The sequence below is a fragment of the Dipteris shenzhenensis genome, chromosome 25 (genome assembly GCF_047967505.1).
Source record: "Dipteris shenzhenensis isolate YYH24624 ecotype China chromosome 25, Dip_SZ_1.0, whole genome shotgun sequence".
Classification (NCBI taxonomy): Eukaryota; Viridiplantae; Streptophyta; class Polypodiopsida; order Gleicheniales; family Dipteridaceae; genus Dipteris; species Dipteris shenzhenensis.
In genome coordinates, this window is record NC_141620.1 from 21,802,181 (window position 1) to 21,870,327 (window position 68,147).

The 68,147-nt window shown below is 40.0% G+C and overlaps 2 protein-coding genes across 4 annotated transcripts; one reads left to right on the forward strand and one right to left on the reverse strand.

Moving 5' to 3' along the window:
• The first annotated feature begins 26,536 nt into the window (after positions 1 to 26,536).
• LOC147885605 (uncharacterized) lies at positions 26,537 to 28,460 on the forward strand. Of its 3 annotated transcripts, none has more exons than XM_087397021.1 (6): positions 26,537 to 26,728; positions 26,842 to 26,976; positions 27,153 to 27,239; positions 27,582 to 27,710; positions 27,820 to 27,915; positions 28,049 to 28,460. In XM_087397021.1, exons 1-6 carry the CDS (start codon positions 26,572 to 26,574, stop codon positions 28,141 to 28,143), a joined length of 699 nt encoding a protein of 232 aa, XP_087253147.1. In that variant the 5' UTR covers positions 26,537 to 26,571; the 3' UTR covers positions 28,144 to 28,460. The 3 variants fall into 3 exon arrangements, with proteins under 3 accessions (XP_087253147.1, XP_087253148.1, XP_087253149.1); XM_087397022.1 differs by having other exon boundaries at positions 28,052 to 28,460; XM_087397023.1 differs by having other exon boundaries at positions 28,016 to 28,110.
• Positions 28,461 to 49,004: 20,544 nt separating this feature from the next.
• LOC147885606 (UDP-glycosyltransferase 85A3-like) lies at positions 49,005 to 50,704 on the reverse strand. The gene is made up of 2 exons (XM_087396686.1): positions 50,170 to 50,704; positions 49,005 to 50,078 (listed from the first exon to the last, which is right to left on the reverse strand). The coding sequence occupies exons 1-2, from the start codon at positions 50,693 to 50,695 to the stop codon at positions 49,108 to 49,110; spliced, it is 1,497 nt and encodes a 498-aa protein (XP_087252812.1). The 5' UTR covers positions 50,696 to 50,704; the 3' UTR covers positions 49,005 to 49,107.
• Between the last annotated feature and the right edge of the window lie 17,443 nt (positions 50,705 to 68,147).

Genomic DNA, 68,147 nt, shown 5'->3' on the forward strand with positions numbered 1-68,147 from the left:
TTTTACATGCTAGATACTATTGGCCGACCTTGTTCAAGGATGTCACTTTGTATTGCAAAACCTATGAACCATGCCAACTCTTTGGTAGGAAGGATTTGCATCCTAGGCAACATCACCCAGTGATGTCCATCCATCCGTTTCAGAAGTGGGGAATAGATTTTGTCGGGCCCTTGCCCATGACTGCCCACAAAAAGAAGTATCTTTTGGTAGCCACTCAATATGTCACTAAGTGGGCTGAAGCTATCGCCCTCCCCGTTGCAAATGGTAAGGCAATTTCAAATTTCATATTTGAACGTATCTGCACAAGGTTTGGGACACCCATGGAAATAGTCTTTGATCATGGGACTCCATTCTTAAATGAAGCAGTGGAGTTACTCATGGATCGCATGGGTATTGATCATCACACTTCTAGCATCTATTATCCAACATCTATGGGTCAAACGGAGCAGACCAATGGTCTCCTTTGTAAAACCATGGAAAAAATGGCCAGAGGGAATAGGAGCCAGTGGGATCAGAAGGTCACTGAAGTCGTGTGGGCTTACAACATCACTCATAAAACGTCTACAGGTCACACTCATTTTGAGTTGGTGTATGGTACTAAGGCAGTTTTACCACTAGAGATAGAGATTCTGGCCTTGAGATTGGCACAAGAACAGAGGATGACAGAAGATGAATATGTAGAGGCCAGATTGGTACAACTTGAGAAGTTAGGTGAAACTTCACGCCTTGCACTACACCAAACAGAGATCCAAAAGAATCGCCAAAAGGCTCGCTTGGATGCTAAGATTCGCAAGGGATGGGAAAGACACTTTGCTGAGGGGGATGTTGTGCTATGCTTTGATAACAGATTGGACCACCAAATGGATAAGAAGTTTATGCCACTGTGGACTGGTCCATACAAAGTCATCAATGAACATAGCAATGGGTCTGTACAAGTTCAAGAGTTGCATGAACCATATGGCAAAAAGGTGATCAACAAGCGTTATCTCAAGCCCTTCTTTGTGTGTGATGGTCCCAGGCATGGAAATGCTGTGCATTCCCTGCCTAGGGGGGGGAATTGTTATGGATAAATTTGACCAAAGTAAAAAGGCATAAATATAAGTGTGTGCTTGTATGTGTGGCAATAGTATAATAAAATATGGTGTGAATAGGGCGAAGGGTTGAGGTGATAGGGCATGACCATGTGCCACCCTTCCACGTAAGAGGACCCATAAGGTGTGATGTACATAATCCATGGTAGTAATATTATAAAATGTAAGGTGGCATGGCTCCTCCATGTGCCACCCTCCAACTAGGCTGCATTTAGTGAGATATGGCCCAAAGTCCATGGGAGAAGTAATATAAATAGGTGGAGATGGATATTATATTGGATTATTGCCTCCATGTAGGATAGGCCCATGTGGGGGAGGTATAGAAGGTCCAAGAATGCAAGTTAAATAATGGGGAAAGTAGGATGAGGCGGCAAGATTCCTTGTGCCAACCCTCCACTTGTCCTCCTAGAGGATTGAACGTATTATAAAATTGGGGAGAGACCAAGGGAGTATCATAGACTTGAGATATGGGGCTTGATTTATGTGGAAAAATGAGGCAAAGGGTTGTCGCACACAATTGAGAGTGCGTAACCGCCTAGCCCACATGGGAGACTTTTCCACACACACCATGCATGTGGGAGGATGCATTTATTGGGAGAGACCCCCTCTCTTGGCTATAAAAGGAGGGGGCTATTCCTTGATGAGACGCACTCATTCTTGTAAAGCCACCTAGCTAGTACTTTGATTTCCCCCTTCCCTTCCTTTCAAATAAAGCATGGTCCTCTTTCCTTGATGTCTCCATCTTTACATTCCTCCTCCCATCATGTATATGCTTCTCTTCCCCCTCTCCCTTTCCCCTTGTGCCATAGTCTCCCTCTTCATTCCCTCCCCTTCTAATCCCTTTTCCCCTCCCATGATAACGTTTCACCCTCACGTTCTCCTTTCCTCTATGGCCCTTGAGCGTTGCCATGATTAGTGTGTAGCCTCTTGTCCTGATTTCTTTTCCAGCTAACAGTGTGTGTGTGTATATGTGTGTGTGTGTGTGTAGAAGACATTACAACACCCCTTTCCATAGTGAAGAGAAGACAATTTAAAGTAGGAATGAGAAATGTTTAATGACAAACTTTAAAATAAATAGAAAATACACTATGAATTAAGTAGCATCACTAGAGGGTGAACATTTTTTTTATCAAAAAAGGAAATGTGAGAAGTGAAGCTTTGATAAGTCGTTGGCAGCGTCATTTTTATTGAAGAGGGAAATCTACCTACCTGCCACCATCCAACAAGCAAACATGATAAGAACTAGCTTAACTTTAGTTGGGAAGACAAGTGTCATAGACACCCCTCCCTTGTTATCGAGGTCAATATAAAATAGGGGCTTTGCTATACACTTAACTTGCTCAATCTAAAGATTGTAATGTGGAAAGATGGGCTAATTTTGGAGAGTGAACTAAAAATTTGAAAGTAAGAGATCTATGTAAGTAATAGATAAGTGGGAATTTGTAAAAAAAGGGAAAAGGAGGTGCAAGAAATAAGGAAAAAGGTAGGGAATAAGGAGAAAATTTTGGATGAAAATTTTGAATCAAATAATGTACTAACTAGACAAAGATGGATAAGGAATGCACACAAGAAAGGTTTGAAAATTAGAGGTAATAAAAAATTACAGAACCAAAGTGAGGAAGGGTAATTAATGTAAATAGAGGGAGGGGAGCAAAAAGAAAGGAAAAAGCAAAAAGCCAGGGGGGGTTGGGTTTATGGGGGTGAATGTAAAGAGGGAAAAATGAGAGGATGTGAGAAGAGGGAGAAATTTGGTTTTTATTAAAAAGGAGAAATCGAAGTTTTGACAAGGAGTATATATTAATAAAACAAAGGGAAAGTTTTAATAAAGCAAATTTGAGAGAACAATGAAATAATGATGGGGAGGAAGTAAAACTAACCTAAGTGGGAGTTTAGAAAAAGCTAGAGCAACAATAAATAGGTATATATACAAGGAAGAAATAAGTGCAAGTAAAAAAAGATATAAGTAGAATGGGGAGGAGGGTAATTAACTAAGGGGGGAAGTGATGTTAAAGAATTAATGGAAGGAAAAAAGGGGGGGGTTGGAATTTTATTTTGAAAAAGGAGGGGGGTGCAATAACAAGTGAAAAAGACTTATGAATCCATGTGGAGGGTGGAAGAGTGGACTGTTAATGTATGAGCCAGGACACAGTCTCTAGCTTGGATTTATTTGTTGAGAAGAGCAAGTTATAATCGAGTAAGCCACCAAAGATCACACGGGTGGGGATGGAATAAAGGAAGTATGGGGTGGATGGGGTGGGTGATGATAGCATAGGAGCAATAGCAAGTCATAATAGCCGGGTCAGTGGGTGTAATAGTGACTATGGAGTCCATGCAAATGGGAGGGATGCAATGAAGGTATGGGGAAGTAATGAAGGTGCAAGGGGAAAAATAATGCGACCGGGAAACAGGAGGCAGAGAAGTCAAAGATCTCACGGGTGGTGGAGGGAGATATAGAGAAAGTGAGGGAGTAGTAGAGAAGTTCGAGGGGCAAGACATTGAGAGAAGTAAATTAAAGAGGGGTGTAGACTCAAGAACCTAAGAGTCCATGTCGTGAGGTAGGCGGGTCGTGGATTGAAGTGAAGCGAAGTGCAATGGCGCACGGTGGACGAGATTGGATATGCAATGTGCCACAATCGAGGCATAGTGACCAGAGATGATCAACCAAGGTGTCACAGTCGAGGCGTAGTGAGGAGTGGATAGCCCTAGATGGTAGGGAGGTACTAATAGGCAATGTGCAGCTACTTGTGTAGCAAATGGCATGTAGGACAAGGCATCTAGAAGGAGTAATCGAGTATTGAGGAGATACCGCACGAGCATAGAGAGCAAGAGAGGGTCAGAGAAATTTGAAGGCGAGGGTGTTGGAATTGGGTAAGAGGGAGATGCAGAGCGGTTTAAGTAGAGATGGTGGGCAGTCGGGGAGTCGACTAGGTTAGAAATAGAGCAGTGGGGAGACTAAGGGGTGGGGAGGTATGTAGTGAGTCAAGGGTAGTGGAAGTAGACCAGCGGGGATAGTGGAAGTAGACCAGTAGGACAGCAAAGGTTTGTGTAGTAATTAGGTTAGGGGGCATGTAGGGTAATTGAGTTTTATTAAGGGTAAGGTAGGAAAAGTAATTTTTGAAAAAATAGACATTAAACTAGGATAAGTTTATGATTACAACTAAATTAGTGTAGACTTTAAGTTTAAAGAGATACAAGGAAAATACGAGGAAGAGCGAGGGAAATTTAATAAAGAATGTTTTAAACAAAAAGCAGAGAGGAAGGAAATTACGAACATTAGGAAAATTAAAGTGGGGGGGGGGGGGTAGAGGAGAAAATGTAAAAGGATAGATGTAGAGGGAAAAAAATTTTATGTAAAAGGATAGGAATGAAAATAGGAAAATACTTGAATTTAAGAGGGATTAATGAACAAAGGTCATAGGATTAGAAAAAGGAAAATTAGGGAAGAATTTGTTAATTTTATTTCATAGGGAGAAATTTTATTTAAAAAAAAGGAAGAATGCATAAGGAAAATTTGGGATAATCAAGGGAAGTAGGGGAGAATAGGGAGATTAGGGGGGGGAGGGTAAAGTGAATGTAAAGGGGGAAAGGAATAGGAAGTGTGTGTGTGTGTATGTATAAATTAAAAAAAAAAATATCTCTCTCTATATATATAATTTATTTATATTTATATCTATGTATGCATAATTTATTTATATTTATATCTATATATGTATATAAGATACTAAATATGAAATTAAAAAATACTAATACATATCTTATATGTTAATATATGAGATAAAATATAAAATCTCTCTCTCTCTCTCTCCACATAATAGTATGCCACCTGTCATGCTCGGCCACCACCTTCTCTACCACATCATGTGGTCTACTAGTCTACAGTCCGCCAATGCATGCCACATCAACTGGTCTATCTTGTCAAACTTTGCCACATCATCAGATTGCTCAAGTTCTTTGAGCTAGCAGGTTGCAACATCAGTTTGATGTGCCCTTTAGGTCGTCACCACATGGCGTAGAGAGTCGGGACCCAAAAAAGACAAACACTGCCATCACCACCTGTCGCTCTGTTACCATCTCGTAGACCACCCGTCATTGCCACATGTCCAAAACACTAGTACACACGCCTTTGCCGCACTATCGCGGTGTCTGTTTGTCTAACTAGCAGATTGTGTGCCACCTTTACCACGCTGTCACATTGTCATGGTGTCCCATGTTGGCAGTCAGTTTGTCAATTTAGCTATTAGTCTCTTCGTCGTCTGGCCGTTGTAGCCATGCCACGTGGTTGATGGATAATTTGGTGAAAATGCATTCCAAGGTTCCTTGCACTAACCATCTCTAGTCCTTTAATTTTCTAACACCTTCTTAAACCCCCATGTCACTCTTTTGTCCTACCCAAGCACTTACACCTACTTAAATGCCTTTGATTTTAGTGGGTGCCTTAAATGGGGTTAATTTTGGACTTAGGGTAGTTAATCTAAATCAATTGAGTTAATGTACTATTTATCAAGAGTACCAAAGTTTTCCCTAATAACCTCTTTCTCTCCCTAATCTATTTTCAAAAGGTGCTCTAATTAGCCTAGTATGCTAATGAAAATGCAAAAATGATGGTAAAGTTGCAATGCTTTCTGTACATTCCAATGCACCTATCAATTGCAAATAATTCTAGATCTAACTAGGGATTGAGGGGTTTTAGTGTTCATATGGTTTTTGGAATATGAAAGGCAATTAATGCAAAATCAAGCCTTTGGTGCACTTAATCAAACCTTCCTTTGCCTAATGCAATGCAGTGCATGTATACAAGCTATAAGCACTAATTATATAGTGCAATTATAAGAAATTTAATTGTTAGATGGAATCAAGAGGGATAGCAATGGATTAAGAAAGAATAGAAATTAAGAAGGCAAGAAAGAAGATAATGGAAAAAGAGCTAGAAATAGAGACGTCTTATCTCCACACTTACATTTCACCACATGCTTTGAAGAGCATCACTCTTACCTTCCTCTCTACTTGAAGCCACACACAATTAGCTCAACAATAAGCTTAGTAAGAATATTAACAAAGAGGAATTAAATTATCAAAAAATAAATATGTAATCTACTCTTCTTGTCCTCATAATCCTATCTCAACTCTTCTACATCTACCATGGGTTTTGCAACCTCATGAGAAAGCTCTGAGAAAGAAAAGGAGCTCTTAAGGGGAGTGAAGAAGTGATTGAGATCTCCAATTCCTTTTTGGAAAAAGTCCCAATGTATACCCCTTACGGAGACCTCCTTGTAGCCAATACTATTAAGAGTAAGGCCATGGAGGAAAGAAGAGGGATGCTAGTGTAGAAACCACCATGAGTGGAAAGTAGTAGGAGAGAGGGTTGTCAAGCCTCTCAACCTCCACTCAATTAAGAGGAATAATCCCTAATTAGCAAGGGATCAACGAGAATTTTAACCCGTATACTTAAGACTTTCTCTCACCATCACTCTCAATCAACCACTACTCTCAACAAGCATGCTTGTAATTAAGTATTAACTAATCACACACACAAACAAGATAAGAAACATGCATAATCTAGCAACAAGAAAGCGAGAGAGAGAGAGAGAGAGAGAGAGAGAGAGAGAGAGAGAGAGAGAGAGAGAGTGTGTGTGTGTGTGTGCGTGTGTGGGGTTATCCCATTTGTGGGATTATGAAAGTAACAAAATCATTAGGAGCAGAGATGTTGTATTCAATGAGACTGTTATGTTTAAAGATCACTTGTAAAAATAACCCGTATACTTAAGACTTTCTCTCACCATCACTCTCAATCAACCACTACTCTCAACAAGCATGCTTGTAATTAAGCATTCACTAATCACACACACAAACAAGATTAGCAACATGCATAATCTAGCACACAAGAAAGCAAGAGAGAGAGAGAGAGAGAGAGAGAGAGAGAGAGAGAGAGAGAGAGAGAGAGAGGGAGTGAGTGAGGGGTTATCCCATTTGTGGGATTATGAAAGTAACAAAATCATCAGGAGCAGAGATGTTGTATTCAATGAGATTGTTATGTTTAAAGGAGAAATCAAAGTTTTAACAAGGAGTATATATTAATAAAACAAAGGGAAAGTTTTAATAAAGCAAATTTGAGAGAACAATGAAATAATGATGGGGAGGAAGTAAAAATAACCTAAGTGGGAGTTTAGAAAAAGCTAGAGCAACAATAAATAGGTATATATACAAGGAAGAAATAAGAGCAAGTAAAAAAAAGATATAAGTAGAATGGGGAGGAGGGTAATTAACTAAGGGGGGAAGTGATGTTAAAGAATTAATGGAAGGAAAAAAGGGGGGGGGGTTGGAATTTTATTTTGAAAAAGGAGGGGGGTGCAATAACAAGTGAAAAAGACTTATGAATCCATGTGGAGGGTGGAAGAGTGGACTGTTGATGTATGAGTCAGGACACTAGATTTATTTGTTGAGAAGAGCAAGTTATAATCGAGTAAGCCACCAAAGATCACATGGGTGGAGTCCGTGCAAATGGGAGGGAGGCAATAAAGGTATGGGGAAGTAATGAAGGTGCAAGGGGAAAAATAATGCGACCGCCGGGAAACAGGAGGCAGAGAAGTCAAAGATCTCACGGGTGGTGTTATGGATAAATTTGTCAAGGAAAAAGGCATAAATATGAGTGTGTGTTTGTATGTTTGGCAATAGTATAATAAAATATGGTGTGCATAGGGCCCAGGGTTGAGGTGGCAGGGCATGACCATGTGCCACGCTTCCACGTAAGAGGGCCCATAAGATGTGATGTACATAATCCATGGTAGTAATATTATAAAATGTAAGATGGCGTGGCTCCTCCATGTGCCACCCCCGGGGGATTCACATGGGGGAACTTATGATATCACGTGAGTGTACAATAGGGGGGTTTTCTGAAATGAGGAATAAGCTTATACATTAGGGGTGGGGGCCCTTTTTATTTTTTCCCAATATTGAATTTAAGTGAGGGGGCCCATGCCATATTTAAGAGGGGGGGACATAGTATAGGCTACCTTCAGTAACTAGTCCGAATAAGTTTCGTTTTGTGTATGGTTTTAAATAGTGACAAGGAAAGTAGTCTAAAATTTCTTATTGTGTAATCTAAATTCTTGAGAAAGAACGTAGATTTAAGGAAAGGGGGGGGACATGATAGAATTTTGGTGGTATCTTATAAGCTTAAATAGGGGTGCTTTATCATCCTACATGGATCTTAAATAGGGGGTTTTCTTGAAGTTTATGCACGCAGGTGACGTCCCCCTTTAATGAAGAGTGAATCCCCCGGGGTGCCACCCCTCCACCTAGGCTACATTTAGTGAGATATGGCTCAAAGTCCATGGGAGAAGTAAAAATAGGTGGAGATTGATATTATATTGAGTTATTCCCTCCATATGGGATAGGCCCATGTGGGGGAGGTATAGAAGGTCCAAGAGAGCAAGTTAAATAATGGGGAAAGTAGGATGACATGGCAAGATTCCTTGTGCCAACCCTCCACTTGTCCTCTTAGAGGTTTGAACATATTATAAAATTGGGAAGAGACCAAGGGAGTATCATAGACTTGAGATATGGGGCTTGATTTATGTGGAAAATTGAGGCGAAGGGTTATCGCACACAATTGAGAGTGCGTAACCGCCTAGCCCACATGGGAGACTTTTCCACACACCATGCATGTGGGAGGATGCATTTATTGGGAGAGACCGCCTCTTTTGGCTATAAAAGGAGGGGGCTATTCCTTGATGAGACATGCTCATTCTTGTAAAGCCACCTAGCTAGTACTTTGATTTCTCCCTTCCCTTCCTTTCAAAATAAAGCATGGTCCTCTTCCCTTGATGTCTCCATCTTTACATTCCTCCTCCCATCATGTACATGCTTCTCTTCCCCCTCTCCCTTTCCCCTTGTGTCATAGTCTCCCTCTTCATTCCCTCCCCTTCTAATTCCTTCTCCCCTCCCATGATAACGTTTCGCCCTCATGTTCTCCTTTCCTCTATGGCCCTCAAGCATCGCCATGCTTAGCCTCTAGCATTTGGTCCTAATTTCTTTTCTGGCTAATAGAAATGGTGTGGCTGCTAGGATCGAAATCTCCACGACTAGTGGTATGAAATCTGTTACTCCTACGACTGGGTGCGGCACTGTGGCCTCTTCCGTGCACAGTTCTTCTCTTTTGCGACTCTAAAGTGTGTGCCTCCCTATCTTTACGACTGCAAAACCTCTCTGCTTTTGCACTTTCAGTTTGCCTACTTTTTGCTCACGTTTCCTATGTGTATTCTGGTCGGCGAATCTTCTGCTCGTATCGGTCGCATCTACAGAATTGTATCACCTGTGCTCCTTCAGAGTTCCTGCACACGCATTTGATTTGCGTGTCTACTGTGTTCACCCACGTGATAGTTTTCTGGGCTCCTGCGTCTTCTGGTCGTAGACAGTTTTCTTGCTTCGCGTGTCTACTGTGTTCACCCACGCGACAGTTTTCTGGGCTGCTACGTCTTCTGGTCGCGGACAGTTTTCTGAGTTTTTGCAAAACTGTAACAGCAGATCCCGTGCCCCCCTCTCTCTTCTTCTTCTTCTCTTTCTCTTCTCCTTCTCCTCTCCTCTCCTCTCTTTTTATTAAAGAGTAGGATTTGAACCCAAAACCTCCCCCTTCACAAAAGGGAGGCTTATCATTGGGCCAACAAGTTGGAAGTGATGAAAATGTAATGATTTTTGTTTATATATTGAAATCTTGGGAATTGTAACTCTCTAACCGTGGGGAGTTTACTCTTGCTGTAAAAAGCAAAAGTACTTCATTTGATGTGCTCTATTCACATCTCCTGCTAGATTTCCGATTCGGAACTTTTCCAAGTCCACTTCACGGACGCACGCCACATGAGCAGGGTGGATATTTATGTCACTTCTCGATGCGTTTAAGGATTTGGTGGCTGGTCCTCCATGCCTTATGGCTACCAATGCACAAGATCTCTTCCTTGATCTTCATGTCGACCTTCAACGGCTGATTGTCCAGTGCATTGTTCAAGGAGATGACGGGTGGGATGATACACCGTGGATGATTCATGGTGAAGAACTACTGATACGCTAGGAGAACTTTGATTTTAATTCTACTCATTGTGCAGTGATCGAACTACTTGTTGCTTCAGAGGTAATTAAAACGGTGTCCTTCATTGAAGGGTGGGATGCTCCCCAAGCTTGGGGGGAGATTTGCACATTTGCTTGTTAATTCCTGTGGATAAGCTCATCCTGAATGGTTTATTCTCAATCTCACTACAAAGGTTTCTAGGCCTCGGCTATGGTTGGTAATGTTTCAACCAAGGAATCCATTTGTACCTAATCAACCTTTTGTGTCTCATTTCAGGATTCAAGTTGTAATTCTTTTTGGTCTAAAGATAAACTATCAATAAAGGATTGCAAGTTTATTTGGTGCTGAACGTTTGGCTCAAGTGCTGAATTCTCCCCACCCTCTCCTTCTACCTATCCTGGACTACCGAGAAACTTGGTATGTCCAAATTTTAGTCTTGGTGTGATGACATCTTGGATACTTCAATTTGATGGAGCTTACAAACCTTCGACCAAGGCTGCTGGTGTGGGTGTGAAGCTCACTTTAGCAGATGGTGAGGAGTATTGTTACAGCAACTCTGCACCTACAAGTGCTTGCAATCAAGCTGAGTACTCGGTGCTCATTTTTGGGCTACAAAAGGCACAAGAACATCACGTCAAGCAACTTGAAGTGCAAGGAGATTCTCAACTAGTGTGTGAACAAGTTAGTGGAAGGTAAAAGGTGCAGAGCAAAGGCTTGGTTCCATGACATCAACAAGCATTGGAACTTTGCAACCAATTTGAAGAGGTAAAAATTCAGCATATCCCTCGAGCTCGAAATCTAGTTGCTGATTTCTTGGCACGTGAAGCTTGTACCTCAATCATGCATGACGCGAGTGGAAGCACCACCCCAACAAAGCTGCAACCCACGAAGGAGGGTGATCATTTGTAAGGAATGCAAAGGTTGTGATCATCATGAAACTAAGTGTTGGGCATACTTGATACGAGTTTACCAACTTCGGAAGATCATCAGAAAGGTCCTCAAGGACATTGCTCAAAAGAAGGATGCCAGACCGCACAACCCTTGAAGAAATAGCATGGCGACTACAAGAACTGGAAGAAGTTGAAGATGATGTGCAAGCTCTCCAACTGTTGACATTTGTCATGGCATTCTTGCTTGCCTTGATGAACAACCTCATGCAGTGCTGTGTCTCTAACCCTCGCTTGTAAAGATGGATGTGATATCATGAGGGTTGGTCCTTTTAAGATTGTCTATGTGCTATTCTATGCTGAAGATTCTTCACGTGTAGTTTTTCACAATACACCAGTCACACCCTACCCTGCCTATGTGTGCTTTGTGGATGTATCTTCACCCGATTTTCAGCTCAAGCTTCCTCTTTCTCTTGTTTGTCCATAGATAAGCCTCGTCTTGCCTCTCTCTTTTCCATCTTCCAAGCATGGCTGACATTCCTGTGCTTTATGGATAGGTGGAAGAAAATCCAAATGAGTATCTTGTGGCCTTCAAGCGCTGTTGTGTTTCTCTCAACTTTCTTACTGAAGATAGATGGCACTTGGTTCTTCCCACATTTTTAGAGGGTTTGGCTCAAGTGTGGTATGAGAAGCAAGCCAAAGACGTTTGCCAAAGCTAGCCAAGGTTGATAGCAGCGATGATTGAGTATTTTGACAAAGAAGAGAAGTCAGAGAATGTGTACCTGCAGGTGGCAAACTTGAAGCAGTCAGAAGGTGAGACGGCGTGGCGATATGTGGATTGAGCGGCCGTGCTCCTAGACCGTTTAATTGTCATGTAGGAGGACAATGCCGGATTTCGAGCGGGAATGACTCAGCATGTGTTGGGCTACCTTGTAGTAGGAGCAAGTGATGAATTCCGCCTCAAGCTTAAATGGGAGAATCTAGAAACTATGGTGCTAGCACATGAGGTTGCTCAAAAGTTTGATAAATTTCAGTCTGACCCCGCTTCAAAGAAGACGATTGTCCCTCCGCAACCCCCTCAATTCCTGCAACAACAACCTGGGGGGTCTAACTCAGGGGCATACCCCCACCCCTCATCAGGGATGTTTCCACCGCCTCCACCTCAAATGTATGGTCCTCCCTTAGATGCTTACCCTCAACAAGTTATATATTCTCACCCTCCACCTTGAAGACTTCGCCCACGAGCCCCCCTCCTTTCTACTCCCTCGGCCCCTCCAGCTAAAGAGGCCCCCCTGCAATAGAACCTAGAGTCAATGACCTAGCCAAGGCCCTGAATGATTTTCGGCTAGCGATGGTGGGTATCAGAAATCAAGCCAACCGCCCTCCAAGAGACCGTGCTAATGTTGTCTGTTACGAGTGCCACCAGAAGGGTCATTATCGCATGGAATATCCCAATATTCCAAGGGTGAATCTTCTAAGTGAATCAGGCACTGAGGATTCTGATGTAGAGATCATTAACCTTGGGAAAAGAAGTCGTACCACCTCAGACCCCTCTCCAAACCGTGGACCGGGCCGCCCCAGGATGAAGGTGTCCTTCTCAGAGCCCTCAGATGCTGAGATGGCAGACCCACCAACAAAGAAGACTAAAAGATCCCGTAGGAGTAAGTGGTTGCCCTCAGATTTTCCCATCGGCTCGGGGCAAGAAGACTATTCAGTAGTTCAAGACCTTGCTCATTGTTCTTTGAGCATCACGCTCCCTCAACTAATAGCATTAAGCCCTAAGGTGAGATGTGAGCTATAGCAAGGGCTCTCAACAAGGAGGAACAAGAAAAAGGGAAAGGTAAGAGAGGTATCTTCTATCTCTGAAGAAATTGATCGGCACCCACATACAGTCGATGTCATCATAGATAATTGCCGTGTCAAAAATGTGCGTGTTGATGGGGGAGCTGCATGTAATATCATGGTGCCTCGAATCATGAAGAAATTGAATTTGAAATGTACAAGGTGTTTCTCCACTCGAATCAAGGTAGCAGATGGTCGACGACTCGCCACCTTGGGAGTCATTGAGGATTTGCCCATCACTGTCAATGGGTTGACCACCACCATCAATTTCTATGTAGTGGACATTGAAGATATAGGTAGGAGTTACCCAGCCATACTCGGGAGACCATGGTTGAGAAAGAATGATGCAGTCAGCTATTGGAAGACAGGACACATGTCTTTTGGTACTTCTAAGGAGAAGATCCCGGTGCAACTAGGTGCCACGGATCCAGAAGATGAAGAGGAGCAAAATAGTGATACTCTCTTATCCTCGGTGTTTGAATCAATGGAAGAATCAGACCGGGGGGAGGAATTCTCAGAGGAGGAAGTTTACATAATGGGGGGGTGTCTCCGACCCCGCCACCTATAGAAAAGGTAATAGCTAGTCCTCAACAGCTTGAATCTATGCTTTCCCCAGACCTCACTCCAATTGAGAAAGATGAGTTCCTAGAAATGTTCAAAGATTTCCCTGACCTCTTTGCAGCTAGCTACCACCACCTTTGCCATGTGACTGCCATAGAGCACAAGATACAGCTGAAGCCTGATGCAAAGCCTGTGGCTCAGAAATATCAGAGATTAGGGCCCCTACAAACCGATGCTTTGCGCTCGAAGTTGCAGAATCTTGTAGAAGCTGGGTTTATTGTTCCGATTCACAATGCTAAATGGGTTTCACCAGTGGTAGTCACCCCAAAGAAAAACAACAAGTGGCGGGTCTGCATCGACTATAAGAAACTCAATGCAGCCACCAAGAGGGACCATCATCCTCTTCCCTTTCAAGACCTCATTCTTGAGAAGGTAAGTGGCCATGAGATGTATACTTTCTGTGATGGTTACTCTGGATTTTATCAAATCAGAATTGCCGAAGAAGATGTGCTTAAAACCACATTTGCCACACCCTGGGGCACATTTGAATTCAAAGTAATGCCATTTGGCCTCACCAATGCTCCTACTACCTTTCAAAGATTTATGCAGATGGTGTTTGCTCCTTATTTGGGGGATTTCTTGGAGGTGTTTTTAGATGATTTTTGTATATTCTCGTCACGTAAGGAGCACGTCATGAAGGTTAGGTTGGCCTTCCAAAGGGTCAATGATGCGAATGGCAGTCTCAACCTGGAGAAATGCACCATTAGAGCCACTCAAGGGAGGTTACTGGGACATATTGTCTCATCCAAGGGTGTCAAGCATGACCCCGAGAAGGTAGAAGCCATCCTCAAGCTCTCCCCGCTAACAACCAAACGTCAGGTACACTCATTTGTTAATCTAGCAGGATACTATCGCCGCTTCATTGATCAATATGCTGCTTTGATATGACCCATGACTATGCTATTAAAAGATGGGGCTGATTTCTCTAGGGATGAGGATTGTGATCATGGGTTCGCACAAATCAAGAATGCTCTGGCTTCAAAACCCATTCTACGCAATCCAGATTGGTCAAAGACTTTCTATATCAATCCTAGGTTTGGTGAGCACACTCTGGCAGGTATTCGTCTCCAGCAAGGGGAAGATCGGTTCATGTATCTCGTTCAATTTGCTTCTCGACAATTGCTCGACATTGAGCGACGCTATTCAGAGGCTGACAAGCATGCCTTGTCTTTGGTGTTCTGCATTGAGAAATTTAAGCATTATGTGGCTGGAAAGTCCTTCATTATACTCACTAGCACTAGTCTTGCAAAGCAGGTTCTTCAATCACCAAATCCCATGGGCCGGTTGGCCAAATGGTTGGCAGTTCTACAAGAATATGATTTTTCTTTCAAAATTGTTAAAGGGGGTTGTTCCAACTTGAAGAATGCTTTGATTTATTTAGAGGAGTGCCTCGATGTAACCCTTGTAGCGGCCATAGAAGTTGGGGATCCATGGTATGGTGGTATCTATAGGTTTCTGACTGCTTTCTACTTTCCTCCAGAAAGTACTAGCTATGAGAGAAAGAAGATCCGCAGAGATAGTAGGCACTACACCCTCCTTGATGGGGTGTTGTACCGTCAAGGCATGGATGGGGTACTAAGATGGGCCATTGATGCAGATGAAGTGCCTAAGGTATTGAAGCATTATCATGATGGCATTTGTGGAGGCCACTATGCCAGTGACTATATAGGTAAGAAGATTTTACATGCTGGATACTATTGGCCGACCTTGTTCAAGGATGTCACTTTGTATTGCAAAACCTGTGAACCATGCCAATTCGTTGGTAGGAAGGATTTGCATCCTGGGCAACATCACCCAGTGATGTCCATCCATCCATTTCAGAAGTGGGGAATAGAAGTTATCGGGCCCTTGCCCATAACCGCTCGCAAAAAGAAGTATCTTTTGGTAGCCACTCAGTATGTCACTAAGTGGGCTGAAGCTATCGCCCTCCCCACTGCAAACGGTAAGGTAGTTTCAAATTTCATATTCGAACGTATCTGCACAAGGTTTGGGACACCCATGGAAATTGTCTCTGACCATGGGAGTCCATTCTTAAATGAGGCAGTGGAGTTACTCATGGATCGCATGGGTATTGATCATCACACTTCTAGCATCTATTATCCACCATCCATGGGTCAAACAGAGGGGACCAATGGCCTCCTTTGTAAAACCATAGGAAAAATGGCCATAGGAGACAGGAGCCAGTGGGATCAAAAGGTCACAGAAGCTGTATGGGCTTACAACATCACTCATAAAACATCTACAGGTCACACTCCTTTTGAGTTGGTATATGGTACTGAGGCCATTTTACCACTAGAGATAGAGACTCCAGCTTTGAGATTGGCACAAGAATAGAGGATCATAGAAGATGAACATGTAGAGGCCCGATTAGTGCAACTTGAGGGAGAAGTAATATAAAATAGGTGGAGATGGATATTATATTGAGTTATTCCCTCCATATGGGATAGGCCCATGTGGGGGAGGTATAGAAGGTCCAAGAGAGCAAGTTAAATAATGGGGAAAGTAGGATGAGGTGGCAAGATTCCTTGTGCCAACCCTCCACTTGTCCTCCTAGATGTTTGAACATATTATAAAATTGGGGAGAGACCAACGGAGTATCATAGACTTGAGATATGGGGCTTGATTTATGTGGAAAATTGAGGCAAAGGGTTGTCGCACACAATTGAGAGTGCGTAACCGCCTAGCCCACATGGGAGACTTTTCCACACACACCATGCATGTGGGAGGATGCATTTATTGGGAGAGACCCCCTCTTTTAGCTATAAAAGGAGGGGGCTATTCCTTGATGAGACACTCTCATTCTTGTAAAGCCACCTAGCTAGTACTTTGATTTCTCCCTTCCCTTCCTTTCAAAATAAAGCATGGTCCTCTTCCCTTGATGTCTCCATCTTTAGATTCCTCCTCCCATCATGTACACGCTTCTCTTCCCCCTCTCCCTTTCCCCTTGTGTCATAGTCTCCCTCTTCATTCCCTCCCCTTCTAATTCCTTTTCCCCTCCCATGATAACGTTTCGCCCTCACGTTCTCCTTTCCTCTATGGCCCTCGAGCGTCGCCATGCTTGGAGTAGAGATGTTGTATTCAATGAGACTATTATGTTTAAAGATCACTTGTAAAAATAACCTATATACTTAAGACTTTCTCTCACCATCACTCTTAATCAACCACTACTCTCAACAAGCATGCTTGTAATTAAGCATTCACTAATCACACACACAAACAAGACTAGCAACATGCATAATCTGGCACACAAGAAAGTAAGAGAGAGAGAGAGAGAGAGAGAGAGAGAGAGAGAGTGAGTGAGGGGTTATCCCATTTGTGGGATTATGAAAGTAACAAAATCATTAGGAGCAGAGATGTTGTATTCAATGAGACTGTTATGTTTAAAGGAGAAATCAAAGTTTTGACAAGGAGTATATATTAATAAAACAAAGGGAAAGTTTTAATAAAGCAAATTTGAGAGAACAATGAAAGAATGATGGGGAGGAAGTAAAAATAACCTAAGTGGGAGTTTAGAAAAAGCTAGAGTAACAATAAATAGGTATATATACAAGGAAGAAATAAGAGCAAGTAAAAAAAGATATAAGTAGAATGGGGAGGAGGGTAATTAACTAAGGGGGGAAGTGATGTTAAAGAATTAATGGAAGGAAAAGAGGGGGGGTTGAAATTTTATTTTGAAAAAGGAGGGGGGTGCAATAACAAGTGAAAAAGACTTATGAATCCATGTGGAGGGTGGAAGAGTGGACTGTTGATGTATGAGCCAGGACACAGTCTCTAGCCTAGATTTATTTGTTGAGAAGAGCAAGTTATAATCGAGTAAGCTGCCAAAGATCACACGGGTGGGGATGGAATAAAGGAAGTACGGGGTGGATGGGGTGGGTGGTGATAGCATAGGAGCAATAGCAAGTCATAGTAGCCAGGTCATTGGGTGTAATAGTGACTGTGGAGTCCGTGCAAATGGAAGGGATGCAATGAAGGTATGGGGAAGTAATGAAGGTGCAAGGGGAAAAATAATGCAATCGGGAAACAGGAGGCAGAGAAGTCAAAGATCTCACGGGTGGTGGAGGGAGATATAGAGAAAGTGAGGGAGTAGTAGAGAAGTTCGAGGGGCAAGACATTGAGAGAAGTAAATTAAAGAGGGGTGTAGACTCAAGAACCTGAGAGTCCATGTCATGAGGCGGGCGGGTCGTGGATTGAAGTGAAGCGAAGTGCAATGGTGCACAGTGGACGAGATTGGATATACAATGTGGCACAATCAAGGCGTAATGAGCAGAGATGATCAGCCAAGGTGTCGCAGTCAAGGCGTAGTGAGGAGTGGATAGCCCTAGATGGTAGGGAGGTACTAATAGGCAATGGGCAGCTACTTGTGTAGCAAATGGCATGCAGGACAAGGTGTCTACAAGGAGTAATCGAGTATTGAGGAGATACCACATGAGCATAGAGAGCAAGAAAGGGTCAGAGAAATTTGAAGGCAAGGGTGTTGGAATTGGGTAAGAGCAAGATGCAGAGCGGGTTAAGTAGAGATGGTGGCAGTCGGGGAGTCGAGTAGGTTAGAAATAGAGCGGTGGGGAGACTAAGGGGTGTGGAGGTATGTAGTGAGTCAAGGGTAGTGGAAGTAGACTAGTGGGGATAGTGGAAGTAGACTAGCAGGGCAGCAGAGGTTTGTGTAGTAATTAGGTTAGGGGGCGTGTAGGGTAATTGAGTTTTATTAAGGGTAAGGTCGGAAAAGTAATTTTTGAAAAAATAGATATTAAATTAGGATAAGTTTATGATGATAACTAAATTAGTGTAGACTTTGAGTTTAAAGAGATACAAGGAAAATACGAGGAAGAGCGAGGGAACTTTAATAAAGAATGTTTTAAAAAAAAGAAGAGAGGAAGAAAATTAAGGACATTAGGAAAATTAAAGTGGGAGGGGGGGTTAGAGGAGAAAATGTAAAAGGATAGATGTAGAGGGAAAAAAAATTTATGTAAAAGGATAGGAATGAAAATAGGAAAATACTTGAATTTAAGAGGGATTAATGAACAAAGGTCATAGGATTAGAAAAAGGAAAATTAGGGAAGAAATTGTTAATTTACTCTTATAGGGAGAAATTCTATAAAAAAAAGGAAGAATGCATAAGAAAATTTGGGATAATCAAGGGAAGTAGGGGAGAATAGGGAGATTATGGGGGGGAGGGTAAAGTGAATGTAAAGGGGGAAAGGAATAGGAAGTGTGTGTGTGTGTGTGTGTGTGTGTGTGTGTGTGTGTGTGTGTGTATGTATGTATAAATTAAAAAATATATATATATCTCTCTCTATATATATAATTTATTTATATTTATATCTATATATGTATATAAGATACTAAATAGGAAATTAAAAAATATTAATACATATCTTATATGTTAATATATGAGATAAAATATAAAATCTCTCTCTCTCTCTCCACATGATAGTATGCCACGTGTCATGCTCGGCCACCATCTTCTCTACCACATCATGTGGTCTGCTAGTCTACAGTCCACCAATGCATGCCACATCATCTGGTCTATCCTGTCAAACTTTGCCACATCATCAGATTGCTCAAGTTCTTTGAGCTAGCAGGTTGCCACATCAGTTTCATGTGCCCTTTAGGTTGTCACCACATGGCGTAGAGAGTCGGGACCCAAAAAAGACAAACACTGCCATCACCACCTATTGCTCTGTTACCATCTCGTAGACCACCCGTCATTGCCACATGTCCAAACTTTGGTACACACGCCTTTGCTGCACTATCACGGTGTCTGTTTGTCTAACTAGTAGACTGCATGCCACCTTTGCCGCGCTGTCACGTTGTCAGGGTGTCCCATGTTAGCAGTCAGTTTGTCAATTTAGCTATCAGTCTCTTCGTCATCGTCTGGCCGTTGTAGCCATTCCACGTGGTTGATGGATAATTTGGTGAAAATGCATTCCAAGGTTCCTTGCACTAACCATCTCTAGTCCTTTAATTTTCTAACACCTTCTTAAACCCCCACATATATATCTATATACATACATATATACATACATATATACATATATATCATATGTATATATATATATATGTATATATGTATATATATATATATATATATATATATATATAGAGAGAGAGAGTATAAGATATTTATTAGCACTACCTTCCAGGCGGAGCTATCGTTTCACTTTTCTTAAAAAAGTGTCCCACACCATTTTTCACCACGTGGCCCCTTACTATTTTGGTTCTCTCTCTCTCTCTCTCTCTCACAGAGTTAGCAAATCATTCGAACTTTCCTATACACGGGCTTCCATCACAAGTAAATTAATTATTCATTCATCTTGACAATTGTCTTCCTTTGACACAACCAATTGAAGGGAGTGCTCATGAGTACTTGTACTCACTTGTTTATATTTTAATATTTAGTGTTTAAGTGTAAGTGTGGAGATAAGAGGTCTCTATTTCTAGCTCTTTTTCCATTATCTTCTTTCTTGCCTTCTTAATTTCTATTCTTTCTTAATTCATTGCTATCCCTCTTGATTCCATTTAACAATTAAATTTCTTATAATTGCATTATATAATTAGTGGTTATAGCTTGTATACATGCACTGCATTGCATTAGGCAAAGGAAGGTTTGGTTAAGTGCACCAAAGGCTTGATTTTGCATTAATTGCCTTTCATATTCCAAAAACTATATGAACATTAAAACCCCTCAATCCCTAGTTAGATCTAGAATTATTTCCAATTGATAGGTGCATTGGAATGTACAGAAAGCATTGCAACTTTACCATCATTTTTGCATTTTCATTAGCATACTAGGCTAATTAGAGCACATTTTGAAAATAGATTAGGGAGAGAAAGAGGTTATTAGAGAAAACTTTGGTACTCTTGATAAATAGTACATTAACTCAATTGATTTAGATTAATTACCCTAAGTCGAATATTAACAAAGAGAAATTAAATTATCAGAAAATAAATATCTAATCTACTCTTCTTGTCCTCATAATCCTATCTCAACTCTTCTACATCTACCATGGGTTTTGCAACCTCATGAGAAAGAAAAGGAGCTTTTAAGGGGAGTGAAGAAGTGATTGAGACCTCCAATTCCTTTTTGAAAAAAGTGCCAATGTATACCTTTTATGGAGACCTCCTTGTAGCCAATACTATTAAGAGTAAGGCCATGGAGGAAAGAAGATGGATGCTAGTGCAAAAACCACCATGAGTGGAAAGTAGTAGGAGAGAGGGTTGTCAAGCCTCTCAACCTCCACTCAATTAAGAGGATTAATCCCTAATTAGCAAGGGATCAACAAGAATTTTAACCCATATACTTAAGACTTTCTCTCACCATCACTCTCAATCAACCACTACTCTCAACAAGCATGCTTGTAATTAAGCATTCACTAATCACACACACAAACAAGATTAGCAACATGCATAATCTAGCACACAAGAAAGCGAGAGAGAGAGAGAGAGAGAGAGAGAGAGAGTGAGTGAGGGGTTATCCCATTTGTGGGATTATGAAAGTAACAAAATCATTAGGAGTAGAGATGTTGTATTCAATGAGACTGTTATGTTTAAAGATCACTTGTAAAAAAGGAAGAAAGAAAATGTAGACACAAAATACATAACTCTTGATGAAATCATAGGAGATGAAGCTCCAAAGGTTGCCGAAAATGAGAATGTGCAATAGTAGTAGTAGCAGCAAGAACTTCAAATTCCTACAAGTGTACTTAGAAGGTCGATGAGGGTAAATAGACCACTTGAGTGATTTTTCACTCCTTTCAATAATGTTCTATTGATGACCGATTCTGATGAACCAGAAATGTATGAAGAAGCAATCCAAGTAGAATACAAAAAGGGGTGGGAGCGACACATGAAAGAGGAAATGGACTCTTTGCTACAAAACCAGACTTGGGATTTGGTTTGCTTGCCTATGGTAAAAACATCATTGCAGAATAAATGGGTTTATACAGTGAAGGAAGAAGATGGAGGAAAAAGGAGGTACAAGGCAAGGCTTGTTGTAAAGGGATTTGCATAGAAGAAAGGTATAGACTTTGATGAAATATTATCTCCTATTGTTGTTAATATGACTTCAATAAGAACTATTATGAGTCTTCCAATTCATAGGCAGAGCTCAACCCACCTATGGGTCCAATGGAATCAGGATTGATTTCAATCACGACCACTTTTCTTGCCAGATATACTCAGTGTATGGTCCCAATTAAGCTTGCGATGACAAAACACTTTTATGTGATGATAATGTGATTGATAGCAGAAGTGAGAGAGGGAGAGAGAGAGGAGTGCACACAATATAGCTACTTGTACACTAAGTGTATTGACAATGAACATAAAGATATACATGTGAACCCCTTAGGGTTAGGGTTTGTCCCTATGCCCTATGTGGATAGTGCAATTTACACTATTTTTAACACCCCCTCTTAAATTGCACTGAGTAAGTAGAGGGCGCATGTATAAGACCATTTTGTGGATTTCGTTTGGTGCATATGTTAGCATCCAAAAGTGAAAAAGAATACTGAAAAATCAGAGTAGTATGTGCATATGTGAGCATAGTGACTATGTAGCAGAAGAATGTAAAATGCGTACAACTTACAACCCTATACATAATGTGGATTTTCCCCTCTTAAGTTGTGGTTCATCCTTCACCTTTGGGAATAAAACCCAGAAGATAGGCTAAAAGGAAGAGGAAGGAAATGTGTAAATAGTTAGGTCCACCTAGATAAAAACTAGTCGATCAAAAGATGACTACGTGAACAATTGTGTATGGCTACATGCAAAACATGTCAAGGCTGAACATGTCATAAGTTGCCATGGACTATGGAGCTACTTTGAAGAAGAGGCATCCGGATGTGAGGTTAGTTGATGTAGCTATGACGATGTGATCCAATAGTTTGTGACATATGAGGGCATCACAAACCCAAAAGAATTGATAGCAATGGTGAAGGTATGCTGCAGTAGAACTGTGATCTCTGTCGAATGATGCAGGGTCAAAGAAGACCGCATAATCGGTGTGGACAGAGTGATCCAAGGGCTAAAAATATGGGGCCAAAGGTGCAAGTGTGATACACTACTCTGCTAATGAAGAATAGGCCTGTAAAACTGACAAGGTATGACAACTTGTCAAACCTGTATGCTCAGCTGTCATGAGTTGAAGGTCGTCTAATGTGTGCATGGATAAATATCCATCGGCATAGGATGTAGCATCTGTCATAGGCTCGAGGTGAAGCTGACAGTGTGAAGACCTAGAAGCCTAAAATATCACTGAGAAAGCATAAGACGTCCCTGAGGCATATGAGGTGCCAAATGTTGATGAAGGGATCGATCTGTAGTTGTGGATCCAACCACTAATCTACATCAAGTATATGACAGTCATAAGTGCATGATGAAACATTGAGTCTCCCGAGGTCACACTATGGCTGAACTTGATGATGTCCACTACACTGGGGCATGACCACACTAATGCATAGCTATCCCCATGCTGAGGAATGAACTGTTGATCGAAAGAGGTGGTGGTGATAACTGGATTCAAGGATGCAATGCGGCATGACGGAGTTGATGCTGAAATGTCCTAAAGACTGATCTGCTGATCTAAACTGATGAAGGGAACTGAGCCCAAAGTATGCTCTGTGTCAGAAGTGAAGGCATCAGGGATGGATGCTGGAATAGAATCACTTGAAGAGCTGAATGCACTATGGCAGAAATCTCTGCATGCAGCAAAAGATGTGAGTGCCTCGTACTGAGGACTTATCTGCTGAATAACTGGATGATCAGAATTGAACTCCTGCTGAGTATTTGCATTTGATGTGACAGTAGATGGAGTCGATCCATGTGTGAAGGTGATGGTTGATCATCACTAGCATTAGTCGATGCTAATGTAGATGAGACTACCTCATGTTGATGACTTACCATCAAATTTGCCTCATGCTGAGGCCTTACTATTGTGCTGAATGTGCCTCCTACTGAGGGCTTACTAAGGAATGTGCATGATAAAAAAATACAGGCTGATCCATGCTAACATGTAAAGCATCTACATCTGATTTGTCAAGGCCAATGAGGCTCGAGGCATCATTATACATTGGAACATAACCTGTGGCAATGAATGGTCGAAGAAGGTTCTCTTTCCACTCGGATCTCATTCGGAGTCATGATTGGTGTATCATCAACTGCGTGATATGGATAACTACATGCTAGAGGTGGTCTGGTGCTCTGTGCAAGAGGCTTACCCAAGTACCGGTTAGAGTGTCTACCCATGAGAACATTGTAGAGCTACCACTGGGGGGCTTACACTAATTGTGAAAACCAAGTCATGTGAGAGCATATGTGTGCCTAGCATCAAGCCTATAGTAAAGTAATGACAACTTTGTGTCAGGAGTAGCCAAGAGGCTGTACAAGGCTGATGTATGTGTGTAGGAAACCAATGCCAAAAATAGTCAACAAATGTGACTGTACATGGGTGGCATGTGTGCGTGTGAAGGTGCATTAATCCTGAATCTGAGGAGGAGAACTCTGCCAAGGGTCATTGACATGCTAAAGTGACACTCATTTATGATTAATTCAACTTCCATTGGGTTACAAAAGAATAAATAAATGGAAGCCTCATGAGATAAAAGCTACTTGTCTTTATTAATATACATAGTTTAAAAAATTAGCCATAAGGCCATTAAGGTCAACCTCCAAAGTAATGCACCAACCGAGCATGCACAAAGTTATAGTGTGGCCCATATAATCCACATGAGGGCTCCATCAAAAGAACCACTCTTTGACACACAATACATTTATGCAATCAATCTTCAAAACATGAAAGAAAGATTTTCTTCATATTTTGAATTCATAAGAAGCCATGTGTATGTAACAATCCCAAACCTCAGAGAGTCAGGCCTAGGTGAATTTCAACACATATTTTGATTTCATAAAGGAGCCACGTGTATGCAACAATCCCAAACTTTAGAGTTCCCCTGGGTAAATTTCAACACATTAGAGTGGTTATTGCCCATCATAGGCAAGTTCAACTCCTACACCAAAGACAAGTTTAACTCCTACACCAAAGACATGTCAATAAAATTGTTAGTACCTACGTTATTAAAGAGAACATTCACTTAACATTCATTCTTGCAACAATTATATAATTCACATAAAATCTAATGACTCTTATACCTCCATCTTTGTTCTATACAACCCCTTCACTTCAAACAAATCCTTTTGACTTGAAGTATGCATCTGCTTTTATACCAAGCTCTTGGAGCTCATTTTGATCCACAAAGTGCCTTTTTCAATCTACACACCATTTGTTTGTTTCCTTGTATTTCAAAACTTGGTGGTTATTAGACATAACTTCTCCTTAAAGATGTCATCGAGAAAAATGTGACCTAACGTCCATTTGATAAATGTGCAATGTAAGACTAAAATTTTATAACCAAACATGCTTTGTAGGTTTCAATTGTGCTAGCTACTGACTTTGGATGCCATCTATAGTTACCAAAAATATCTTAACTTATGGGTGGTTCTAGACATGAGGGTTAGATGTGCAGTTTTGAAAGAGGAAAACAAAAATGTTTTAACTTATGGGTGGTTCTATAAACTAGACATGAGGGTGAGACACGTGGTTTTGGGAAAAAAAGAAGAAGAGAATAGTTGCATAGAAGTTTTTATGATGATACAAGAGGATAGCTACAAAGAGATCATATCCATAGTGAACAAATCGAGTTATGGTCAAAATGTTGGACCATCTTTTAAGATGGATTGATGATTTAACTATAAGTAATTTCCTTTACAAATGGAAGAAGTTGTGTCCTTTAAACATGGATGATTTTAACCATGGGTCTTTCATATTAAATTCTAAAAGTGATACCTTGTAAGAGTCAATAGGTTCATTGACATTGAGAAGAGTTATAGACATTAAGAGTAATATCTTATCAATAGGAGTAGATGAGCCTACTTTTCCATGTGGATAGAATTCCAGAATTTCAAAAATTTGACATGTCAATGCATTACATTCAAGAGAAAGGTGTTTATTCTTGGTCGATTGCATGTTGCCATGTATGAGGTAGCTATCGTGACTAGGGATCTTCGAAAGGCCTAGATCTTACTTAGTAGAAGGCAACATCAACATGTCTTAACTCATTAGCGCTCACGAGGTAGAGGACTGCTTTACTAGAGAATTGGAAACAAGATAGTGCCAATTTTTGTATGTTCTTTGCCCTAGCTATAAAGGCAAGCTATAGTCATAGTTTTTCCTCCATAGTCCATGTAGACTAGATAAATATCTGAGTGCTTTGGCAAGGCCTATGGTGAACCCATGAAGTGTTGTTTTGTACTTTAGGGGGGGGTCACCGTGTATAAATCCTATATATCGTGTGCATTCGAGGACTATTTGTAAAACTGTAAATTTATCATGAATAAAACACACTCTTTTTCTATTCTATCTTTGAATACCCCCTTTATATGATACACTTCACAGTATGTGAATAATGTGTAAAAAGGGGATTAAAAATATACCCTGAGTTAGAGTCTACTCTCTTATATATTTATGACTCACCCTTGAGGTTTGATGTATATATTCATGAGTCACTCTCTTATATATTTATGAGTCACCCTCGAGGTTTTATGTATGAACATGGGGAATGACCAAAAGCATGCAAGCTCTTTTAGTAGTTTTAATATTGGACTTACCTTGAGTTGTGAATAATGTGTAAAAAGGGGATTAAAAACATACCTTGAGTTAGAATCTACTCTCTTATATATTTATGACTCACCCTTGAGGTTTGATGTATATATTCATGAGTCACTCTCTTATATATTTATGAGACCCTCGAGGTTTCATGTATGAACATGGGGAATGACCAAAAGCATGCAAGCTCTTTTAGTAGTTTTAATATTGGACTTACCTTGAGTTCATCTTTGTGTGGCATGGCGAGCTTCTTTTGCTGAACCCAATAACAAAAACGCTTTGATTTGAAAAGGCCATCACCACCGTCACCTTGTTGGTTTCATGGCTCCTAACACTGCGCTTATAGCATTCTGTTCACTCCCTAGTTCTCATCCCATCTCCTGTCCATCTGCAGCTAAACATTTGATCGGCATGCACCTGCTCGGCCATCCTTTCATTTGCCCTTGCAACGACTCCCCTTCTTACCTCACAGTTTGGCGATTGTACGTTGGAGTTTTCGGCATATTAACCAGCGCTTGCATGGCTTCCACCTTCCACCAGACTTCTACATTCGGCATCCCTCCCCGAAGTATCCATTTGATTGCAGCCTAGCATGGCCTTTTTTGCATGTCTTGTCTTTGCTCATAGCAGTGCTTAGTTATTAATGGCTTCTGCAATGCATTGTGCTTTGGAACTTCTCAGGCATCTGCGATATTGTCGATTGTGTCAAGGGAACATGCGTCGTAAGGCCAGATCCCCCGTTTTACTACTGTGATTGTGAGGCAGGCTGGGCTAGCCCACTGAACCTATCTTATGTTCCTTGCGTAGCGCCTAATTGTATCCCTCTGCCCAAGCTCTTGTTTTTGTCCGAACTTAGAGTGCTAGAGTGCCGGAATTTCCCAAGCTTTTCATTAAATTGCGCCATAGCGTCGTCAATACCATGGCTTCAATGTTGGTCTTTCCCTTCTCTGATGAGTTTAGTTAGCGTGACGATTCTCTAATGTGGCTTACAGGCGCTTTATATGATGCTTGCTCGAGAGCTACGAGTCCACCTTCCTATACCGTTCCACCACCTTTGGGTTTTACCATTCACTTCAATGGTACACTGGTGGTTACTAGCCCACGCCAAATTTACTTTGAGCTTGTGAAAATCATTTTGTATTGAATGCGTGGTTTGTTTTGAAAGTGTTTAAGGCTGAAATTCTGAGCTCCTTCGCTGGTAAGTTGAAGTTATGGTTCAATTGTAGCTGCTTTCTTAGTATCATCGAAAGCTCTCTCAACAAGGGCTTCATTTCTAGCTGTAATTCTTTCATTCAAGGCATACTCTGTTCGCATGCGAAGACCTTGAAGGTGCAGCCTCGTTATTATGTTTTAGAGCTGTCAATCAACATAAAGAATATGTCGTGTAAACTCAAATTACCGCTTACATTTGGCTTGCACAGTTTGCAAGTATCCAGTCTGCGGTCATGGAGAATGTAAAGCCATAGAAACCGATCTCTTGTACAGGTGTGAATGTGATCCTGGATATGGCAATTTCTTGAATGTTTCAACGGGTTACTGTCTTCGAGAATGTAAGTACAACGTTCGTGGGCTCTTGACATCATAAGCAAAGTGTATATAATCTCTGTAGCCTGTATCTGTATTCATGCATGAGCTCTCGCGTTGGGTATTTATTAGCAGGTGAGTTGGGTGCAAATTGTGGCAATGTAGGAGTGGCCGCAGGAGATCCACAATCCACGACGCCGGCCTCTTACAACGAAACTGCCTCAAGTGAAGGTGCGCATGTGATAAAGCAACGCTGCCTACGGCAATCGTTCTGCGAGTTTTCCACCCACTAAGCTCGTCATGGGCTTTGCCTCGACAATCCGATGTCCAGTTTGCTAACAGGTCAAATTTCATGCGCGGCCAGCAGGTTCTTCAAGGATAAGCAGCCGGATTACGGTTATGGCATTTGCAACAAGTGCTTTGATAGGGATCAAGATCAGATCCTTGCTTACATATTGATCCATGAAAATGTACGCAACCAGCTAAAAAGTGAATTGACAGGGATCAACGTCAGATCCTTGCCTTTCTGATTCATGAAACTCCTGGCGCAGCATAAGAATGCCAAGGGATACGTTCTGGCGTGATACATGAAAATCTACGCAATACGCTGAAATTTATGCTGGCATGCTATCCATATCAGCCCGTTCTTTCACCTCGTTCAGTTATATCACCTTCTTTGTTGAACTTCTATGATATGAGTTGATGTATATTAATCATCGTAAGCTTAATCTTTCACCTCCTTCAATTCTTTCACCTTCTTTGTTGAACTTCTTTGATCCGGGTTGATGTATTTTAATCATTCATTCACAACATCGTAAGCTTCCTACACGCAGATCACATGCATGCTTGGAAATACGAATCTAGCAAAACAGTTCGCATAGAAAACATAGCACATTGCTCAACTAAATGTTTTTACTTTCTTTATATTATGGTGTTAAGCCCTTATGAGTTTTGTGAAAACGGAAAATTTCATGCCAAGGTGCAAAAGGTGGTCCCTTCTTTTTTTCCCATTTTCTCCCCACAAAACCATGAGCTCTTGATGTCAATGATTTTGTGGGCAAGTGGACTTTGTGAATTCACGTTTAAAAATGACATGAAATTTACATGGGGAATTAGTTATTCCCATAAAACCATGTCATTAGGGTGTTTAGTAGTCCCTCCATTCAAACAAGAGAGCATAAATGCGAGATAAATGCTTGTGGGCACTCCCTTGTGGTTTATACATAGAGAGAGAGAGAGAGAGAGAGAGAGAGAGAGAGAGCGAGAGAGGGGGGGAGGCAGGGGTGGGAGGGAGGGGAGCAAGGTGTTTCCTAGCAAGGAAGGGGCAATAGGCCTTTGTACCCTTTAAAAAGTAGAAGCAATAGCTCTTAAGGAAACAATTTATTGGTTTTAGAGAAAGTAAAGATTTGCCTAACCAGACAGAAAAAAATACCACATCATAACATACTATACAATGCCTCTAGTGTTGATCCATGTCCCTTTGTGTAGAATAAGCCATGCAAGAAGTGATATTTTCTTTAGACTTTTTTCTTCCATATCCTAGAGAACCTTGTCTTCCATTTTTTGGGCTCGCTACTTTCCACCTTTGATCTAGGTGCACTCTTAAGAAACCCTATGTATCATGTGCAAACCCCTCCACTAAAACCCTTTTGATAAAGCTACCCCTCTTCACTTATGAACTAACAAGTTTTTTTCTAAAGTCAAATTAAAAAACCCTTCCTTTATTGTGATTCTATCAAAAATTTCCCTAAAATTGAATTAAACTACCCCTCCATTTGAATGCACGTGGCACATGTAAAAGTTTGTGAGGTGAACTCCTCGAGATCTAGTGCTCTATTGATCTCTTTTAATGAATTTGTGAGGCATCGAGATAAGAAAGAAATGATGGGTTTCCATGCATCTAAATTCTTTGATATGTACAAGGCATCTACCTCATTTCCATTTAGTGTTGTCCTGCCATAAATCAAGTCTACTTTTGATCGACCCTTGATTCTAATTTTTTAAATCCAAACTTCCTTGTAATTTCTATCTACAATTTCCATCAGATCTCCATAGAGTTCTATAGTTGCTCCCAAGTTTGAAGGCCTTTCTTAAATAAAAGCTAGCTCTTACAAAATCTGAGTCATTTAATGTCTTGTCTTTAATGATGATAGAAATCACTATTTGCTACATTGCATTACCACATGACATAGATTTGAGAGGGTGTGAAGATAAATGAAAGAAGAGAGATTACTCACTTTTTCTCTAATTTCCAATTCTGAGGTTATTTTCACCTACAATTATGTTGTAGCATAGGTGTTCACGATTGTAGAATAGAGATTTGTGTTGTAGTCTGGTGAGAGGTATAGGCTAAAGCATGAAATATATCTCTTATATGAGCTTAGGTGAGAAAGAAGTGTTGATCATTAGGAATAGTTTATAGTTTTAAGATGAGTATAGGGTTGAAAAATATAACTAGGGGTTTAAGGTTGAGAGAGGGTTGTACATTTTAGGATGAGTTTAGTGTTAAGGAGTAGAGAGCTAGTCTCCTTCAAGGAGTCATGTGGTTAAGGGTCGAGGAGAAGTGAACAAGAGGAGGAGAAAGGGGGAGGAGATCAAGGGAGGAGGAAGGGAACAAGGGAGAAGGAGGGGGAGGGAAGGAGGAAGGGGAGGGAGTGCAAGAGTATGGCTTGCAAGGGTAAGGGCATGCTAGTATACATTACAATGTAAGAAAGCATGCACATGAACACAAAACTGAATTGCGTACTTAGGAGATACCTTGGAGATACTCAGCCCAAATGAATGGTGTTTTCTTTCCATTAAGAGATACTTATACATGTTCCTGAGTTTCTCTCCCTACACAAAGTGTATGTCAAAGATATTGATATTTCTCTCTCTAGCACAAAGGTAGGTCAAGGAATTTAGAGTAACTCTATCTAGAACAAAGTGTAGGTCAAGGATTTTCTATCTATACACAAAGTATATGCTAAGGAATTTAGTCTTTCTCTCTCTAGCACAAAGTGTAGGTCAAGGATTTTAAGTTTTCTCTCTCATAATAGATTATGCTTTTGCAAGTATGTTTAGATTTCTTCTAGAGTGTTTTAACTCTGCCTATCCTATTAGATCCTTCAAATCTACTTTCAAGTTCAAGTTACACACACAATGATCCTATATTGGCTGCTCTTGACTGTGCCTTTGATCCTTGTTCCCATGGGGGTGACAACTCTAATGGACCAAGTTGATTACATATCCTCAAGTTATGCTTGATAATGTAGTCAAAATTGGACTAGTACTTTCGTTACCTAGCTATAATGGTAGAGGTGTTGCTAGGGTTTGAGTTGGTGAACTTGTTGCAGATTCATGCCTGAACTCCATAAAGTTTTTGTCTAGAATCCAAAAAGTGAATATCAACCATTTTTTCAAATAGACAGACATATTGCCCTTCAAGTGATATGATTGGTGTTTAGAGGAAATGACTTTCAGTTTGATCATTTGTCTTTTTATTTGTATTGAAGATAAGGATGGTTAGATGTTGATCAATTGGTGGGAAGACTTCCACGGTTATTGCCAATGCTTCATTAAATCAGCACTATCCTTGAGGGTTTAATCATGGATGCCTCTCATTTATGATGCACTTGAACCTATTGTTCCATTGACATATCTATACAACAAAGATAGTGAAATTCTATGGCAAATTAATATTAAAAATAGAGAAAAAGATGCAACATGGATGCATGGGATCCAACTATATAACCAATATAGACAAGGCAATCCAATGTTTCATATCCTATAGCATCACAATCAACAATTTCAACCAATATCTAAACTATGCTATTATGGAATTAGAGGATCAAACGCATGAAATGGAAAGAAAAATGAATCCTTTACTCCACAAAAGGATGCAACAAGTAGAGATCAACATTTAAAGGATCAAAGAAAGCATGTCAAAGTAAATGCAACAACAAACTCTTATGCAAAAGGCTCTAGCTTTTAGAAGAAAGCAGGAATGATACAATATAGATCATGGTAACCCTATAGTAAAAACCACTATTAATTCTAGATTCCTTGAAAAGGCAAGAAGAGGTATCTAGATCATTCACTCTATCAATTGCAAGTCTCTTATAATGCCCTGAAAAAATGCCATGACCTTTATTGTAATTCCATGGAATTGGTCTTGGAAATCTGCTAGAGTGCATCATTCCAGTTCTCTTGCATGCTCCTCCTTGGCCAATATAGTAAATAGTTTTGACATTTGAAGCATACGGTTGGGTTGATGATGGAGGATGGTAGATGGTGATGAGGCAAAAGAAACATCCTAGCCTAGTGTTGCACAAATATATTGTAATGAAGAGGGGGAAAGGGACTACTTTAGTGGTTCTCTTAGGTGGGAGTAAGAGGGAAATGTGGAGGACAATATAAGCCCACATTCAGATCTCTTTGTACTACTTTTTGATGTGACCTCTAATCCTTTCTACTCTCCCTCCTCATGTTGAATTAGGGTCATAACAGAATTGTTGACATTTGTAACAATGGAACACTATGTATCTGCATCCCTTTTCCTTGATGCCAAGATCGTAGCAGCTGTTGGTACGATTGTTCTTATTGTATTAACAAAATCTACCTTTGGAACTAGTATTAGTTCCACTCTAGATGGTGTCTCCTATAACTCATAAGAACTCAAAAGTAGCCTTCATCTTGAAGTTCTAGAGGGTCTAGTTCATCCCATCCAATTTTCCTTCAAAGCCAAAAAATGGGGTTGTACTCTTTGTACTTAGTTGAGCCATTCCTCCAAATTTGATTACATATAGAAAAGAACCACAAAAAATTATTGTCTAAAGCCAAATTCTAATATCATGTAAGAAAATACAACTTTTGTGTGTAACATAGACACCAAGATCGCTGCAGACATGCATGCATAGTGCATGTACGAAAATAAGAGAGAGAGAGATAGAGAGAGAGAGAGAGAGAGAGAGAGAGAGAGAGAATAAAATTGTATTACTGCAATTCACTACAATATATGGCAATAGCTTAGCTTCCTAGCTATGTGCTTCGGTGAAGAACTTTCTATGGCATGCTAGAAATAGTAGAGAACAGAGGCTATATGGCAAGCAAATACAAGGGTGATAGAAAGTGAACTCTGATGGGTTGAATGGGTTGGGAGCCTGTTGGGAGGCCATTTGGCATTTGTTCAGTGGCCGACTAAACCACCATTGGGTCAAGGGCTCCTACCCTTGGACCCTTTCCAAGGGGACCATTGGCCCTTCTAGGAACCCTAGCCATGGCCACACTCAACCTCAATCCAATGTGCAAATAGAGACATATTAGTCATTCATGCTACTCGATGCCTTCTCCTCATAAAGGGAGCTTACAAAGTAGAGCTAGGTAATTATACCCGCATAGTGCGTGAGAGTTAAACAATGATTTCTAACATTGAGAATTTGAAACTGTCTTATGAAAAAGTAATTTGCCAAAAGTGTTAGCAATGGGAAACAAGCCTTGGATTGAATCCACATTCCTACTAGTCCATCCAAAGTCCACTGGACGATATTCCAAATACATGGAAAGAGCTTCATGCAGAAATTATTTTTGGAATGGATTGCTTCCTTTACGGAATGAAAAAAAGCTCTTTTTTGGCTTACAACTATTACTCAATTCACAAAATATAGGTCCATTGGGTTACAAAAGAAAAAATAAATGGAAGCCTCATGAGATAAAAGCTACTTGTATTTATTAATATACATGGTTTAAAAAATTGGCCATAAGGCTATTAAGGACAACCTCCAAAGTAATGCGCTAACCGAGCATGCAGAAAGGTAGTGTGGCCCATATAATCCACATGAGGGCTCCATCAAAAGAACCACTCTTTGCCACACAATACATCTAATATGCAATCAATCTTCAAAACATGAAAAGAAATATTTTCTTCACATTTTGAACTCATAAGAAGCCATGTGTATGTAACAATCCCAAACCTCATAGAGTCCCCCTAGGTGAATTTCAACACATATTTTGAATCCATAAAGGAGACACGTGTATGCAACAATCCCAAACCTCAGAGTCCCCTAGGGTAAATTTCAACGCATTAGAGTGGTTATTGCCCACCATAGGCCAATTCAACTCCTACACCAAAGACATGTCAATAAAGTTGTTAGTACCTACATTATTAAAGAGAACATTCACTTAACGTTCATTCCTGCAACAATTATATAATCCACATAAAATCTAATGACTCCTATAACTCCATCTTTGTTCTATACAACCCATGATCATCTTCACTTCAAACAAATCCTTTTGACTTAAAGTATGCATCTACTTTTATACCAAGCTCTTGGAGCTCATTTTGATCCACAAAGTGCCTTTTTCAATCTACATACCATTTGTTAATTTCCTTGTATTTCAAAACTTGGTGGTTGTTGGACATAACTTCTCCTTAAAGATGTCATTGAGAAAAATGTGACCGAACATCCATTTGATAAATGTGCAATGTAAGACTAAAATTTTATAATAAAACATGCTTTGCATCTTTTAATTGTGCCAGCTACTGACTTTGCATGCCATCCATAGTTATCAAAAATATCTTAACTTATGGGTGGTTCTAGACATCTGTAAACTCAAATTACCGCTTACATTTGGCTTGCACAGTTTGCAAGTATCCAGTCTGCGGTCATGGAGAATGTAAAGCCATAGAAACCGATCTCTTGTACAAGTGTGAATGTGATCCTGGATATGGCTGCAATTTCTTGAATGTTTCAACGGGTTACTGTCTCCGAGAATGTAAGTACAACGTTCCTGGGCTCTTGACATCATAAGCAAAGTGTATATAATCGCTGTAGCCCGTATCTGTTTTCATGCATGAGCTCTCGCGTTGGGTATTTATGAGCAGGTGAGTTGGGTGCAAATTGTGGCAATGTAGGAGTGGCCGCAGGAGATCCACAATCTACGACACCAGCCTCTTACAACGAAACTGCCTCAAGTGAAGGTGCGCATGTGATAAAGCAACGCTGCCTACGGCAATCGTTCTGCGATTTTTCCACCCACTAAGCTCCTCATGGGCTTTGCCTCGACAATCCGATGTCCAGTTTGCTAACAGATCAAATTTCATGCGCGGCCAGCAGGTTCTTCAAGGATAAGCAGCCGGATTAATTGTGGCATTTGCAACAAGTGCTTTGATAGGGATCAAGGTCAGATCCTTGCTTACATATTGATCCATGAAAATGTACGCAACCAGCTAAAAAGTGAATTGACAGGGATCAACGTCAGATCCTTGCTTTTCTGATTCATGAAACTCCTGGCGCAGCATAAGAATGCCAAGGGATACTTTCTGGCGTGATACATAAAAATCTACGCAATACGCTGAAATTTATGCTGGCATGCTATCCATATCAGCCCGTTCTTTCACCTCCTTCAGTTATATCACCTTCTTTGTTGAACTTCTATGATCTGAGTTGATGTATATTAATCATCGTAAGCTTAATCTATCACCTCCTTCAATTCTTTCACCTTCTTTGTTGAACTTCTATGATCCGGGTTGATGTATTTTAATCATTCATTCACAACATCCTAAGCTTCCTACACGAAGATCACATGCATGCTTGGAAATAAGAATCTAGCAAAACAACTCGTTCGCATAGAAAACATAGCACATTGCTCAACGAAATGTTTTTTCTTTCTTTATGTTATGGTGTTAAGCCCTTATGAGTTTTGTGAAAATGGAAAATTTCATGCCAAGGTGCAAACGGTGGTCCCTTCTTTTTTTCCCATTTTCTCCCCACAAAACCATGAGCTCTTGAGCTCAATGATTTTGTGGGCAAGTGGACACTAAGAATGCATCCATTGTAGGAAATGAAAGAAGTGCACTTTCATCCATACAAATATCGATCGCCACCAATACATTGTTTTCTCCCAAGGGCACACCTTGGCACATGTCATCATATGATGTAGAGAATATTATCCCAATGGCAACAATCTTTCCACTGACAAGCAAGTTGACTTTAACCCCCACTTTCAATGTGGCACTTGCATACATAGCATTTATCATAGTTCAGTATTGATATCTGATGGTGTGACTTAGGATGAAAATGCTTTACAAGATTTCATTGCACGACCAAGTCTTCCTAAACCTTGGTGCTTTGAATTTTAGCCAGCAAAATTTGGTTACATGGCCAAATCTTCACAGACCATGGTGCTTTGAAAGGGAGATAGCAAGATTTGTCCACACAACTAAATCTCCCGAGACATTGGTGCTTTCAAGAAGCCATCAAGATTTATCCACACATCCAAATCTACTTAGACCTTGGTGCTTTGAAAGAAGCCAAATCTCCACATACCTTGGTGCTTTGAAAGAAGCCCACAAGACTTGGCCACACGGTCAAATCTCCCTAGACCCTGGTGCTTTGAAAGGAGCCAATAAGATTTGGCCACATGGCCAAATCTCCTAAGACACTAGTGCTTTGAAAGAAGCAATAAGATTTGGTCACAGCCAAATCTATTCAGACCTTGGTGCTTTCAAAGAAGCCAGCAAGATTTGGATGCACGGCCAAATCCTTCGAGACCTTGGTGACTTCTTTCAAAGCACTGAGAAGATTTGGTTGTGGTGTTCTTTCAAACTTGGGGAGATTTGGCCGTGTGGCCAAATCTTGTAGGCTTCTTTCAAAGCACTAGGGTATGGGGAGTTTTGGCCGTGCAACCAAATCTTACATGCTTCTTTCAAATCACCAGCATCTGGGAGATTTGGCCGTGTGGCCAAATCTTTCAAAGCATTAGGGTTTGGGAAGATTTTGCCTTACTGCCAAATGTTGCTAGCTTCTTTCAAATCACTAGGAAGATTTGGCCACATGGCCAAATCTTTAAACGTTAAATTTAAAAATTGAAAATCCAGATTTTAAAATTTAAAATTTAAAGTTCAAAATTCAAAATTCAAATTTTAAAATTTAAATTTGAAATTTCAAAATTCAAATTTCAAGGGTCAAGTTTCAAGTTTAAAATTTTGAAATTCAAATCTAGAGATCCTACTTTCAAAAAAAATCGTACATGCTTTTCATGATTCACGCTATTACACTTTAAAATCATACTATTACTTTAAAAGCAAACCAGAAAATCTAAAACTATTAAAAAACCAAAACTTTAAAAGGCAAAGCTAAACAAACCTTTTAAACCAAGCATAAAAAGTAAAACTATGAGAAGGAATTGAATTCATCTTCATGGGGGATCAAGTGCTAGGCTCACCTTGTTCTCTCCCTTCCTAGATCTCAAATGTGTAACTAGGGTGGTTTGAGAGCCTTAGGACAATGTCTTAGATGGGGTAGTTCTTGGAAAACACTCCTCCATCCTTGGTTAGCTGATTGCAAGCAAAAAAGTTCAAAACTATGTCAAAATAAGAGGTCCCGGGAGGCTCCCCATCCCAGATTTGTCCTAACAATGTGCACTTAACTATGTAGGTTTTAAACTTCTATTACCAATTAAACTCTCCATAGGTTCCACACTCAATATTTGAATTAGAAAGAGGTCTTTTTTCTTTTTTTTTGGGCTCTGCATGCTTTTGGGGGGATGGCTCATTCCCCCCAAACCCATTCTTTCCCACGTTTTCCCCCCCTCTCCTCCACCTCTTGCATCTTGCTTTCTGGACGAAATCCTGCTCTTGTCTCTACACGCCCCTCCGTCCTTCCATAGGGTCTGCTGTTTCTAGCGCTCCTCTCTCCTGGAGTTCTCCTCTTCTTATCGCTCGTGACGCTCCTCCGGCGCTCTTCTCTTCGCCAGGAAAGCACTCTTCTCTCCACCAAAACCGTGGCTTGCTCCTTCTGCTCCTGCGATGCTCCGTGGTCCTAGAACCAAAACCGTGGTAGCTTTTGGGGGGATTGCTCCTCTCGGGCTCTTACAAGTCTTCTCCCAAGGCTCTTATGCATGGGTCAAGCTCTTGGCCTTCATCTACTTGCAGCTAGCTGGTTCTGCCTTCACGACACCGTTCAGATGCTTACCCTGATCTTCTGCTTCTCCCCTTCGGCTCCTCTTCCGTTTGCTAGCAAGAAAGATAACTCCTACAATTGCTACAGCTACTCTCTGTACAGCTCCTATGATTGCTTGCAATCCAAAGAGCACAAGCTCATGAACAACAATGGCTACTCAATCATCCAAGTAAGAAAACGAAAGAAATCAAAAGTGTACCTGATTCTTGCATGTTCTCCATTTTTTCCATTTCGAAACACCACGATTTGAAAGAAAGAGTCTTGTAAAAGTAGGAATCTTGAAGTGTGATTTGAAAGTAGGGTCTTTAGTATATGATTTGACTTTCAGATCTTGAATTTGAATTTTGAATTTTGTATCTAAGATTCAGAATTTCAATTTTGAATTTTAAATTTTGAATCTAAGATTTTGAATTTTAAATTTTGAATTTTTCATATTTGAAATTTGAATCTTAATATTTGAATTTTGAATTTTAAATAGGGAGATTTGGCCGCATATCTTCCTGGCTTCTTTCAAAACATACAAGATTTGGACACACAGCCAAATGTCCCTAGACCTTGGTGATTTGAAAGAAGCTATAAAGATTTGGCATCACAACTAAATCTTCCTAAACCTTGATGCTTTGAAAAGATTTGGCCACACAGCCAAATCTCCCTAGACACTCGTGATTAGAAAGAAGATAGCAAGATTTGGCCACATGGCCAAATCTCCCTAGACCCTCATGATTAGAAAGAAGATAACAAGATTTGGCCGCACGGCCAAATCTCCTTAACCCAGGTGATTTAAAAGAAACTAAAAAGATTTAGCATCACAACCAAATCTCCCCAAATCCCGCTACTTTGAAAAGATTTGGCCGCATGGCCAAATCTCCCTAGACCCTTGTGATTAGATAGAAACTATCAAGATTTGGCTGCACGGCCAAATCTCCCTAGACCCTCGTGATTAGAAAGAAGCTAGCAAGATTTGGCTGCACAGCCAAATCTCTCTAAACCCTTGTGATTTATAAAAAGCTAGAAAGATTTCGCATCACAGCCAAATCTCCCCAAACCTTAGTGCTTTGAAAAGATTTGGCTGCACTACCAAATCTTCCCAAACCCTAGTGCTTTGAAAAGATTTGGCCGCACAGCCAAATCTCCATAGACCCTCGTGATTAGAAACAAGCTAGCAAGATTTGGCCGCACGGCCAAATCTCCTTAGACCCAGTGATTTAAAAGAAGCTAGAAAGATTTGACCGATTTGAAAGAAGCTAGCAAGATTTGGCCGCACGATCAAATCTCTCCAGACCCTAGTGCTTTGAAAGAAGCCCACAAGATCTGGCCACAAGGCCAAATCTTCCCAAACTTTGGTGCTTTGAAAGAAGCCGGCCACACATCCAAACCTCCCCTTCTGGTGCTTCAAAAGAAGCCCATAAGATTTGGCCGCACGGCCAAATCTCCCTAGACCTTGGTGCTTTCTCAAATCTACAACAATGTCTAGTGTCAATTCTAGATTCTATTTCAGATATGTTTATCGATAATGTGTTTTGTCTAACATTAAAGATTATAAAGATGATAGTTTGTATATTGCTTGGATTTTTTACAGGAAAGACACAAATGTGAAGAATGTTGAGAAAGTTGTAAGTGGATTTGGAGAAAAAAGCATACCTTGGTACTTTGACATATATAGTATTGAGGGAGCATAGTTGACACGAGTTCACTTATTTGTTTTGTTACCTAATAAAAGTGCATACACTTGTGTTGGATCGGTACATCAAATCACAGAAGATGTGGTTGGAAAAGAGGGAGATATTGGATTGTTGATCATTATAAATCAAAATAAGAAATTTCTCTTGGATCCCAGTGATTATGAAGCATCTCGTATGAAGTCTAAAGTAGATGACAACATGCACTCAAGAGGCTGGATAAGTGTTGAATCAATTGATGGAAATGAAATTGACACAGTGACAACAATCATTGAATCATATCGCAAAGTTTCAGCAACATTAAAGAAGCGCAAGAGTGGGGAAGATAGTGGGGAAGGAACAAAGAAAGGAAAATCGACTATGGTTCAAGCACCAGGTGGTAGCAGAGAAGGGGCAAAGAAAGGAAAGCTAACTATAATTGATGTACCACAGGATGGAACACCTCCAGGGTATGCTAGCAGTTGTGGAAAGAAGCAGTGGTAGTGAATTGGAGCCAAGTGGAAAGGTCATAGGAAAAAAGGGGCAAAAGAAACCATCAGGCTTGGTGGAATATGAAAAATACTACCCATTCGGGTTGCATGCAACATTTCCAGTTCCAGTTGCAAGATGTCAAAAAGCTCCTCCAAGCTATGTATATAGAGGGTTGAACAAAGAGCATGTGGAGAGCTTGCCGAGAGCTTGCCGCAGACTTTGGTTATAACTCTAGGCCTCCTGCTGCTGTAGCGGATTTAATGCCTTTCAATTCTGAAACAAAGCAGTCCCTAGAAAGGGTAGATAAAAAGGATTTAACCAAGTGCCACTACTGGATACTATATGGACAACATTCAATATATGCTGCTAAAATATTCACATCTAATGATGATAACAGCACGGCCCAAAGAAAGAACTACTACCGCACCCACCAGGCGAGGATTGTAGTGAATTGTCCCGCACGCTTTTGTGTGGAGATATCAAAGATGGCAAACCTGGAGTCTCAAAATATCTTGAGACAATCTCCATACATTGATATACTTAAGCAGGTCAGGGGACAATGGATTCTCTTTAACAGACCCAAGAAAGCACAACAAGGGCTTGCAAAAGGACATCCAGATCGTGAGAATTGGACTGTAAGTACAGATTTTAATTATGAATCATTTTTTACAAGTCTGTTTTCTTAATTATTGCATTCTAATGGATTCATATATTTTATAGGCTTTCATTAACACTGGCAAGGTAACATTGGGCAATAGCTTTGCCACGAAGGATATACATATGGTAATCATAAGCGATGCCATTTATGATGGTTGGATCTCCATCCTTGAGGATTACATTGCAGGCAAATATTCACAAGATGGAAAATGCCGTAGGCAACCCACAGTCTCAATGTTTAGATGCTTGCGTGGATTGGGTGATGATCAAATTGGTCAAATTCAAAATGACATTAAGGAAGATAGAGAAGTCATAGACTGATGCCATGATTCTTGATATTGAAGGACGAGCTATGCAGATCAAGAGAGATGCTGCACTACAAGAAGAACTTTATATGTTTATATCGGTAGAATGGCCTTCTTTAATGTAAAAAATTTGGGATGAGTGCAGATTAGATATTAAAATTACTCTAGAATTGTATCATCAGACTCGTGGTTACTCTGACTCATGGTTAAAAGTGAAGCTTCAATAGGGCAAGGAAACTCCACCATTACCTGATGCTGCAAAGGGGTATCTGAGGTGGATTATGGGACAAAGTGAAGGTGCAAGTCATGGACCGAATTCCACCCAGCCTTGGAGGTTCTACACAGTCGGTTCAAACATGGAGGGAATGGAATTTATACATAATGTGTACCAAGAGCCAATGGCAATAGGGGTTGTTTTTTTGGATGTAATGTATGGACCAAGCAGAAGTAGAAATTGGAACAAGGATCGCTTTGAGTGTTTGTTGAAAAGCTTGATGACAATCCCTTCTCCCCCAGTGCAATTCCTTCTTGTGGTGTTCTTGACCATGGATCATGTATCATGTTTGAAGAATGCATTAAATAAGACATGCGGACAATATAAAATACACTTCGGTTGCCTTAATTTTGAAACTACAGATATATTTATCACTAGATCTATGGATGGCTTAATTGCCTGTGTACTGGTAAGTAAGGAAAAGCATTTCAACGATATTGAGCGCTATACCAATGCACAATGTAAGCCATCAATATATGTTGCAGATGAAAAATATGAAAAATCAAGCACTGTTACTAATGCAGTAACATTCTCACTGCCACCAACTTTGCAAATTGCTCTTTCGTATATTTTTACAATATATGCCGAAGTTTTTTCTTTTAGAGACGTATCAATACTCTCCAAAAACATAGTTCCCTTGGGAGTAATGCACATTACATTTATTAAGGGTTCGGCCTGCTTGCTAGTCCATCCATCAAACGCAAGAGTGCACCCATATGTAGGAATAAAGTCTAATATCTTTTTTTCAAGCAATCCACCACAGTTTGTTTGACTCTATCAAGATGATCCGTATGCATTTTATTATAATTTGGCAAAATAAATCCTGGTCTAGCACATGATTTCAAGGCATTACAAAATGTGTCATCTCTCATGACATTGAATGGTATATTTAAGAAATGCTTCTGTCCATCTTAAGTGCTCTTCATGCACTTGTTGTCAAAGAAATCCATCCTCTATAGAAGATTGTTCTCCCTTTTTTCTCTTCTTTACCTAACAGACATTAGTCGCATCAAAACTCACCTGCGACCCACTTGCTAGCATATCTACATCACCTTCATGTATGGATACACTCCTCGCATTTATTGGTGCTTCTCCTTCAACAGTCTCATTAACCTCAACGCTCACATCTTGTTGATTTACACAATTTCTTGTTAGGGTCGGATTAACCACTTTCTTCACTTTCTCTAAATATGATTTGCATAACGGAAGAACATCAGATGGAGTGCATGTGCAAGCTCCAACGTCACAGCCTATTTCGAGAAAATGTTGCTTGATGTGAGTAGAACCACCTATGAAATTGTGTCCATAATATTTACCCTGCAAGAAAGAAACCAAGGCATGTACTTTTTGTATCTCTATCACGTATGACCAAATCTTGCAGTTCACCATGCTTTTGAAGTTGACAAAATGCAAAAAACTAATATGAGTATACAATAGAAACATATTACAATACACATTTTATAAAAAACAACACATATCCTTTGAAAAACACGTTCAAGCATGCAATATATTAATTGTCATTCAATCACGCTCTTTTAAAATAATATAAAATATTCATTTCAAAAAAACTGTAAAAATAAATAATAAAAATTAAGATATTGATTCATTTCTATTGAAATAATATACTCAAATTGAAAATTATTCATTCACATTCTATTAAAAAAATATTATATATTCATTCAAAAGAAAGTGAAAGAATTGAGTAATAAAAAGAGATATGGATTCTTTTTTTTATAAAGAATACACTCAAATTAAAAATCATTCATTCACATTCTATTGAAAGAATATTAAATAGTAATTCAAAAGAAAGTGTAAGAATGAGACAACTCTTCTAATAACTTTTAAAACTTTCAATTCGTACACTTTAAAACTCTTTGTATTCTTTCACATTCTATTGAAAGAATACTACATATTCATTCAAAGAAAGTGTGAAAATACAAACACAAAATAAAATCATATTTCTCACATGAGATCTAGGGAACTCAATGAGGAGATCCTAGAACTCCCACATACAAAAATTCTCATAAGAGATCTAAGGAACTCAACAAGGAGATCTTAGAACTCCCACAAACAAATTTCATACTTTCATAGACACGAAAACAAGCCCATTTCTCACAAGAGATCTAAGGAACTCAACAAGGAGATCCTAGAACTCCCACATACAAAAATCCTCACAAGAGATCTAAGGAACCCAACAAGGAGATCCTAGAACTCCCACAAACAAATTTCATAATTTCATAGACACCGAAACAAGCCCATTTATCACAAGAGATCTAAGGAACTCACCAAGAAGATCCTAGAACTCCCACGTACAAAAATCTATTCACATGAGATCTAAGAAACTCAACAAGGAGATCTTAGAACTCCCACAAATAAATTTCATAGACTCAAAAACAAGCACATTTCTCACAAGAGATCTAAGGAACTCAACAAGGAGATCCTCAAACTCTCACAAATAAATTTCTCACAAGAGATCTAAGGAACTCAACAAGGAGATCTTAGAACTCCCACAAACAAATTCCAAACACATAAATATCTTAAACATTTTTATCACAAGAGATTGAAGGAACTCAATAAAGAGAACCTAGAACTCCCACAAACAAAAGAACAAAGACCAAAACCGAAATCCTCACAAGAGATCTCAGGAACTCAAAATGAGATCCTAAAGCTCCCTAACAAAAAATCCATCTTATTTCGGACCTTCTAGATTGCTTTCACAACCTTGAGGACCTTTCTTCTTCTTTTCCTTTTTTGATCTCTTATGCTCGACTGGGGAACTAAGCGTGAGATAAGAGACATAGGCAAACAGTGAGGTTATATGCAAATATGCAAGAACCTATTTGTACGAATAGGTATTCATATGAATAAAAGTTATTCGTACGAATCTGTGGGGATGATGTGGTGATTTATATAAAAAACGTGACGTGTCACCATTTTTTTAATCGATTTTTTCTTCCATTCGAATCATTCGAGCGATTTTCTCGATTTTTCCGAATCAAGAATTCGAATTTTTCTACTTAGGAATCTTTATTAGACACAACACTACTTTGTGGCAGCCTTTTGATGCTTTCTAGGTCTATCTTCTACTTCAATTGAAGAGGCAAGGTTTGATGATGCCATGACAATAGTAAGAGTGGAAATGATAATTCAAGTGAAGGAAACGAGTATGGAAGATGATTGTGGAAGAGAATAATGGAATGAAGGCCCTTACACAAAAGAAAAAGGCACTAAAAGATGTTAAGAAAAGGAGTTTAATTGAAGTTCTCTTTTAGAAGGGATGCATCAAAACAAGTATACCTTTCTTGAGATTTTTTTGTACAATATGTCAATCATTCCAAGCTTTACTTCTTCATTGAATCACTTGTTGTGACTAGGTTGCTTGGATGCACAGCTCATCTGGCTCAATGAGCTAGTGCAATCACATCCTGATTGGCTCTGGTTCCCTAATCTCATGCTCAAATACTACTTGCAGTCTCAAAACATAACATTCCAAGGGCACCACTGCTTCTAAATCAAAATCCATTTTAGGATTTAGGGTTTAGGGTTTAGGGTTTAGCGTGTAGGGTTTAGGGTTTAGGAATTATGGGTTAGAGTTTAGGGGTTAGGGTTTAGGGTTTAGGGTTAAGGGTTAAGGGTTTAGGATTTAGGGTTCAAGGTCTAGGGTTTAGGATATAGGGTATAGGGTATAGGATATAGTGTTTAGGGTTTAGGGTTTGAATATTAATTGCATTGTATTCTTAATTGACATTTTCATTTAAAAATCAAATTACATTGCACACTATATTTTTTATCATTGCACATTATATTTTATTTTTATCATTATACATTTGGCAATTCGAGTATTTTTCTTAGAATTAAATTGATTTTATTTTAAATACTTTAAATGTTTATTGGATGTATACAATAAATAAAATAGCATTTAAAAGATAGAATCAAGATAATTATCCTATAATTTAATTAATATAAGCTTCTTATGTATATTGTAAAATATTGTGGTTCATAAACATTTTATGATCATTTTTAAAATTAAAAAAACTTTTCAACATTTAGAATACAATGTTTTTGCTTATTTCATAGATTATTTAAACAACTCATTTCCTCTAGTAGACTGCAGCAACTATATTATTAATGACTCATTATACCATGCATAACAAAAGATACATTCTTGGATGCTAATTTCCTAGATAAAGACTAATATATAAAGAACTTTTCCTTATAATATATATATAGGAATAATGTAACACACTCTTCTAATTTCCTAGGTGACCACCCCTTTTCCTAGATAGAGGTATATATCTTAACTAGAGAATGAGACTTCCTATATAGGAATGCAATACACACGTCTTATTTCCTAGGAGAAAACCTCTTTTTCCTAGATAGAGGTTTTGATTTCCTATATAGAAATGTAACACACTCATCTAATTTCCTAGATGACAACCTCTTTGCCTAGATAGAGGTGTGCGTTTTATCTTTTTCCTAGATAGAGGTATCGATTTCCTATATAGAAATGTAGCACACTCATCCAATTTCCTAGATAACAACCTCTTTTCCTAGATAGGGGTATGCATTTTATCCAGGGAAGGAGTTTTCCTGGATATACATACCAAAATGCCTAGTTATATCTAGGAAATTTCCTCCTTTTTTCTAGTTTGTGAGGTTTTCCCTATATAGTGAACGGCTAGAAGTTCGTTGTGTCGAACATGTGTACATGTCATCATTTCTTGCTAGTTATGCGATCAAGTGGGTCCATATGTGCAATTGAAGGGACAATAAGAGAGGCTCTAGTATGAATTATATGTAGATACTCCCAACAAGTAGAGAAAATAGTAGTCTACTGAACCTGTTGACTTGCTTTACTATTGTAGGATGGGCAAGGCTGTGGAGTAGTAGGCACTACGATAGGTTCAGTCTCGTAAAAATCATGGTGGGGATTGAGGGCATTGAGGGCTTAGTGCACATTCCCATGTAGAGGAAATGCTCCACCACAAAGTGTGGGATATCCCAATTGGAGATGTCTCCCCGATTTTCGTCTTAGCTTCAAGAGATGAAATAACATTACTAATTCTGTTGTTGTTAAGAGCCACAGAGGCACTAAGCCCACACATGCATAAGGTTCTTAAAGAATTAGGTAGTTCACCTCATAAAGTTTTAGTGTATCACGTGCATTCAAAAGGAGCAGTATTTAAATTCAACTTTTCAAAAAAATGTAATAGGATTACAATAACGGGATAGATTTTAAATTTCAATTTAAAAAAAAATCACTTAGTCCATAAGTAAAAAGGGGTGTTTTTATTGAGGGAAAATTTTTAGTTGAGGGGTTTTTAAATATCCTTTGAACGCACATGATACATAGTGTTTCTTAGTAGTGCAACCCCCAAGGCTGCAACCCACACAAGGTGGTCAATTGGAGCTATTTACTTAATTGAATAAGAAATTTTCCATGTTGGGAAAGTTGAACTTATGGCCTTAAAAAAAACTACTTAAGAATCCCAATCATAAGGCTAAACAAACTTGGTCATGAGGTCATGATATCAAGTGGGCAAAAAATACATCAATCTTGTAAATAGGTTGGGAGGACCTCCGAATAATCTCATCCTTCCACTCATCCCTTCTCTTATGTTACTAAGTTTATTTAGCATGTTTCTTCATCCCCCTCCCCTCATTATGCCCCCCACTACCCCCTTGCAATAGCAAGCAATTATGCATTTTTCATACTTTTTCGATTGAAGGGTGCCTATTTTTTGCTAAAGTTTTGAACTAATAAAAAGAAGGCCAATCTTGTTGTTATTAATATATAACAAACTTACTGCAGATTTTGATTAAGTAGGGGGACATACTAGTAAACGCACATTCAACATTACCTATAAGAGTAACCACATAGCAATGTTTGCTAAAACCATGAATGGAAAGACATAATATGTAGTTCCTACAAATCTTACTAGCACCTTTTATGTGCATCACATAAGTATGCAATTTAGACTTCACAAGCTAGTTATACAATTCACTAGTATTCCATGGGAAGTGTCTCTTTGAGAAGTGTGAGAGACGTATACCCCTTGAGGTATACCCTAAAAGACATGCCAAAAAGCTATATTATAGAGACTCAAAATAAAGCTAGAAAAAGTGGGGCAAAAGTAATATGAGTCAAAAACTTGTGAACTTCTAGTCTTTGGATGAAGAAATCTCCATACTTCTCACCAAAGCCTCAAAGTTTGTTTGTGAGGACCCTTTGTGGGCGGTCTTTGCAGCATCTCTAAGTTGAAGTGCCCTTGTTCTCAATTCCGTGGCCTTTGATCCTTCTTGTATAACATTTCTTATCACCCTTTCTTACTAGCACCTTTTATGTGCATCACATAAGTATGCCATTTCATAAGCTAGTTATACAATTCACTAGTATTCCATGGGAAGTGTCTCTTTGAGAAGTGTGAGAGACGTATACCCCTTGAGGTATACCCTAAAAGACATGCCAAAAAGCTATATTATAGAGACTCAAAATAAAGCTAGAAAAAGTGGGGCAAAAGTAATATGAGTCAAAAGGCTTGTGAACTTCTAGTCTTTGGATGAAGAAATCTCCATACTTCTCACCAAAGCCTCAAAGTTTGTTTGTGAGGACCCTTTGTGGGCGGTCTTTGCAGCATCTCTAAGTTGAAGTGCCCTTGTTCTCAATTCCGTGGCCTTTGATCCTTCTTGCATAACATTTCTTATCACCCTTTCTTACTAGCACCTTTTATGTGCATCACATAAGTATGCCATTTCATAAGCTAGTTATACAATTCACTAGTATTCCATGGGAAGTGTCTCTTTGAGAAGTGTGAGAGACGTATACCCCTTGAGGTATACCCTAAAAGACATGCCAAAAAGCTATATTATAGAGACTCAAAATAAAGCTAGAAAAAGTGGGGCAAAAGTAATATGAGTCAAAAGCTTGTGAACTTCTAGTCTTTGGATGAAGAAATCTCCATACTTCTCACCAAAGCCTCAAAGTTTGTTTGTGAGGACCCTCTGTGGGCGGTCTTTGCAGCATCTCTAAGTTGAAGTGCCCTTGTTCTCAATTCCGTGGCCTTTGATCCTTCTTGCATAACATTTCTTATCACCCTTTCTTACTAGCACCTTTTATGTGCATCACATAAGTATGCCATTTCACAAGCTAGTTATACAATTCACTAGTATTCCATGGGAAGTGTCTCTTTGAGAAGTGTGAGAGACGTATACCCCTTGAGGTATACCCTAAAAGACATGCCAAAAAGCTATATTATAGAGACTCAAAATAAAGCTAGAAAAAGTGGGGCAAAAGTAATATGAGTCAAAAGACTTGTGAACTTCTAGTCTTTGGATGAAGAAATCTCCATACTTCTCACCAAAGCCTCAAAGTTTGTTTGTGAGGACCCTTTGTGGGCGGTCTTTGCAGCATCTCTAAGTTGAAGTGCCCTTGTTCTCAATTCCGTGGCCTTTGATCCTTCTTGCATAACATTTCTTATCACCCTTTCTTACTAGCACCTTTTATGTGCATCACATAAGTATGCCATTTCACAAGCTAGTTATACAATTCACTAGTATTCCATGGGAAGTGTCTCTTTGAGAAGTGTGAGAGACGTATACCCCTTGAGGTATACCCTAAAAGACATGCCAAAAAGCTATATTATAGAGACTCAAAATAAAGCTAGAAAAAGTGGGCCAAAAGTAATATGAGTCAAAAGGCTTGTGAACTTCTAGTCTTTGGATGAAGAAATCTCCATACTTCTCACCAAAGCCTCAAAGTTTGTTTGTGAGGACCCTTTGTGGGCGGTCTTTGCAGCATCTCTAAGTTGAAGTGCCCTTGTTCTCAATTCCGTGGCCTTTGATCCTTCTTGCATAACATTTCTTATCACCCTTTCTTACTAGTACCTTTTATGTGCATCACATAAGTATGCCATTTCACAAGCTAGTTATACAATTCACTAGTATTCCATGGGAAGTGTCTCTTTGAGAAATGTGAGAGACGTATACCCCTTGAGGTATACCCTAAAAGACATGCCAAAAAGCTATATTATAGAGACTCAAAATAAAGCTAGAAAAAGTGGGGCAAAAGAAATATGAGTCAAAAGGCTTGTGAACTTCTAGTCTTTGGATGAAGAAATCTCCATACTTCTCACCAAAGCCTCAAAGTTTGTTTGTGAGGACCCTTTGTGGGCGGTCTTTGCAGCATCTCTAAGTTGAAGTGCCCTTGTTCTCAATTCCGTGGCCTTTGATCCTTCTTGCATAGCATTTCTTATTACCCTTTCAACCTCACACCTATCCACAAGTCCATCATCCTTACGCTTCTCGAACTCGATACCAACCTTCCATTCCTCCACCACCATCTTGCAGTTCGTGTTTTGTTCCGCGGACAGTGGCCATCCAAGCATCGGAACTCCCATGCATATGCTCTCCATCGTGGAATTCCATCCACAGTGGCTCAAGAAACCGCCCACAGCTTTGCTTGCTAGCACGAGAAGTTGCGGTGCCCACGCCACCACAATCGCCCGCTCTTTCGTTCGATCTAGGAATCCCTCCGGCAGAATTTGCGATAGCGGCGTCCCTGCAGGTCCCGAATTACGAGTCACCCATATGAACTTCTGATCGCTGTTCTCTAGACCCCATGCTAACTCTTTCACCTGAATTGCAGTGAGGCTAGAAATATTGCTGCCGAAGGCAACATACAAAACCGAGCAGGCACTTTGATGTTCGAGCCAGTCCAAACACGTATTGTCTTCTGGCAAGAGGCTTGTGATGCACCTGTCTTGTAGCTTCGTTATGGCAGGCTCGTCGATGTGGAACAAATCAGGCGGCAGCAGGGGACCAAGGGGAAGAATTCGGACCTTCTCTGCCAAGGCTTCAACGACCTGTCTCTCAAGCTCAGTAAATGAATTGACTAGTACCCATTGCGCTTCGTTCATGCGTTTGAATTGCTCCATGAGGGCAAAAACTCGAAGTTCCGACAGGCTGTTGCCAACGAAAAAAACTAGCGGGAGATCTCTGAGGGGAAGTGGGGAGATGCCTGGAATGCAATCGACGATCACGTCATCTGGATCCAGATCTCCTGCTTGGGCTGCAAAGTAATATCGATTGTTGTGAATGAATGCGAAAACAAGACATTGCACATTTTTATGTCACACAAATGAACCACACCACGTTCTCACCTCCACGAGGCAGGAAACCCTTGGAAATCAAGAGAGGTACATGCAAGTAGAACGAGAATGCAGTGGCACTAGCCGCCCAGAACGAAACTCTGGGGATGTTAAATCCCGCAGCCACGTCTGCTGCCCAGTCAAAGAAACAGTCGGCAATGATGCAAGAAATCGGAGTGTCCTCGCTGTTTATCCTCTCTATCAGAAGTTTCACTTCTGTTCCGACTCTCTCCAGACAAGACGGCTGTAAAACCTGCAAAGGGTTGTCATGATCTGCTTGCGGTGGAAGGCCATCTGGAATTTCCACGAGACGAAGAAGATCAGGGGCTGGAGGCGATGGCGGTGCGGCGATACGAGTGGATTGCTGGAGTTTGGAGTGGTTACGAGGGGTATTAACAAAGGTGACGATGATGCCGTGGGAGGCCAATTTGAGGGAGAGGTGCATGATGGGAGTGATATGGCCTTGGAGAGGGAGAGGAACGACGAGTGCATGCGGTGAAAGATGCTGAGTGGGGAGCTGCAAAGATTGACGATTCATGTTTGCAAGATGAGATGAGCCTATTAGTGTTATCGCTCTTGTAGATATCTGCTCGATCACATGTAGATGCTCGATCACATGTAGATGGCAGATCACATGTACTTAGCTGCCCCTTCTTTCTGCTAAAGTTACGTAAAGTGGTGAGATTGATGAGTGGTGGTCTTGCTCGCTCTTGTAGATATATGCTCGACTTTTATCAATGAAGAAGATGCCAGATCACATGTACTGATGAATCACAAAAAAGCTCGAAATATATATTACCAGGAGTTTTTTAGGGGCTTGTTGAGAGTTGTGGTGCCATGAGCACTTGTAGAGCAAAGGTATGAGTAAAGGGCAAGCTGCCACATGGCATGGAGGACATATCCCACATGTGAGTAAGCAAATGGATGCAAGTACCCTCACCTATAAAAGGGAGGTTCATTTGACGTAATATCAATCAAGCACTTTGCACTATCTCAAGATTCTCTTTATGAGTCCAAGCTAATCTATCTTGGAACCTAATTGACTTGAGATACATGTCATGAGCACTCTCTTCATCATGTTTCCACATAGGTTCCATCCACCTTAGAGTGCTCCATAGATCCTGAGGCACACATGTTTTGTCATGGTATCAGAGCTTAGGTCTAGTATCCTAGATTAGTTATATGCATGCCTTAGGAACTCGTGAGTTCTCCTAGGTTAGTTTTTAGTTTCAGATCGAGAGTTTCTCTTGAGTGATCTTCACTTCTGTTGAGAGACATTTCTATTCATTTTGCCTTGAAAAAAAAAATTTCCGTTCATCTCTTAGATATTTCCGTCATTCCTTTGAGAGTGAGTTGTTCGAGTGTTTCTTTATGAGGATTCATGTGAGAGAGATTTCTTCTAATGAAAGAAAGAAATATCATTGAAAGATTTCACCTTGAGAGTTTAGTCTACCTAGTATTGAGAGAAAGAGAGAGTCGTTTATCCATAGAGAGCGATTCCTCTAAGAATTTGGTCTGAGTTTGTGATCGTACACTCTGAGAGGTCTCTACATATATATAGAGAGAGAGTGCTTAAAGCACTACTGTTGGCTAAACCTACCCACCAGAAGGCAACACAAGCCTTGACTCCTAAGGCAAGCTCCAACTACGACAGTACTGCAGGGAGATGATCGACCAGCACACAGGCTGAAGTGCTTCAACGAGCCATTCTACCGACAAGCGGTTCCAAGCGCTCTTGCTCCTCCAAGCTCCTTTAAGCTTAATGATTCCTGTACTACCGCAGCCTATAGTGCTCATGACGCCTATCCATTAGCACGACAGTCTCCAGTATCAGATGAATCCCACCCGAATGCCCGGGCACTCCAACCTACACTTCGCCTTCTATTACATGCCTCTCGTTGGAATTAGTGTGGCCGGGTCACGGCTATCCCTCGCTCTGTCGAATAGCCTCTCCAACATCTAAACACACTACAACAGCCAACCTGAGGCTCCTGCAGCTCTCTGCGCCATCTCCGATGACCGGTCAGCAGCAGCCCGAATAGCAAAGCCCAAGCTTCATCGACCTGCTCCCCAACAACGAAACGCTCTTGGCCATCAATAACCAAGAGTTGCAGCCAACAACTCTTGGTAGCTCCACCTCGGCTGACCAACTCTGCAGCATCTTCACGTCGCCGTCGGTCGTCGTCGTCGCAAGTTCGCCGCAGAGAAGCTTCAAGCTTCTTCTTCCTTTTCCAAAGTCTCAGAAAAGACACGTGGCAGACTGTGGTTAATTTTAGGTTAGATTAATGCTTTGGTTGAAATTTTGCCACGTGGCAGATAAGGGTATAGTCAACTTAACACACCATGGTTAAGTTAGAGTTAGGGTTAGTTAAGCCACATCAGCATGCACAGTCAGTAGTGCCTTCTAAGCACACAGCCTCTTGTTAAGCACAGTATGGAATTCAGCATGTGAATCCCTGTGCCACATCATCAAAGGCCCTCTTCTTCACAAAACCTTCAACAAGGCGTAACTTGCAATCCAAGAAGAATTTGCACATGCTCCAAAAAAGGAAAAGTGATCGTCTTTTCGAGCTCTACGTGCCTATCAAGTCAGAATCATTGTATGCAATTAGACACTGCCAATATTGAAAGAAATCAATTGGTAAGACCTTTGCAACAAATGGTAAATCAAAGCATGAATGCACACATAATTGTCATAAGCATGCCAAAAGCACAAGTGCATGAGATGACCATAGCAGGAAGCATGGCATCCACACACAAAGCATCAAGGCACATGGAAGAACAAAGCATCATGCATCAAGCTACGTCAAGAGAAGAAGCAAACGCCATCAACATCAAGCATTGAGAAACAAAAACCTTGCCAACCTTGCCTATATTTTGTAAATCAAACCTGACCACCTGAGAGTAGCTATGAAAGCACCCAGGGGAGGTATTGACATGTAAACCACACTTTACCACCTTAAGTAGCAATGCAAGCACTAAGGGGAGGTGTTGGAATGTAACTCACATCTGACCACCTTGCAGTAGCCAAAGGATTATGGCACCAAGGGGAGGTGTTGAGAGTTGTGGTGCCATGAGCGCTTGTAGAGCAAAGGTATGAGTAAAGGGCAAGCTGCCACATGGCATGGAGGACATATCCCACATGTGAGCAAGCAAATGGATACAAGTACCCTCACCTATAAAAGGGAGGTTCATTTGAAGTAATATCAATCAAGCACTTTGCACTATCTCAAGATTCTCTTTATGAGTCCAAGCTAATCTATCTTGGAACCTAATTGACTTGAGACACATGTCATGAGCACTCTCTTCATCATGTTTCCACATAGGTTCCATCCACCTTAGAGTGGTCCATAGATCCTGAGGCACACATGTTTTGTCAGGGCTAACCACCCTTCTAGTATAGTTGGCTTTTCAATAGAACTTGAGTTAAGTAGTAAATTGTCTTCTTTGAAAAAAAAAAACAGTAAATTGTCTTTGCATTTATCCATATTTAGATATGATGGTGGTCTCTTTTCAAAATTTGGAAGAGTAAAACTTGGTTGTATACTACCTAGGTATATAGCTTTAGGGGCTGACTATACATTTGGCTTTTCTATATAACTTTAGTTTTAAAGCAATAATTCGCCATTTATCCGTTCTTGGATATGACTGATCCAGTAAGCTGGATCTTATAATTTGAAAATGTTGCATTTAGTTGGATTCAAAGGTTCTATTTTCTTATGACTACTTCACTCATGATGTGTGATCAGATGGTAATTCTAATAGTGTGATACGTTCTTATAGTCTATCTCAGCTTAATGCTAGTTCTCATTCTAAACTATTGTTATTACAGCCTGATTAACCGACCGAATGCTAATCTAGGTTTGTGAACTAGATGCAAATTCATTGTTATTACAGTTTGATTCTAGCTTAATGCTAATCTGAGCATGTGAATTACATGGTCCCTCATGCACAATCATTGTCATTTTAGTCTGATTCCGACTGGATGCTAATTTGAACCTATGAATTAGATGGCCCCTCATTCACACTCATTGTCACCAAAACAAGTTCGGTGGTTGTTTGGGATTAGTATACTATTTGGGATTTACATTTTCCCTTGTTTGGAGAGAAGATTGATTGGGATTTACTGAAACAAGGGCGGTGGTTGTTTGGGATTTACTAAAGGTTATATTTTGCGGGGGTTGCAGGTAATCCTAAACCAACACAAATGCATTTCATTTCCAATGCCTACCTCCTCTAGCCTTAACTAGTGTTTGAGCTGACCCAATCATGATTCTGATGGTCAATGGTGCAGAGCTTGAGACATGGCACTCTATGCATTTACTCATGAGCACAAAGACTGTTGCTCTACCTTTGGCCTGACTACATCACATAGCCTTTGCCTTGCCATGTTTGCTGACCACCATGCTGGTTTAAGCAATGATGTTGGCATGGAGAGACCACCCCGTTGGCATGAAGACCACCATGGCATGTCAATCTCTAAAGAGGACTCCTCAAGGTCCATATCCGCAACCACCGCACTGGATGTTGGAGCTATTTTAGTTCTAAACCAAGGAAAATAGTGTTATTTTGGAGATATTTTAGTCGTATTACTCCGAGTAAAACAATTTCTCAACCATCGCACACATTCTTGGAGCTATTTTAGTTCCAAGCTAAGGAAAATGTAGACATTTGCAATTTAGTATAGTTTCCTTGCAACCACCGCGCTGGTTATTGGAGTTATCATAGTTCTAAACCACTGCGCTAGTTATTGGAACCATTTTCACTACAGTAACAATAATTTTTTCAACAATTTCTTGTGCAATGATCCCTATGGTTGCAGTAAAATGTAAATGAGGCATAATTATGCCATTTGTTCTTCTTTAGTGCTAACATCCATAAGATGCTAGCACTTTTCTTTGTGACACTTTTAGCACTTGTCAACACCACCACTGTGTGTAGGACTGGGTGTCACTTTTGCCCTTGTTAGCACTTTCTTACACTTTTGACCTGGTGCCTTGTATGCAGGGGACAATATGAGCACCTCGTAGTGCTATCGTAGGTAGTACTTTCTTAAAATCTTGACTTGGAACTCCTCGTATGCATGGGACAATACGAGCACCTCATAATTGAAATAACCTTTTTCATAGAAACTTTTGTCAAGGCACTAGAAGAGGGAACTCATCTTGGAGGTGAGCTCAATTGAGCACAACATTCGATAGTAGACAGGGAACTCAATACGGTGGTGAGCTCCAGCACACTGACGCATGCTCTCAATGTGTAGAGCTGATCACCAAGTTGATTTCCTTCCCCAGTGCCAAAGGTTTTGTGCAAAAGTTGCAGGTACTTAATCTTCCAAGATTTGATGGGCGGGAGGTGTGAAAATTCGAAATTCATGGGAGTAGCAAAATTTCAGCCGTCGGTTTTTCCCCCTCTGGCAATACACGTCAGCTGAATTGGATATCCTAAACAAGTGCAATGTGGCCTAAAATTCTTTAAAAGACAAATAGGCCAAAGGGCATGCTATCAAGTTTGATGCTATGTATTATTAAATGCAATGACCTTTGGCATGCTTATGAGCCATATAGCAAGCAAGTGCATGGAAAAAGAAACAATTCAAAATTGTAAATAGTGTTGGATTTATTAAAATATATTTTCATATGCACAAATTGCACTTTCCCAACTTCTTCCATTTTAGGGTGAATCTAGATACCAATACCAAAAACTATCAATGTTTTAAGACCACCATGTAGTAGTCCCAGTCGTTTGGATTCCAAATTTTAAATCCGTTTTGGTTTTCAACAAATCAAAAAAAAGTTATGGAGCGTGCCCTCAAATGGGTATGCATCACTTTAGCACAACATTGGGAGGCCCATTAACCCATGCATAATGATCTCATTTAGGTGTGTCCTTGGGTTGAGAAGAAGCTCATGTAGTGTACTTTTGAATGATTACTTGGTTGCATGTATGTATAGAATAATAATTTGATGTTTTTGAATAAATTGCTATATCCTATAGTCTTTAGGATGCATGCTTCACATGCAATAGAGCAATTGTAATGCTTTAACAGTCTTATTCAAGATCCTTATTCTATAAATTTTTGCTCTCATGTTCAAGTTTGGAATGTGTACTACAACTTGAAGACAAAGTTTGCCGAATTTCGTTAAGCAATGCATAAGTTATGGGTCATGTATATAGAAAAGTCCCTAAACCTCACCAAAAATGGCTACACCCAAGCAAACAATGACCCAAATGGCAAAGGAGCTCATAACGGGCCCCCCATCACTTGTTACATGCACAATAGGGGGCTTAGAAAGAGAGGGGAATGGAGAGGAAGGTGGGGTGGGGAATGGAGAAGTGTGGGAGAATGACAAGAAAGGGGGAGCGGGCATGTAGTGGGCCCCTTCCTATAATTGCAATTAGGAGTTGGGAATAAAGAGGAAAGGGGGAGAAGAGCATATTCGAAAAAGAGGTGTGAGGGGGATGAAAAAAAGAGGAAGAAGGGAGGGGGGCAAGAGGAAGAAGGGAGGGGGGCAACCTGGGGGCAACGACCCTCACCTATCGAATACTCAATAGTGGTATTTTAAATTTTCTTGCTTACATGTGTTTTATGGTTTTTAGAGAGTGATCGCCTTGGATATGCCAACAGAAAAGAGAAAGCTGCTCCTGCGAGAGAAGCCAGAGCCACCTCTAGCTCTAGCTCCAAAGAAGAATGCCAAACAGAAAGAGGAACGAGGTGCAGGAGAGAACAAGAAGCAAAAGAAAAAAATCCTCCAACAAACAGGAGGAGAGTCGACATGCAAGGCTCTTCTACTACTAGTTCATCCTCATTCTATACCTACAGGTTTGTTTTTTCTCTATGTCTTGTCTGCACATCGTTTATTCTGTGTTCAGGGAGATGGAAAGCTCTGAAACTGGAGTATCCAAAGCAAAGGATGTTGTGCCTTATGAAGGAGGATTTTCATGCTGAATATGGACTTAGTTTGATGGGAATGGATCCATAAACCTTAAAGGAGGATCATCTGTCCAAGAGGGAGTGGTTGGGTGTGTTTAAAACTTTCAGAGATCCATCCATGTATAGAATTAAGTGCAACGGTGTTTTTCCTGAAGCATATAGGGATTTTCTTCTTTTCCACAATAAGGTGTACCAAAAACAATGCCCTACTAATATGTAGGTCACAGTGACCTTTGCAAGGGCGTATGAAAAATAGTTTAGCTCGGTTGCAATTGAGTAGGGCAGTTCAGTCAATTTTACATGGGCAGCTTTTGTAGAGCAGCACGTCGAGGAATTAAAGAAAAGTGACTATTTTGAGAGCCACACCATTAAGTGGAAGAGAAATAATGAAGGAAGTTCTGCAATCCATGATGATGAGGAATATTACTTTTAGGATGACATTCTTAGAACAGATGAGAAGGGGCATCTTGAAAAACTTGGAAGTTCCCATCAAGAAAATCCTTATAAGAAACTACCCGAATACCTATTGTTGCAGTTGGATAATTGTGGTTCTGAAAACAAGAATAGGTACTTGTTTGCATACCTATCATTACTTGTTGCTCGAGGGATTTTCAAGTCAATTCAATTGGGATTCTTGATGGTTGGGCATACACATGAGGATATTGATGCAATGTTTAGCAAGTTTTCAGAGAGGTTAAGAACTAGCCAAACATTGACATTTGCACATCTCATGGATACTTTTAGATAATGTGAGGAGTCTTCTCCAACGCCATTTTTGGTAACGGAAGTCCGTGATTTCAAGAGCTATGTCGATGGATGCCTATGCGATGGGCAAGATGCTTTAGTGGGACACTCAAAGCCTCTCTAATTTCGGTTCTTTATGCGAAATGAAGTTCCTATCATGTAATATAAAGTGCATCCATGATCATTAGATTGGCAACCAAGTGAAGGTGGCATTGAGTTATGGAAGAGACATTCGGATGGTCATTTAATGCTACCAAGTGGAGAGCCACCTTGTGTAACCATGTTCGAGTATGTGAAGGATCACTCAGATGTGATAGTTGGTATTAAGGAGTATGTACACTTTTGGGAAAAATGGGCACACCTGCAAGGTCTAAAGTATTGGAAGAACATGATTGATGAGCTTGATAAACCAAACAATAGTGTAGAGGGCATGTACGAGAGATTTTGGCCAAAGACGCAACATATTGATTGTGTGCAAGTAGTTGATAATGAAAACGATGAGTTTCAAGGAATTGAAGAGTTGAATGATCACTACTGTGGACCTCAAAGGAAAAAGCCAAAACAATCATTTGATCCTTTTGGTCCGACCAGTAGAAAAAATTTACCCAATTTGGCTAGGCATTGCTCAAACTGATGTATAGAAGGATAATAAATCTAAAAATTTCAAGAAGGTTTTCATACAATATTGGGCACCTATATGCAAAAGACGCAATGCACAAATTGAGGAGGTGTATGCTGATTGTTGGAACAAGATTTGAATGTGCAATAAAGGTGATCCTCCATGTTGGGAATCTGTTGATGCTATTGTATGGTCATGGTTCCAAAAGGTAACCTCTCAAAGAAGGTTTCCTTGAAGAGCAGCAACCTCCCCATCAAGGTGAAGATACCAATCATTGCACACCAGCAAGCTTTATCCAGTTTGTCTCATAGAGTAGATTCCGACTCTGATGCTAACTCCATAATGGAGAGAAGGTACTTGAAAAGCATGACTTTTTTTTCCTTGCACAACGATAATTTTATTGAATACTGACAAATATTTGGAAGGTATGACATTGATCTTTTTCCTTTATCTTTGTTTTTGCAAACCATTGCTTTGTGGTTGCAAGTTATGCACACTCGACAAAATATCAAGGACTAGTGTTGCATTCTTACTTTTTCTCCAACTAAACTAAAATGGTGTTTTTGAACACCACCTTTTTTCGAGAAGAGGCAAAAAATGCTTGGTTAAACTCAAACATATGATGTTTTTTTCTTGGCTAATGCAGAACATGCACACTCCAAATTGTGAGTTTCATATACACGGCCAAATCTAGGGAGAAAGTCAATGGAGTGCACTCAATGCATTATAATTGCAACCCCTCAAAAAATACCATGCATTGGTCGAAACCTCAAAATTTGACATTTTATTTATGTTGATGCAAACCATGCATATTTGCGAGATTTGGATGGACTGCCAAATCTATGGGGAAAATCAATGAAAAACATTGAATGTTACATAATTACAACCCTCAAAAATTCCCAAATTATTAGGATTTTCCCAAATTCTCTAATATGGTGTTACTTTGTCTCTAATTTCCAATTCTGAGGTTATTTCCACCTACAATTATGTTGTAGCATAGGTGTTCACAATTGTAGAATAGAGATTTATGTTGTAGTCTGGTGAGAGGTATAGGCTAAAGCATGAAATATATCTCTTATATGAGCTTAGGTGAGAAAGTAGTGTTGATTATTAGGAATAGTTTATAGTTTTAAGATGAGTATAGGGTTGAAAAATATAACTAGGGGTTTAAGGTTGAGAGAGGGTTGTACGTTTTAGGATGAGTTTAGTGTTAAGGAGTAGAGAGCTAGTCTCCTTCAAGGAGTCATGTGGTTAAGGGTAAAGGAGAAGTGAACAAGAGGAGGAGGATTCTCCAGCCCTTGCAGATCAAACTGCACAAGAATTGCAAGACATTTTGCTAAAAGACAAGGGCTCAATGAGAAAATCTTAAGAGCAATATGAAGATTAAGCCAACAAATTGTACTTACATACTTGTTCTCCAGCCCTTGCAGATCAACTGCATAAGAATTGCAAGACATTTTGCTATGGCTTGCAAGGGTGAGGACATGCTAGTATACATTACAATGTAAGAAAGCATGCACATGAACACAAAACTAGATTGCATACTTAGGAGATACTCAGCCCAAATGAGTGGTGTTTTCTTTCCATTAAGAGATACTTATACATGTTCTTGAGTTTCTCTCCCTACACAAAGTGTACGTCAAAGATATTAGTATTTCTTTCTCTAGCACAAAGTGTAGGTCAAGGAATTTAGAGTTACTCTATTTAGGACAAAGTGTAGCTCAAGGATTTTCTATCTCTACACAAAGTATATGTCAAGGAATTCAGTCTTTCTCTCTCTAGCACAAAGTGTAGCTCAAGGATTTTAAGTTTTCTCTCTCAGAATAGATTATGCTTTTGCAAGTATGTTTAGATTTCTTCTAGAGTGTTTTGGCTATGCCTATTCTATTAGATCCTTCAAATCTACTTTCAACCTCAAGTTACACACACAATGATCCTATATTGGTTGCTCTTGACTATGCCTTTGATCCTTGTTCCCATGGGGGTGACAACTCTAATGGACCAAGTTGATTACATATCCTCAAGTTATGCTTGATAATGTAGTCAAAATTGGGCTAGTATTTTCTTTAGCTAGCTATAATGGTAGAGGTATTGCTAGGGTCTGAGTTGGTGAACTTGTTGCAAATCCATGCCTGAACTCCATAAAGTTTTTGTCTAGAATCCAAAAAGAGAATATCAACTATTTTTTCAAATAGACAGACATATTGCCCTTCAAGTGATATGATTGGTGGTTAGAGGAGATGACTTTTAGTTTAATCATTTGTCTTTTCATTTGTATTGAAGATAAGGATGGTTAGATGTTAATCAATTGGTGGGGAGACTTCCATGGTTATTGCCAAAGCTTCATTATAATCAACACTATCCTTGAGGGTTTAATCATGGATGCCTCTCATTTATGATGCACTTGAACCTATTGTTCCATTGACATATCTACACAACAAAGGTAGTGAAATTCTATGGCAAATTAATATTAAAAATAGAGAAAAAGATGCAAAATGGATGCATGGGAGCCAACTATATAAGCAATATAGACAAGGCAATCCAATGTTTCATATCCTATAGCATCACAATCAACAATTTCAACCAATATCTAAACTATGCTATTATGGAATTAGAGGATCAAAAGCATGAAATGGAAAGAAAAATGAATCCTTTACTCCACAAAAGGATGCAACAAGTAGAGATCAACTTTTAAAGAATCAAAGAAAGCATGTCAAAGTAAATGCAACAACAAACTCTAATGCAAAAGGGTCTAGCTTTTAGAAGAAAGTAAGAACGATACAATATAGATCATGGTGACCCTATAGCAAAAACAACTATTGATTCTAGATTGCTTGAAAAGGAAAGAAGAGATAGATCATTCACTCTATCAATTGCAAGTCTCTTATAATGCCCTTAAAAAATAATTAGTGCAATTCCAAGGAAGATTGGTACAAAAAGAAATAAATAAGGGCAACACAAGAAAAAAACATAGAGTTGTAGAAAAGCCTCAAAGACTACAAGCACTAGAGTGAGAATGTATTTGATCAAAGGAGCAACTAGTGAATGCCAACATAGATATCAATGCTCAATCCAGGTGTTAATGTAGCTACCATCTAGGCTATATGATCAATTGCTTGCAGGTCATTGTTTGCTTGGGTGTAGCCATTTTTGGTGAGGTTCAGGGACTTTTCTGTATATAGCTACCTTGCATGACCCATAACTTATGCATTGCTCAATGGAATTTGGCAAACTTTGTCTTCAAGTTGTAGTACACATTCCAAATTTGAACATGAGAAAAAATTATGGAACAAGGATTTGGAATGAGACCATTAAAGCATTACAAGTTCTATGTTGCATGTGAAGCATGCATCCTAAAGACTATAGGATATAGCAATTTATTCAAAATCATCAAAATTTTATTCTATATATACATGCAACCAAGTAATCATGAGGTAATCATTCAAAAGTACACTACGTGAGCTTCTCCTCAACCCAAGGACACACCTAAATGAGAACATTAGGCATGGGTGAACAGGCCTCCAATGTTGTGTAAAGTGATGCATACCCATTTGAGGGCACGCTCCATACCTTTTTTTTGATTTGTTGAAAACCAAAACGGATTAAAAATTTGGAACCAAACTAGTGGGACTAGTGCATGTGGTCTTAAAACATTGATAGTTATTGGAATTGGTATATAGATTCACCCTAAAATGGAAGAAGTTGGAAAAGTGCAATTTGTGCATGTGAAAAGATATTTTCATAAATCCAACACTATTTACAATTTTGAATTGTTTCTTTTTCCATGCACTTGCTTGTTATATAGCTCATAAGCATGCCAAAGGTCATTGCATTTAATAATACACACAATCAAAATTGATAGTATGCCCTTTGGCCAATTTGTGTTTTAAAGAATTTTATGCCACATTGCACTTGTTTGGGATACCCAATTCTGTTGACGTGTATCGTCAGAGGGGAAAAAACCGACGGTTGAAATTTCGCTACTCCCACGAATTTCAAATTTTCACACCTCTCGCCCATCAAATCTTAGAAGATTAAGTACCTGGCCCCACCTTGCAAACGCCCTGCAACCCCCACGCACCTCGACGTGACCTTGCGTAGAATTTGGTTTGCCATTGTCTTCTTTCGAGTAAGTTTTCTTTTCTTTGCTTTCCTCACCAGCTAGCTTCTCTGGGTCTATTTTGGACTGATTGTGGCCATGGCATCAATGGAAACATGTAGCTCTCCATGGGTTGCAAGAGAAGCAGACAGAGGCTACAAGATAGGAAAGCTGAAAAGCCAGGTCAAGGCACAAGGAACAGAGTGCGGGTCGAGGAAAGCGCTGGCACGGTATTGAATCGACAACGGAAGACACTTTTGCAACATCTGCAAAGGGAGAAACAATGAGAAGAAAGAAGACTCCTTGCAGAGCAACGGCAAGAAGCGATTGCAGATGCACGCATTCGATCGTTGCCATTGGAGTGAAGAACATGAGCTGTGGTGTCACAATTAGTGGGAGCATTCGAGGCATCAACATCAAGCCATTCAGGTTATTACCAATCTTGAGTCTTCACAAGCTTTAACCTGCACCCTAAAGTTCGTAGAGTAACAATGTTCAGAGTGTCTTCATTCAAGTGAAAAACACAAACACATCTCCACTCCTGACAACAAGGTACCAGCAGTCGGAGTATAGTCGAAAAGTAGGCGGACTATAAAAGACTATCACGAGATGTAAAGAGGACAGAGAGGAAATCTTGCAAAAGGTAGTATGCTTCTTGTATATTATGTTTTAACAGAGAATGCATCAACTCAACAACTCAAACTCTCAACAGGAGCTAATACAAGTTTTTATAGCCATCCGAGATCAATCCTACTATTGTAAGGCAACAGTAAGTTTCAAAATGTAACAGTCCTAGTCAAAAACATTATGTGGTGGATCATGTGGTCACCCTCTAGTACGAAGCTCGCTTGGATTGCCTACTGCTTGACAACTGGGGAAAGACGGACCTTAACAACTGTGGGATTCGAGGGTACTACCATAGAGCCCCTTGGCCAAACCAAGAGTCACCACCAAGACTTTCTTTCTCTGAACAAGCACAAACACTCCCACTGCAGGAAGGAAGAAGATAAAAAGGGGGGTGAGGCGGAGAGATATCAGAGGAGGAGGTGAAGACGAGGCGAGGAGGGGAGCGAAAGAGGGCAGGCTAAGGGAAGGAGGCGGAAGGCAAGGAAGGAGGCGAGAAAGGGGAGGAGGGGCAGTGGGGGATGGCAGGGAAGAGGGGGCGAAGAAACGAGGGGAGAGAGGTGGAGAGGGCGAGGGGGAGGCAAGGAAGTTATGGAGGAGACTGGGAGGCAACGAAAGGAGGACCGGGGGGAACGACGGGAGGTGGAGGAGGAGATGGTGACGGGAGGACAAAGAGAAGGCGAGGGAGATGAAAGAAATGGCGGGGGGGCAAAAGAGCAGGCAGGGGAGGAGGCGGGGGGCAGAGGGGGAGGACGGAAGAGCCAATGAAGGGGAGCCTGGTGGGAGGCGAAGGAGATGGCAGGAGGGGGCCGAGGAGAGGGTGACAGAGATGGCGAGGGGGGTGGAAGAGATGGCAAGGGAGGAGCTAACGAAGGGGAGGGGAGGTGGAGGAGGCTGCGGGAGGGAGGAGTTAGCGAGGCAACAAGACAACAGGCAACAACTCTAGGAGCTCGGCTTCGCCCTAATAGCCACTGTCTTGTGCACATTGACTATCAGTTCAACGTGCAATTCCACCTCCTCTCTAGCTTTTTGATCATGTATTTCTATCACTAGAGGGTTCTATAGAATTTGATTAAAGATTTCACAATTCAATTATAGGCTCCATGCTTTGGTTGGGGAAAAAAAAGGGAGGGAAAGGAAAAAAAGGAAAACTTCAATGTTTCAAGGACAATTCGTTGCTCTATGGATTCGTCAATCTCCATCAAATTATACTCTCTCATGCACTTGTCTCGTTCTCATTGTTCTCTCTTTTTTGTGGCCTCATACTACGTCACAAGGAACTTTTGTCCATTCTATGTAGCAAAAAAAAAGGATTTGCTAGATTCTTTACTAGATAGAAATACACATATCTAGTAAAAGTCCGAACTAGAGAAAATTTCACTATATTGGGAAAGAAAAATCACTACATAAGGATTCTTTGAGAGAATGTTACTAGATAGAGAAAAATTTACTACATGGTGAAAAAAAACCACTATCTAGAGAGTCCTTAAAAGAATTTTACTATTTCGTTAGAATTTCATTATATATAGAGAAATTTTCTCTACATAGAGAATTGGCCCATAGAATTTTGCCATATGGGAAAAGCATTCATATGTAATAAAAGCATAGAATGAAAATTTCTTATATAGATATTTAGCCAAAAAAGATTCACTATGTAATAAAATCACTTAATTTCTTAACATGCAATATATATGTTTGTAGAATTGGCTCCTTACTGATAATGGAGTCATTACCATGAGGAAATCCAAAGGGTTTAGTGGATATATATATATATATACTAACACTATTAATAAAATAATCTAAGTGCACATCATAAATGTATAATCCAACTGCATTGCATAAGTAAAAGGTGTAGATAATATAAGAGTTGTCATGCATTTTACTTTTAGCCTACCCTCGTCATAAATAAGCATCATTATCACTACTTGTTTTTAAATGCATACAACTTTGTCTCACATGTTATATTTTGTAGCTCATTTAAACTTTGCCATGCTAAAACTATTACCTAAGCTAGAAAGATTACCTTTAGCTCTCATTTTTTCTTGAAATAAAAAATAATACTTATGGGAGATCTTTTACTCTATAAAAATAAACGATCTTAGATGAAGGACATATACTTTCTCAAACTCGACTCGATGTAAGAGGAGACTGACTAATAGAATAATGCAACTATGATCATGATAGATCATATTGCTAAAGTAGAAGAGAATCACTAGAACATATGATCATGAAGATAATATTGCTAAAGACGTAGAAGAGAATCAGTAGAACAAGTGCAAAAGACTTTCAACACACTAGAACCTATGACAAACCCTTGATGTAATCTTTAGAAGGTTTTAGTTAAAACCTTTGAACAAAGGCATGTTGGAAAGGTTTTAATTAAAGCCTTTTAAGAAAGGATTTAGACGACCTTCACAACCTTACACAAAATTCTTAAAAAAATGAAGTTATACCTGCAGCAAAAAGAGATCTGATTCGTGATTACGACCCTACTGCTAAAACGCCTAGTTGGGTGAAATCCCCATTTGAACAGAGGATGCATACATTTATGCTAATTCGGACCTGGTGCTAATTCAATCCCACCCACTGACTCGACACGGTGCTCGGATCAGATCAGCTTGTTTAGACACAGAGGCAGGCACAGAGATCTTGCGCATAGTAACCAGGAAGAGGCACGCGACTGCAAGCTTACGATTACCGCTCCAAAACACAAGAAAAGAGATTGCGATAGCAGGCTATTGCGATTGGGAACGATATGCTGCCATATTAAACTGCAGGCTGTTGGGAATTAACACCCTCATCAACCAAATCTTGTAGGACACCGTAGGCGATCTGCAGGGGAGATACGTTGCTACCGTGTGCACAGCTGCTCTTTGAGTCCATTCCAACCATGGACTGAAGCAATTTTAATGCAAGATATGAAGGGAACGTTGCCCCAAATGGGAGCGAGATGCTTGAGCACATTGACCACCCGTCCTGCATTGAAATCCCGCACTACACCATTATCACACTTCAGTTCTTCCTCCGGCAAACTAGAAGAGGTAACTTGTCAGAGTGCAATCTGACGGAAACCTACTTCCGAAAGCTTGTGTGTGGCGTGTCGAAACTAGGCGCATCTACCACTAACCTTCATGTACAAACAATGGGAGGGCTATAGGAACGCCGGCAGCGAGCCCGGAGATGGAGAAAGCTGAATGCTAACAAGTAAAAAAACTCAAAAAAACAAATCTGAACGGCTTTGATAAAACAGAAACATCCGCGACTGAGCATGAATACATAGAGAAAACGGCGTTTCTGCTTCGATAAGTATTCGTCAAGGATGAACTAAGAGCACTGTCGGGGCGTATGAAAAGAGTGGTCAGGATGATCAAATGAACAAAGATACGCGATGTGGGTGGAAAAGCCGGCATCAAAGGGCCTGCAAACCGGCGATGCGAAATCTTGCTGAACTTAAGATGAAGACACAAAAATGCTTCAAAACGTTGCGATTTGAGTAGATCGTTAGAGCTTCTTAAGGCCGCCTCCTATCTTAACCGTAAGACATGGAAACTTGTTTTTTTGCCCAAAAAATAAGTTTCCATGTCTTACGGTTAAGATGACATACGGTTATACTTTCTATTGAATGTTTTGCCCAAAAATAAGGTTCCATGTCCTATGGTTAAGATGACATAGTGTTAAACTTTCTATTCTTGAACTACAATAATGCATGAGTTCTATCAACTCCTACGATTGGCAACGCCTTGGTTGTGCTACATTCACCCTTTTGTAGGATAAAAGAAACAAAAAAAAGGGAAATTTTAAATGTATGGCAAAAATTAATATCCTTAAAATTTCACCTAAAGTAATTACATGAGAATGTGCCTAACACTCTATACCACCATGCATAAAGTCCAAGCCTTGCCCTATGTATAAATGCTCTTATGATGTGTTGAAGAGCATTTCAAGGCTTATAATGGCATTACATTGATTTACAAAAGAACCCCTAGGCCAAAGTGTTGGTCCTAGATGAATAACTAAGCTCTCTTCTCATTTAATAGCTAGGAGTATCTTCATATTTAGTCGTTTGCATGGAGATCATTGCAACTTTGAAGATTTATAATGAGCTAACAACACTAGTAGCTTAATCACTATCTTCTCTTATGGTGTTTGTTGGGGCAAAAGGGGCACGCGGGGGGAGGGGGGGGTGTACATGCATGTCTACATTACATGTACATCAAAATTCTGCTTGCACCATTCAATCCAATTGTATATATGTTAGTTATCTCATTGTCTACTTACTTGTTATGGGTTCTAAGGCTTGGCCATATCACCCTTCTTAAGTACTCTATCATCTTTCACCTTCTCACCATTTGTACATAATCACTTCTTGCCATCATTAAAGCCCTTTCCAACTTTGATGTAAGGGAATAGTGGGTTCTTCTGAATTGCAAAGCAAAACATGTTACATGGCTCAGAACTCAGTAGCCTATTCCCATGGTCCACAACACGAAAGAATCATTATTGCAATATAAACTTTAAAGCCTTAGCCAACTATCTACATAGATCTTCTAACATGGCATGGCATATCCATCTGCAACATTTATGCCAAGTAGCACAATCATTGCATAAAGTCCAAAAGTGTTGTCGAATGCAACACATCAAAAACATATGTATTCTTGGGTATGGAGAAATTTATTGCCTCTATATCCTCATTCTTAAAATTCCATATTCGATGATTGGGGTATTTGATGGATTTTTTTTTTTTGACATTGCCTCTATGTTTTCATTCTTAAGGATTCCACTAATTATAGGATGCCATTTTTGCTATAACCTTGGTCCCTCACACAATACTTTCAAAAAAATTAAGAGAGCTAATGTTTAGAAAGGAGGTTCCCCGTGAGTGATATCTTCATGAGTTTGAAGAAGCTAATGTTTGGTTTTCAAAGAAGTTGAGGGATGAGGAAGCTAAGCAACTCATGGTCAACCCAATC

Excerpts from the sequence above, each read along its gene's own strand:
- LOC147885605 (XM_087397021.1), top strand. The coding sequence starts at position 26,572 with ATGCACCTGCTCGGCCATCCTTTCATTTGCCCTTGCAACGACTCCCCT. Across the intron at positions 27,240-27,581 it reads TTTTACCATTCACTTCAATG|TTTGCAAGTATCCAGTCTGC; the intron begins GTACACTGGTGG and ends TGGCTTGCACAG. Across the intron at positions 27,711-27,819 it reads GGGTTACTGTCTTCGAGAAT|GTGAGTTGGGTGCAAATTGT; the intron begins GTAAGTACAACG and ends ATTTATTAGCAG.
- LOC147885606 (XM_087396686.1), bottom strand. The coding sequence starts at position 50,695 with ATGAATCGTCAATCTTTGCAGCTCCCCACTCAGCATCTTTCACCGCAT. Across the intron at positions 50,079-50,169 it reads GGGTTTCCTGCCTCGTGGAG|CCCAAGCAGGAGATCTGGAT; the intron begins GTGAGAACGTGG and ends ATTACTTTGCAG.